The sequence below is a fragment of the Ceratotherium simum genome, chromosome 29 (assembly GCF_057802395.1).
Source record: "Ceratotherium simum simum isolate JZ-2026a chromosome 29, ASM5780239v1, whole genome shotgun sequence".
NCBI lineage: Eukaryota > Metazoa > Chordata > Mammalia > Perissodactyla > Rhinocerotidae > Ceratotherium > Ceratotherium simum.
The window spans coordinates 14,067,794-14,139,882 of NC_141928.1; the positions used below are offsets into that span (position 1 = coordinate 14,067,794).

The window sequence follows — 72,089 nt, forward strand, 5'->3', positions numbered from 1 at the left end:
CATCCTTAGGAAACATTAGGCCCCCATACACCTTTCTCCCTCCAGCCCAATAGTCATTGTGTGGACTTCCACATTCTCACCAGACCCAATGCAACACTTTCCCATCAGAATAAAATATAGCAGGAATCCTGCTGCCGCAGAGAGCAGAGGCGAGCAGGGAAAACTCTCTCCCACAAGGAGCAAGGGATACCCCGGGCTGCCTGTGACTACCTTGGCTGCTCTGGGCCTCTGGTGTGGTCAAGGGGTCTCAGAGGTAAAGAGAGGATTCCCTGTCAAAATCTGAGTGAGATGGGCCCTCACTGCAACATGGACCTCTTCTGGGTGATTGTCCTTGCTCTCTTGGCCAAGAAAGCCCAAGGATGCAACAATGTATCTTTTCATCTGCCATATTGGTGTGCCGTCCTTGACTGTCATTCAGGAAATCATGTCCCCAGGCAGCTGTGCCAAATCAGCAAGGGCCAGGGCTATTGGGATCCAGGTGTTTTCTCAGCCCTTGGGCTGCCCTGAAAACGACTTCTGGAAGAGGTGAGCCCTGCTGTGTGTCTGAGTAACACCTGCAGCCATCTGGGAAGGGTGGAGAATAACTCAATGTCATCAACAATTTATCTGGGTCTTGCCTTTATGGGTTGTATCCAGGGGATGATGTTGAAATAACAAGGAGCAGGCTAGAAGCCATATGGGGTTCTAGAGGCTCACTCCTGGGCTAGGTGTTAACTCTTTAGCTCTCGATCATGGGGAAGCCCAGGGAGGGCACTTAGGTGAATTCAATGCCTATTTACCACCTGGATTGGATGTGCTTCAGTATGTAATTGATAAGGTTGTGTTTCTGTGTGTTCATGGATTATCAGTCTTGGTGGAATCCTTCCTCCCCAACATCTTTCAAACTTTAACACTCCCCATGGGAAAGGCTCACACAGTAATGATAAAATAAATGTGCAGACTTGGACAAAGAAAATAATCCCAGGTGGCTGTAAGCTCTAAGGGCTCTGCCCCAGCTACCTCTTTGGGACAGGTCATTACCAACACGCCTGAGTCTCTGAACTGGTGATTTCCCAAGATGGTGGACTTCAGAACCTCATGGCCATGGACTTCACCTTGATCAGCAAAGGAGAGTGTGAGGGGTCTTTCACTGGCATGTTATAAGTACCCTTTTCCTGGCAAATCAGAGCTCACCTTGGATTCAGGATGCCAAACCCAGGGAGGAGAGGCTATGGTGTGCCTAGAAGAGGAGCTGTGGCCTTCTAGGGTGATTCTGGGCTAAATCAATTACACAAGGAGTTCCAGAGATGCTGGAAATCCTAGTTCATAGGCAGCAGGAATGCTTATGGAAGGAGGCCCACCTGTAGCCTTAAACACTTCATAGAAATCTTTCCCCTGGTTATGAAACCAGGAGGAAAAGGAATCCAAAGACCAAAGGCAAGGATCCCAGGAGGATTCAAATCTTCAAATCTAAGGTAAAGGGTCAACCAGTGGCTAATAATCTTCCCCTGGCCTTTACATTTTCATATTGTACATTTCCATGTTTTTATGATTTTTTTCCCCACTTAGTGCTGATGGAATTCCAGGGTTTGACATTGAAATCCATAGGTTCCTAGTTGTTGGTGTGGGAGATCAAGATTTGGCCACCCTGAAATCTATCTCTTTACCTTGCTTGTTTTCTCTAGGGACATTTGACCTCCCCCACTAACTGCCTAAAGAATTTGACATGGTAGCTCCTCCCTGGAACAGATCTATCATGATGGTTGTAAAGATAACGTAGGGTAAATGTTACAATAGGAAAGGCACCAACAAACCCCTCTTATCAGAAGTTCTGTCTCTCTGGCCACATTCTCTGGAGGACCCTGCGAGGAGTTGCCAGACAATCATTTACATTTATAAGGGAAATCTCCATTTGTAAAGGTATCTCCCTCTCTGTTTTGAGAAGAGAGGGGGATGGCCTCATTTCTAGAGGCTTATCAATGTGGAAGGTGAGGCCTTGGGGCTGCATAATAAACCTTACTCTTGTTTACTGTGCTTTAGTGGTAATCTCCTGTAACTGACTCCCCCCACCCCCAAAATCCTCCTTTGTCATTGGCTGAACATGGTATTTAAGACGAGAATTTCTGCTATTGTGTTGAGAAACGCAGTGTCCCTGCTTTCTCCCATGTATATGTCGGGGGAAGAGGGAGAATCTTCCTCTGCTCTTTCCCTTAAGGTTCTTATGGCTGGCCAAATAATTAACAAGACAGGTTAGCAAGAGAAAATAATACCAAGTTTAATAACATGTATACATGGGAGAAAGCAGGGACACTGCATTTCTCAACACAATAGCAGAGATTCTCGTCTTAAATACCATGTTCAGCCAATGACAAAGGAGGATATTGGGGGGGGGAGTCAGTTACAGGAGATTACCACTAAAGCACAGTAAACAAGAATAAGGTTTATTATGCAGCCCCAAGGCCTCACCTTCCACATTGATAAGCCTCTAGAAATGAGGCCATCCCCCTCTCTTCTCAAAACAGAGAGGGGGATACCTTTACAAATGGAGATTTCCCTTATAAATGTAAATGATTGTCTGGCAACTCCTCGCAGGGTCCTCCAGAGAATGTGGCCAGAGAGACAGAACTTCTGATAAGAGGGGCTTGTTGGTGCCTTTTCTATTGTAACATTTACCCTACGTTATCTTTACAGCCATCATGATAGATCTGTTCCAAGAAGGAGCTACCATGTCAAATTCTTTAGGCAGTTAGTGGGGGAGGTCAAATGTCCCTAGAGAAAACAACCAAGGTAAAGAGATAGATTTCAGGGTGGCCAAATCTTGATCTCCCACATATACATGTTATTAAACTTGGTATTATTTTCTCCTGCTAACCTGTCTTGTTAATTATTTGGCCAGCCATAAGAACCTTAAGGAAAAGGGCAGAGGGAGATTCTCCCTCTTCCCCCGACATTGGTCAAAAGAAATCTCAGCAAGACTAGTAGAAAATGTTCCTCTTACTCCAAAACTGTAGAAATATAGCCACCATCCTGGGTCAGGAAGCGGTCTTTCCCAATGTAATATTTAAAGACATCCAAATTTCAGAGGTTGTTGCTATGCCCTGTGAAGATACCTTCCCCACCAACCCCCGTCAGTCCCAGGAGTTATGAAGGATAGTCTCAGTTCCTTGCCCTGGTTAATGGTTCTGAAACACTTCTACCCATTAAATCACCCAATGACTCTGCAAGATTCCTTATTTGAATGAGGAATGAGAGCATCTGCACCTCATTTAAATTAACATAGGAAACGAAAGAACACAATTGCAATTCCCAGGCTTTTGAGAAACAGGATTTTAATATAATATTTAAGTGTAAGATTTGCTATTTACAGAAAATACATATTAGCCCTCCCCAAATAGTAAACATTTTTTTGCCTTTTATACAAATATTAAATGACCTCCCTTAAATCTTTCCTCTTCCTAACTAACCTTCGTTTCACGTGGTCTCATAAAGCTCAGGATGCATTGGCAAGTGGCCCTTGCAGCTGAATGAGATTTGACATTAATGGTTCTCAACTGGGTCCCTCCTCCACATTGGAGCTGGAAGACCAACCAAGTGCACACTGGGTGTGTTGGCAAAGTCCCCGCTGCTGAGGAGGGGCCTCATGTGAGCTGGTCACAGGACTTGGAGTGGGAGCTGCTGCTGGTACTGGGCTCCATGTTGGGGCCTGGCTGCTGGATGAAAGGGCTGGCTTAACTTGGGGGTTCTCTTCCATGAACACAGCCTATCCCTGGTCCTGCCCTTTACTGCACTATGCTCCAGCACTGTGCTAAGTGGTTTTCTTTTCTTGTATTATATTTTTATGGTTTTGGTATTAGGGTAATGCTGGTCTCAGAATGGGTTGGGAAATTCCTTTCTCTTCAATATTCTAGAAGAGCTTGTGGACAACTGGTATTATTTCTTAAATTCTTGGTACAATTCATGCATGAGGCCATCTGTGGTTGTAGTTTTCTTTATGGGATGATTTTAAACTATAAATTCACTTTTTTAAATACATAATTTATTATGTATTTCTTCCTGCATGAGCTTTGGGATGTTTTGTTATTTAAAGAATTTCTTTCATCAAAGTTGTCAAATTTGTTGATAAAATTGTTCATAACATTCTCTTATTTTCCTTTTAATATCTGTAGAATATGTAGTGATGTCATCTCTCATCTTAATATCAGTAATTTATATCTTCTCTCTTATCATTCCCAACCAGTCTGGCTAAAGGTTAATTGATTTTGTTTTTCTTCTAAAAGAACCAATTTTTTTATTTATTTAACTCTTTCTATTGTTTTTCTGTTTTCTATTTTATTAGTTTTGTCATTATCTTTGTCGTTTCTTCTGCTTACTTTGTGTTTCACTTGATCCTCTTTTTTTAAGATGGATACTGTGGTCATTCTTTTTCTCTAATGTAAGTGTTTATTGCTATAAATTTCCCCTTTTCCACTATTTTAGCTGCATCTCACATGTTTAATATGTTTTGTTTTTAATTCCATTCTAAAATCTTTACAGTTTCACTTTTTATTTCTTCTTCAATCCGTGGGTTATTTTGAAATGTATTACTGATTTTGAAAATATTTGGAGAATTTTCATATATCTTTTTGCTATTGTTTTCTAATTGAATTAAGTTGTGATCAGAGGACACTCTTTGTATGATTTAAATCCTTTTGAATTCATTGAGACTTGTTAGGTTCCTCAGAATTCTGCTCATGCCTCTAATTCTACCAGGCTGACATGAGATCCCTAAATCTCTTGTCTATATTATTCCAATAGCCTCATAATTGGTCTCCCTACGTTCACACTTGCCTTCTGTCAAGTCTCTTCTCAACAAAGGAGCCAGGAGGATACTTTGAAAACTTAAGATAAATCATGTCACTCCTCTGCTGATGACTTTCTGTTGGTTTCCCAAATCACTCATAGTTAAACCAAAGCCCTTATAATTGCCTATAAAGCCTTACAAAAACAGATCTCTTGTTACCTCTGACCTTTATCTCCTACCAATCGCACAATACACTGCTCACTCTCTGATAGTCAATTTAGCCTCCTTTCTGTTTCTTTAACATACAAAGTACTCTCTCATCTCAGACCCTTTGCAGATTCTATTCCCCCTGTTTGGAGTGTTCTCCCCCTCAGATGAAAACAATAACTTATTTCCATGTTCTCTGTTAAAACTCTTAAAACTTAAACTCTTAAAACTGCTTAAAACTCTCCTTCTTATGCAGGCCTACCCTGACCAATAGACTACTTAAAATTGCAGTACCACCCACTCCTTTTCCCCTTTCACCCTACTTGTGTTATTGTCACTAATATAACACTCATTATCTTATAACATGCCATATGATTTACATATTTATTTTTTTAATGACAATATCTCCCCTCTATAATGTAAAGTCCTCAAAGGGAGAAATTTTGACTCATTTGTATAGAAGAGTTTATGCACATAGTAGTTAGAAAATACAAATTTATTTAATGAGTGATGTCCCATGTATACGTTTATCTTTGCTTCAACTAGAAGTGGGTTGTCTTAGTTTGGGTGGAAAGAAAAAATCTTCATTTTTCCAAACTAGGAAGAAGAATATAGACCAGTCCACCAAGGAAAATCCTATAGAAGGAAAAGGACTTAGAATCAGGAAATTTGTTAATAACAGTGATTGCCCTCTGCATCCCTGTTAGATTCTTTCCACCATGCACACAATAAAATTAACTAGCAAGGTCAGAAGCATTGAATTTTTTTTTAGATTTTAGGAAGCTGTGAGAAAACACTTTATTAATAATCCACCTTGTTAGGAAGACAAGCATTTGAACTTCCTCATATTGAAAACGAGGAACTACACTATATTTTTACAGCTCTGGAAAAAATAGAGAAACTAAACTATATATTGTCATGCACCTATTTTATAATACCTTAATTTCTAAAGCAACTCAATTTTATAAACATTAAAACTAATTCAAATAAGGGGTCACATATACCATTCACTCTGTACTTGAAAAGTACCATCTCAAACACATTTGACAGTTCCAATCCTCTTCAACTTGGGAGTCAAGAATTTAAAGAGTGAGAAGGTACTTTCTACAATTATATTTTACACTTCAATTCCCAGGAACTATAGAGGACCAAAAATAGGAGAGATGATTAAAGGGAGAGTGTATAGGGAGCAAGGAACAAGATTGGTCATTTAACTACACATTTTTCAAGGATATCTCTCTGACAGGGTCAATGAATAAGATAAGAGGAAGAATAGGGTGCTGTCACTTGGAGAAAAAGATCTCCCTTCTGAGAATTTTCCCCAGGGCCCCTGTTATGTCTCTGTTTCTCAGACTGTAGATGAAGGGGTTCAGGATGGGAATGACCACTGTGTACATCACTGAAGCAATTATGTCTTTGTCATTGGAGTTTCTTGGTGATAGTAAAAAGTAAAATACCACAATTTTCCCATAGAATAGAAAAAACACAGAGAGGTGAGAGCCACAGGTGAATAAGGCTTTGCAGATCCCCTTGATTGAGGGAAACCTCAGGATGGTGGCCCCAATGTGGGCATAAAAGAGAGCAGGACACCAATAAATGACAGGATAATGACCAATTCCCCAACAGTGAAGATAAAAATCTCATTGAGGGAAGTGTCTGAGTAGGAGAGCTTAAGCAGGACAGCGAGGTCATAGAAGAAGTTCAGGATGGTGTTGTCAGCACAGAAGGACAGTTGAGCCAGGAGGAGAGTGTGGTACAGGGCTCTGGCACAAGAGAGGAGCCAAGATCCAGCTAACAGAAATATACACAGCTCCTCCCTCATGATGGTGGTGTAGTGTAGTGGGTGACAAATGGCCATATACCTGTCATATGCCATCACTGCAATAAGAAGGTTATCAATAGAGACAAAAAATAAGAAAAAATACATTTGTGTTACACACTCTGCATAGAGGATTGATTGATCCCAAATATGCACGTTTATCAACATCTTAGGGACTGTGACAGATGAAAAAGAGACATCAGTGAGTGCCAAGTGGCTGAGGAAGATGTACATGAGGGTGTGGAGGTGAAAGTCCAGACTGATGAGCAGGATGATGAGCAAGTTCCCCAGCACTGTGCTCAGGTACATGCCCAGGAACAGGGCAAAGAACATGCCCTGCTGCTCTGGCTGTATGGGGAGCCCCAGGAGGAGGAACTCAGACATGCTGCTCTGTTCGCCCTCCTCATGCTACTTTTTGCCCTTCTGGGAATGGAGAGAAATGAGAAATATCAAGAACTTATAAACACTGAGCATAGCAATTACTGGAGGGTCACATACTTTCTCCACCTGACTGTGTCAGTATATGAACAAATGTCTGCATTGCTTTCACCTTCAACAGAAATCAGGAATGAGTCATTCTTTTTTTTTTTTTTTTTTTTTTACATGTGGATACACTATGATTGACACTAGTGAGAGAGAGTAGTAAATAATATACAGTTTCTTCCTTTGGGGAGCCCACACCCTAGTGAACAACCTCATAGAGTACTGATTAAGAGCATGGCTCTGTGTCCAGACAAGACATATTGTCCAATAAGCACACATCAAGCTTATGTGCTTGAGTCTGATTCTTGCTTATCCCAATTATTGTTCTCTCTCCTTCCCTCTGTCTCTTCTCTATTATACACACACACACACACACACACACACACACACACACACACACACACACAAGTCACTTATAGCCTTATTGGGAGTATTGAAGAAATATACTATGTGCTCAACACATGAACTCACTTCGCACCATTAGAATGACTATTATCAAAAAGAAAGGAAGAAACTAACAAGTGTTTGTAAGGATGTGGTAAAGTGGGAATGCTTGTGCATTGCTGGTAGAAATGTAAAATGGTGCAACCAATGTGGAAAACTTTATGGCAGTTCCTCAAAAAATTAAACACAGAATTACACATGTTCCAGCAATTCCACTTCTGGGTATATGTCCAGAAGAATTAATTGAAGCATCTCAGATATCTGTACAGCCAGGTTGAAAGCATAGTTATTCACAATAGCCAAAAGGTGGAAGCAACCCATGTCTGTTGAGAAATGAATGGATACACAAAATGTTGTATATACATACAAAGGAATATTATCAGCCTTAAAAAGGAGGAAAATCCTGACACATGCTACAACATAGGTGAACCTTGAGGACATTAGGATAGGTAAAATAAGCCAATCACAAAAGTATAAACACTGCATGATTTCACTTACATGAGATTCCTAGAGTAGTCAAATTCATAGAGACAAAATGCAGAATGGTTGTTTCCAGGGGTTGGGAGGAAGGAAAATGAGGAGTTATTGTTCAATGGGTACAGTTTCAGTATGGAAACATAAAAAAGTTCCAGAGGTGGATGGTGGTGATGGTTGTACAACAATGTGAAGGTACTTAATGCCACGGAACTATACGCTTAAAAATTGTTGAAAAGGTAAATTTTATATTACGTATATTTTGCCACAAGAAAAATGTTTTAATTTAGAAAATACATCAGCAAGTGTTAATAAATCATTGACTAGAAACAGCAATCAAAAGGAGAGTGACCAAAAAATTTAAAAAAAAACATAAACTCATTATTTTGGCAGGATGAATGACCGAGATCACACATCAGGACTTAAAGATAACAAAGATATGAGGAGGCCATCAAGCATGATCAAGTAACTTCCTGAAAATGTGTATTTACATCTGTTGTCTCTCTCCCATATCCAGGGAAAGAGGAAGGGCCCAGGCCATAGTCCCTGAAGATTAGTACATCCACAGCAATTGACTCATAGAATTTTTAATAAATTTGCCAACAAATAACTTACTTCACATCTGTCATTGTCTCTCTCTCTCCATTTCCATCTTCAATGCTTCAAAATGCTGATGCTGTAGAACTGAGAAGTTATATCAGAATTCACAGGCATCTGATTAACTAGACAAGATTCCAAAATGGACCACACCATGTTTCCAAAAGTGGAAATGTAGAAATCATTGAAAATTAATGAAGAAAATTTGGGGCCCCAGGGAAATTCAGTAGCCTTCAAACCACAGGAATAAATTGCCACCAATTTAGAGATGACTTCACTTAGAGCTGCCTGTTTATGTCTAGAGCCGAGACAAGAGAAAAGTCAGGCTGTGAGCCTCTTTCACCAGGTCAAATTCATACACATATTGCTGTGTCAATCCCCTAGCCCTCTGCTCTACACCCATCCAAGGTGAGGAGAATTAAAATGTGAGTGTGCTGTACACAAAAACAGACACACAAAGTGACACACTGTCACATAGAAAGGAACAAACTCGAGATGCTACTTTTTGGCCCTCTTTGACCTATATTCATCCTGGTTGAAAGTGTAGAGGTTTGCATGGATTCTTATCAACTTACATACAACTTTGAAATGAATCACTATGTTACACACAACTTAAAAGACACATAAACAGGAATCTTTCTATACTGTTGGTGAGGATGTAAAATGATGCAGCTGCTATGGAAAATAGTATGGAGTTTCTCCCAAACATTAAAAATAGAACCACTACAGGATCCAGCAATCCCACTTCTATGTATATATCAGAAAGAATTGAAATCATGATCTCAAAGAGACATCTGTGCTCCCCTGTTTATTGTAGTACTATGCACAACAGTTAATTCAGGGAAACTTCTCAAATGTCCATTGACAGATGAATGGATAAATAGCACGTGGTATACACATACAATGGGATATTATTCTACCTTAAAAATGGAGGAGATCCCACCATTTGTGAAAAGATGGATGAACTTGGAGGACATTATGCTAAGAAAATTAAGCCAGTCACAAAGGACAAATATTGCATGATTTCACCTGTATGAGGTATCTGAAAGAGTCAAGCTCACAGAAGCAGAGAATAATTGGCGATTACCAAGGGCTAAGGGGAGGATAAACTGTAGAGTTGTTATTCAATTGATCTGAGGTTTCAGTTACGCAAGATGAGATAGTTCTAGAGACCTGCTATACAGCACAGTGCCTATAGTCAAGAATACTACATTGTGAACTTAAGTATTCATGAAAAGTGTAAATATAACATTAAGTTTTCTTACCACACACACACACAAAAGAGACACAAGGAAAATTTTGGAGATGATGGATAAGTCTATTCCTTTGATTGTGGTGATGATTTCATGGAAGTATGCACATGTCCAAACTCATCAAATTGTATACATTAAATATGTACATTTTTATATCAATTACACCTCAATAAAATTATTTTAAAAAGCCAGGCAAACACCACATTCAGTCACCCAGACAATTCACGAACCACACACAAAAACTCCACTACACACATTAAGAATCACATGTAGTCAAACACAACACACAAACATAGAAAGAAGCAACATAAACACACCAACACAAGGTCAAACACATGCATTGGCAAGATATTTCCAGCCACCCATAGTCTACTATCAACACTAAGTCTTATACAATAAGAATTTCTGCAATGATGGAATTGTTCTATATCTGCATTGTCCAACACAGCAGCACTAGCCTCATGTGACTACTGAGGACTGGAAATATACATAGTGCAACCGAGGAACCAAATTAATTTTAGTTAATCTTAATTTCATGGCCACACGGGGCTGGTAGCATCATATAGGTCAATGTGTGTGTCAGTTACCCACCCACTAAAAACAGATGGTTATGCAAGCAACGTAAACACACATTTTATCTCTCTCTCCTAGTACTGACGAAAACACACATATGTAGGCCAAGTGATTGTTCTCCACATTGTTCTGATCAATGCCAATTCTTGCTGGTCCAGGCTGCTACCTGAATACTTATCTCTTATGCATCCATGGCCTTAACGATTTTTAGCACCTTCCATGCCAATTTATAAGTACTAAAACAATGAGCAGGAAGATCCACATTTACAAACAGGACTAAGACCCATGGGAACACAACCCCAAGCTTCTGGTTAGAGGAGAAGCCAACAGAATTAATTGCCCAATTTCTTGCCTTCCTCTTGAGATGGATCATGTGCAGGAGCAAAAGGGGCTGAACAACAGGAGACCCAGGAGAAGTGACATGTTGGCCTCTCCTCTGTCAGGTCATGAGGAGGAGAGGCCATGAATACCTTTGATCTCTAGCCAAAGAGGCAGCAATGGAATCTGCTTATTCATACAACACAGAAGAGCCCAGAGTGTAGTACCAGCCCTTTAGATTCCCACACCACTCACCTTGAACTGTATTAGAGCACATATTCCACTGCCACCATTAGTTCCATTCATATAGAACCTCAAAAGACCCAGAGAAACCATAGTAATCTTGAGAAAAATGAACAAAACTGGAGGCGTGAAATGAACAGAGCTGGAGGTATAATTAATGCAGTATGTTACTGGTAGGAAAACAGACATGTAGACAATAAAACAGAATACAGAGGCCAGAAATAAACCCATGCTCATACCATCGACTAATCCTTGACAAAGACGCCAAGAATACACATGGGGAAAGGATAGTCTCTTCAATAAATGATGGTATACACATCTAATAGGATATTGGAAACTGGATATCCACATGCGAAACAATGCAAGTTGACCCCCAACAATATGAAAACAGCTATTTGTGACATCCCACGCCAGAGGCTAAAAATGTCTGCCAGCTTCATCAGCAACAGCATGGCCATCCAGGCATTGTTCAAGTGCATCTCAGAGCATGTCATGCCGTGTTTCTGTGTAAGGCTTTCCTATGCTGGTATACGAGTGACATGGATGAGATGGAATTCGCCGAGGCCAAGAGCAACATAAATGACCTAGTGTCTGAGTACCCGCAGTACCAGGATGCCACTGCCAAGAATGAGGGCAAATTTGAGGAGGAGGTAGAAGAGGAGGTGGCCTAAAATGTCTGGTATGCTGCAGAGTGTAGAAGCCATGTGAACTCCATTCATGCACAACCTGTTCTCTGACAGCCATGTCTCACTGTGTGTACACTTGCTCTTCTTTCTGTCGTGACATCACATGCTACACAGATTATGACTTTTGTGTATGGTGTTCTCTATCTATTCTGGATACTAGACACCTGTCATATATAAATAACTTACAAATATTTTCCCTTAATCTGTGGTTTTCATTTCATTTTCTTAATCCCAGAGGAAAAGCTTTAAACTTTTATGCAGTCTAATTTATCATTTTTTTCTTTTATGGATCACATAACCGATCTTTAAGTAACCTAAGTAAACAAAGATTTTCTTCAATTTTTTTTCCTAGAGCTTTATAGTTTTAGCTCTTATGTCTAGGTCTATGATCCATTTTGAGTTAACTTTTGTGTATGGTTTGAAATAAGTGTCTAAGTTTAAGGTTTTGCATGAGGATATTCAATTTCCTAGCTCCATTTGTTGAAAAGATTATCCCTTCCCCATTAAATTGCCTTCACACCTGGGTCAAAAACCTGTTGACCACAAATATAAGATTTATTTCTTATGAGGTTTATTTCTAGACCCTAGATTTTGTTGCATTGGTTTATATGTCTTATCATTACGCCAGTGCTACAGTTTTTGGATTATTGTAGCTTTACAGTATATATATATTTTTAATTTTATTTATTTATTTTTCCCCCAAAGCCCCAGTAGATAGTTGTATGTCATAGTTGCACCTCCTTCTAGTTGCTGTATGTGGGATGCGGCCTCAGCATGGCTGGAGAAGCCGTTCCTCGGTGAGTACCCGGGATCCGAACCCGGGCCGCCAGCAGTGGAGCGCTCACACTTAACCGCTAAGCCACGGGGCCGGCCCTACAGTATATTTTTAAATCAAGAAGTGAAATTTCTCCCACTTTGCTCTTTAAGTTAATTAACACATCCATTACCTCCATAGTTATCCTTTTGTGTGTGTGGCAAGAACACTTCAGATCCACTGTATTAGAAAATTTCAAGTATATAATACCATATCTTTAACTATAGTCAATATGCTGTATTTTAGATCCCCAGAACAAATTTATGTCACTGAACGTTTGCACTCTTTGACCAACATCTCCATAATTCCTTCACTCCGAGCCCCTAACAACTACCATTATACTCTATTTCTATGAATTTAACCTTTTTTTTTTTTTTTTATGATTCCAGTTATAAGTGATACCATATAGTATTTGTTTTTCTCGTTTGGTTTATTTCACTTAGCATAATGTCATCCAGGTTCATCTATGCAAATGACAGGATTTCCTTCTTTTTATGGCTGAATAACGTTCCATTGTATATAGATACGACACCATCTTTATCCATTCATCCACTGATAGACACTTAGGTTGTTTCCATGTCTTGTCTATTGTAAGATTTTGCATGTGAATAGCCAGTTTTCCCATTTGTTGAAGAGACTATCCTTTCCTCACTGTCTATTCTTGGCACCCTTGTCAAATATCAGCTCACTATATATGTGTGGGTTTAATTCTGGGCTCTCTATTCTGTTCCATTGGTTTATGTGTCTGTCTTTATGACAGTACCACATTGTTTTGATTAGAGGAGGTTTGTAATACATTTTGAAATCAGGAAGTGTGATGCTCCAACTTTGTTCTTTTTACTTAAGATTGCTTTGGTTATTCCAGAGGTTTGTGTTTCCATATGAATTTTAGGATTTTTTTCTATTTTTGTGAACAATGCCATTGAGATTTTGATGGAGGTTGCATTGAATCTGTAGATCACTTTGGATAATATGGACATTTTGACAATATTAAATCTTCCGACTCCTGATCACGTGTTCTTTCATTTATTTGTATCTTCTTTAATTTCTTTCATCAATGTTTTGTATTTTTCAGTATATAAGTCCTTCACCTCCTTAGATAAGTTTATTCCTAAGTATTTTATTGTTGTTAATGCTATTGCAAATAATATTGTTTTCTTAATATCTTTTTCAGATAGCTTGTTGTTCATGTACAGAAATGCGACTAATTTTTCTACATTGATTTTGTATCCTGCAACTTTACTGAAGTTGTTTATAAGTCCAACAGTTCTTTGATGGAGTCTTTGGAGTTTTCTGTAAAGAAGACCCTGTCATATGAACATAGACACAATTTTACATCTTCCTTTCCAATTTGGGTGCCTTTTATTTCTTTCTCTTGCCTAATTGTTGTGACTGGGACTTCCAGTCCTATGTTGAATAGACGTGGTGCAAGTGGGCATACTTGTCTTGTTACTGAACTTAGAGGAAAACCTGTCAGATTTTCCCTGTTAATTATGACCTTAGTTCCAAGCTTTTCATAAGTAACTTCAATTATGTTGAAGTAAGTTCCTTCTATACCTAGTTTTTGAGATTTTGTCATGAAAGGATGTTGAATTTTGTCAAATGCTTTTTCTACAACTAGGGAGATGGTAACGTGTTTTTTATTCTTCATTTTTGTTAATGTGGTGTGTCACATTAATTTATTTGTATATAGTAAACTATCTTTGCATCTCAGGAATAAATCTCACCTGGTCACAGTATATGATCCTTTTAACGTGCTGTTGAATTTGGTTTGCTAGTATTTTGTTGAGGATTTTTGCATCCATGTTCATCAGAGTATTGGCCTTTAGTTTTCTTTTCATGTAGTCTTTGACTGGCTTTTGTCAGGGTAATGCTGATCTCATAAAATTAGTTTGCAAGTATTCTCTGTTATTCAATTTTTTGGAAGAATTTAAGAAGGATTGCTGTTATTTGTTCCTTAAATATTTGATAATTTCAACAGTGAAGCCACCTGGTCCTGGGATTTTCTTTTTTGGGAGGTTTTTGGTCACTGAGTCAGTTTCCTTATTTGTTATTGGTCTCTTAAAGGTTTCAATTTCTTCATGATACAATCTTGGTAAGTTGTATGTTTCTAGGAATTTATCAATTTCTTCTGGGTTATAACCCAGCAAATTTACTAAAAATCATTGAGGTGAATTTTGTTATATAAAGTTGCAAAAAAAAAGATTGAATCAGAAATATTAACCAGTATATTAAATGAATAAAAACAAATGAAGAGTCCAAATATTGAAAGGTAGAATTCAATTTTTATTGTTCACTGATATTATTATGATGTACCTAAAATACCCAAATAATATACAGACAAATGATAAGAATAAACAAGAGAATTTAGCAAAGTCATATATTGACTTTGACATTGAAATTCAACTATATTTCTATATGGTAGAAAAAAGTGAATATGAAATTTAAATGATTACAAATTTTTTTAATTTCACACAAATATGAAATACCTAGGGAAAAGTTGAAAAAAGATGTGTAAGACCTTCTAAAATGACATATATATTGAAATAAAATAAGAAGATATAGATAACTGAAGGTATATAGCTTGTTCCCAGATTGGAGATTAAATATTTTTAAAATGGTAGTTCTCTCTAAGCTGTTGTATGTTTTGAATACCATCCCAAATAAAATATCAGTAGTTTCGTTTGTTTTTAATTGTTAAGCAGAATCTAAAATTCAAATGGAAATGCAAGACAAAGAAAGGAATCAAAATAACTTATATTCAGTCTTTGGCTTATGACAAAGAAAATATTGTAGTGGAATGGAGAAAAGATGGATTTTTTAATGAATTGTTGTATATCTATTGCATATTGATGTGGAAGAAAATTAATTTGTGTCCATATCTTAGAACGTACACCCAAAGGGAACCCAGATGTATTTATATTCACATACTAAAGGCAAATTAAGAATTTTTAAAAGTAAAAACCTAGAGGAATATCTTCAAGATCTTTTGGTAGAAACATACTTCTTAAATAAGACACAGAGTTAGCCACATACAAAAAAAATGGTTGCATATGCCTACGTTAAGCTCTGTAAACACTGTTCATCAAAAGACTGATTAAGATGATGAAAATGAAATCACATAATGAAAGAATAATTTCTCAATACATATGTCCAGCAAAAGGCTATATCCAGGATACATACAGAACTACAGGAAACCAATGAGAAAAAGAAAAAAACCACCCAATAAAACTGCAGCAATTGACTAGAAAGAGATCATTTACAAGAGAAAATACCCAAATGATCAATAAGCATAGGCGATGGAGATAAACTACATGAGTTATCAGACAAATGCAAATTAAAACATCAACATGGTACTTCTACAAGCTAATAAGAAGGTGTATAGTGGAAAAGATGGACAGTATAAATGTTGATGAGTAAGTGGACCACACCTTTTTATACATTACAGAGAGGAGTGTAAACTCATACATGCACTTTGTCTAACTTTTAAAAAATTATATATATTAATTAATTGAAATATACATAAATTTTCATCCAAAAATTCCATCACTAGGTATATGTACAAACCCCAAACAGGGAAAGCCCAAATGTCAATCAAAACTAGAACTTATGAATAGGTTAAATAATATAGATACAATCAAAAGCTATAAAGCCATGAGAAAAGTTAACTATAACTATGTAGAGCAAAACAAAAGTAGAAACAATAAAGAGGACATACTCTATGCTTTTATATAAAACAGCCAAACTGGTCAATTGTATTTGAAATCAGGATAATGGCAATCAAGTAATATGGTTAAACACATGGTTTTTTGAAGTCATGCATTTCTGAGCTTAGGTCTTGAGGGAGCTACCTAATAGAACTCCCTGGGCTTTAGTTTGATTCTCTGTAAATATGAAAAATATTAACACCCTTATAACAAGATTGTGCAGAGGAGTAATAAATATACATTTAAATGCTTAATGAATGCCAGCTGTGATAGTTACTCAATTCTTTCACAGATTTTACAGTTTGGTAATGTCTGAATTTCTCGCACATGAAAATAAACGAATTTGAGTGGTACTATGAAAATTCATTTTAGTATGTGTTGGTATGAGTAGCAGATAGAGAGGGTTATAAAGAAAAAATGGAGATCCAATACTTCTTTTTTTTTTTTTTTTTTTTTTTTTTTAATTTTTTGTTTATTGCAGTAACATTGGTTTATAACATTGTAAAAATTTCAGGTGTACTTAGAGCCCAGGGAAGTGGCTCCAAAGTCTTGCAAGCTTGCAGTGAACATCATCAGGCTATAGGAGGGCTTGTAGTTTCACTGCAGAGCATTAATACACAGAGTTCAGAGAGCAGGTATCGAAAAAAGAACAACCTGATGAGCATAAAGATGAGAGGAAACATAAAATGAGGGCAAGAGAGGAGTGGCTAATAGTTAAAGGGTTGTTAGTAAGAGCTGGCCAAGTTACAACTGCTGAAGGAGACACAGTCTGCATATATGCCCATGACAGTGAGATTGAATTAATGATACCAAGGAGTGTCCTTGGTCCCGAACATGTTCTGTAGAATACGTTTCACATTCTTATTCCTCAGGTTCTGGATGAAAGCCTGGGGGTGACAACAGTGCACATCACAGAAGCATTTATGTCCTTGTCTTTGGAGTTGCATGAAGATGAGAAAAAGAAAACATCTGCAATAGTTCTACAGTTTAAAAGCACTACAAAGAGGTGGGAGCCACATGTAGACAAGGGTTTGCAGATTCCTTCGTGTTTTTACTGTAGTAACATTGGTTTATAATGTTATATAAATTTTGGGTGTACATCATATATTTCAATTTCTGTATAGGTTACATCATGTTCAGTACCCACAAACTAATTACAATCCATCACCATGCACTTGTACCTAATCACCTCTTTCACTCTCCTCCCTCCCCCTTCCCCTGTGGTAACCACTAATCTAATCTCTGTCTCTATGTGTTTGCTTGTTGTTGTTTTTATCTTCTATTTATAAGTGAGATCATACAGTATTTGACTTTCTCTCTCTTACTTATTTCACTAAGCATAATACCCTCAAGTCCACCCATGTTGTCACAGATGGCCAGATTTCATCCTTTTTTATGGCTGAGTAGTATTCCTATGTGTTTATACACCACATCTTCTTTATACATTCATCCCTTGATGGTCACCTACATTGCTTCAACATTGGTAGCAGCATATTTTCAAGTACCATCTCTGACCGGGCAAGGGAAACAATAGAAAAAACAAACAAATGGGACTACATCAAACTAAAAAGATTATGCACAGTAAAGGAAACCATCAACAAAACAATAAGACAACCTAACAATATGAAGAAGATATTTGCAAAACATATGTCTGCTAAAGGGCTTAATCTCCAAAATATATAAAGAACTCATACATCTCAAGAACAAAAAAAAACTACCCAATTAAAAAATGGGCAAACTATGTGAATAGATATTTCTCCAAAGAAGATATACAGATGGCCAATAGGCACGTGAAAAGATGTTCAACATCACTAATTATTAGGGAAACGCAAATCAAAACTACAATGAGATATCATCTCAGGCCCATCAGAACGACTATAATTAATAAGAAAGGAAATAACAAGTGTTGGAGAGGATGTGGAGAGAAGGGAACTCTCATACAGTGCTGGTGGGAGTGCAAACTGGTGCAGCCAGTGCAGAAAACAGTATGGAGATTCCTGAAAAATTAAGACAGAACTACCATACGATCCAGCTATTCCACTGCTGGGTATTTATCCAGAGAATGTTACTGGGTAGGTCAACTGAAATAAAGCCCAGTTCGAGGGACCCGATGGACCCAGGACAAGAAGTAACCAATTTGGCATTGAGGGACAATATTTGATCATCAATGCTTTCTATCAAAAGATTAAAAATCAAAAGAGGAAAATGATAATAAAATATTTATAAATTAAAGTATATGGGGAAGCCATTCTTGTTTGAACTTGTTTTGGCCTGAATTTTATTTGAAATGAAGAAGCCTGACTTGCAGCCTGTCAAATATACACTGTTATCTGCTTTAATCATTACTCTAAATTTAAAAATGTACTGTTTGAAGGTAAGAATCACTACATCCCTTCTTATGATGCCAGTACTCTTTAAAAAATAGGAATTAATGTCTCCCTTCCTGTGACACAAGGGCCATCTTGACCTGCTGTGTACACAATAATCTGTAAGGATATTCTTCTTGAACACTTGAAGGAATGTACCCCTGTCATGCTTGATGTACATGTCTTTGTTTTAAAATGGTATATAACTGACCTGAAAATCACTCTTATCCAGAGAGCTTTCTGCCCTTGAAGGATGCGACTTTCTGGCTATATTCCTCAGTTTGGCTCTGATAAAACTCTCTTCTTTTCTTTACAATAGAATGATTATTGATTATTTGCATCAATACCTTGATAGTGAGCCATCATTTCCTTTCCACAACATGTTTACTTACTTGCTGAATCTTTGAATATATGTTAACTAATTTCAGAATCTTGAATTCATACCACTCTTAAGAAAAAACTAACTTCAGTTCAAAAACTTTGTTTACAATTTTTCTTTATTATTAGAGAATATATTCAAAATTCTGCATTCAACAATTACTTAGGTTACTTATGTTATGCTCCCCTTTACTCTAATTATGGTAGTAATTTGAAACATAGTTAGGTTCATTTGTTTTCTTTTATTCTATTTTGCTTTATTCCTCACCCTCTTCTATTTACTTTTTTGTAGGTAAAACATAACATGGTCAAAACTGTATGAATAAATATATTCATCTCTTCACCATTTCTACCCCATTCCCACCCACTCCGCCTTTTCTACCCCATTCCCACCCACCTACTGTAGGTAAGCAATCTCATTAGTTTCTGACTTATTCTTTTTGTGTTGCTTTTTGCTCAAATGGGCAGATAAATGTATATTTTATTTCCCCTTCACTTTCCCACAAAAAGTAGCATGGTATAGGTGCTTTTTTTACACATTTTTTTTTCCATTTAACCATATATGCTGGAAATTTCTCTGTATTGATTAATAGATATCTTTGTCATTATTTTTTCACAGCTGAAAAGTACTCAATTGCATTGTTGTTCCATAGAATTTCCTTTTGGAGTCCTAGAATGAGATAGTGGTGATGAATGTATATGCCACTGAATTGTATGCCTCAAATGGTCAAAATGGTAAACTTCATGTTATGTATATTATACTAAAAGGAAAATATTTTAAAGAGAAAGTAAGAAGTAATATCAACATAAAGCATAGAAGATAATTATAAAATAATAATGTATGATTAATAAGTTAATAGATGGAGAATGGAATAACAAAATAAACACTTAATAAAATGGGAAACAGAGAAAAGCATTATGAAACAGAGGTCTCAAACAGAAAAGATATGGTAATGTGGAAATATTAATTAAAATATATCATGATGACATTAGGTGTTAACAGATCAAATTCTCCAGAAATATAATGATTGCCAATTTGCATAAAAAGAGCAAAATCCAACTTTACACTGTTAACAATGGACATATCACAGACATAAGGATATAGAAAAGTTTAAAATAAAGTGATGGAAAAGAAATACTATGAAAACACTAACCAAAAGCAAGGTGGTATACCCATATAATATCAGAAGAAGTATAGGAGATGTTAAAGTAGGAGTCACTGTAGAGATAAAGAGGAATATCTCCTAATTATAAACGCAATGGTGTGCTGTTAAATGCACAAAAAATGACTTTCTTTCTCTCTCTTTTTTAGAAAGCCTTGATCTGTGTGTTTTCTAATTTCCATAGTGTCATTATTCGCATTATGGCTGATTTCAGTCTCCCAACATAATGTCACTGAATTTGGAGTTGGAGAGAAATATGCACAATCAGCTTGAAGCCAATGAAGGTCAAATTCAGCACACCACTATATAAAGAATCAGTCCGTCAGGAGCAGATCATGATGTTAAAACTGTGTGTCCTCAATGATCTAGCATAAAAAATGTAAAGCAAAAACTGTTATATCTAAAAGGAGAAAAAGGCAGCTCCACAATTATAATTGTGTGTCATGTTTTGCACAATAATTTGTACATATCTTATAAGAGATGATGAGAGTAAGCAGAAAAAAATAATTAGGAATAAAGAACATTTAGCAATCCAAGTAGCAAACTGGACCTAGGTAACATGGTAGCAACACTATATGTTACAGACGAGTGCATATTCTTCTAAAGTTATAGGGAGTTGTCAAACACACAATAATTTTAGGAGGTATATCTCACTGTGCTCATGACTGCACTAAGAGGATTTAGTGATTGTCACTTAAAGAACTTAGCCCTATTGACAAATATTAATAGGGCCTGTTTTATGTCTCTGTTCCTCAGGCTATATATGAAGGGGTTCAACATGGGAGTAACTACTGCATACATGACTGAAGCAATTATGTCTTTGTCATTGGAGCTCCGTGATGATGAGAAAAAGTAAACACCTGCAAGTGTCCCGTAGTATAAGGACACCACAAAGAGATGGGAGCCACAGGTTGAAAAGACTTTAAAGAGTCTCTTGGTGGAGGGGACTCTCAGGACAGTGGACCCTATCCGGATATATGACCCCAAGATGCTACTCAAAGGCAAAAAGAAAAGCATTCCTCCCTCAGTGAAAATGACCATCTCATTAACGGAGATGTCTGAGCAGCTCATCTTTAGGAGGGCAGTGAGGTCACAGTAGAAGTGGGGGATGGTATTGTCAACACAGAAGGACAGTTGGACCAAGAGGATGGTGTGCAAAAGAGCATGTGCACAACAGAATAACCAAGACCCAGCTACTAAGGAGACACACAACTCCTGCCTCATAACAGTTGTGTAGTGGAGTGGGTGACAGATGGCCACATACCTGTCATATGCCATCGCTGCGAGAAGGAAATTATCAAGACAAGCAAAAACTAAGAAAAAACACATCTGAGAAATGCACCCCACATAGGGGATGGATTGTTGCTGAGTCTGCATGTTCATGAGCATCTTTGGAATTGTGACAGATGAAAGGGAAATGTCAGAGAAGGCCAAGTGGCTAAGGAAGAAGTACATGGGGGTGTGGAGGCGAGAGTCCAGCCTGATGAGAAGGATGATGAGCAGGTTCCCCAGCACTGTGGTCAGGTACATCCCTAGGAACAAGGTGAAGAATAAGACCTCCCGCTCCAGCGAGAAGGAGAGCCCAAGGAGGAGGAACTCCGACATGCTGCTCTGGTTCTCAGTCTTCATAGTGCTCTTCTATATGCTGGGGATGAAGAAGGTTTGGGAATCTCAGGAACTTAGAAAAGATTATCAGGACCATCACATCTCATCTTGTAATTCTCTGGGAAATCAATGAATTTTTAATTACACTCATTAATTTCTCATATATGTGGATGTGTGTATCTTCACTCTATCCCAGTCTGGCTCCTGTAAACCATCACATCCAAAAGAAGGCAACAAGACCTTATTGCACAGAAGCAAGAAAGTGTTCATCGTTTTATTCAACCATTATTTATTGAACACTGAGTCTGAACATGAACTTCTACTAAGGACTGCAATTGCAGCAGTGAAAAAGAAAGGCAAGGTTCCTGCCCTTTGTGAGTGTAGATCTTGATAAGAATAGAGAGATAATTCACTACACCAAGACAGAGCCAAATCATAATAATTCACTGTGACAAAATTAGAAGATGAGCCTCAGCAAACTGGTATCACTTGTTTTTGCCTTAAAGTAACGTGAGACCCCAATATTGAGGAGGTCTTGTTGGAGTATTGTCACATTCCTCCTGTGAACCTCGCTGGGTTCCATTGACCTAAGGCAATAAACTAGTGGTCACTTGAGAAGTGGATGGTCATTTAAAACCAGAATAGTCCACAAACTCTCTTTTTTAAGAAGGGTGAACATTTTGATGAACATTTGGGTACTAGGCTACAAACTTTACCTACATTTCCTAATTAAATCCACACATCAGACTTACATTCCCAGATTAAAAAAATACTTTCAGAAGCACTAAAAATGTATGTGCTTTTACCATTTCAGCTCTTAGAAGATATAGAAACAGAAATGATATAAATTTTATATATATATATATATAAACTATAATATTTCCATTTTTTAGGTTAAAAATTATAATATATTGACTACTTCATGAAGTTCTATCTAATATGTTTGTGTGATCAGATCCATCTCTTAACCACTACACGTAGAAACTTCCTACATCTTTGGTCAGGAGCACCAGACACCCTGTGTTGATTTAGGGCTACAAAGAAGCCAAAGTAGATCAAAATCTTCTCAGTTTCCTGCCCAGGTAGTTCCCTTCATTTATACTGATCTATTTTCCAATTGACAAAGGACTCTCACATTCATTATCATTTATTCAAACAGTAAATATTTAATGAGGTCCTGTAAGTTTCATGAAGCAAGTATAATGACTTCCATTTTATAGATTGAAAACTGAGGCCAAAGATTTAAGTAAGTTTCCCAAATTCTTGCCACCATTTGATAGGGGTTCTGCACTCTAACTTCACACAGCAGGATGCTAATGTGTCTTTTCCTGGGATATTAAGTGAAGGGTTAAAACACTCTGAGTGACACAGTCACACTCAGATATATGATAATCACTATTTCCCTTTCAGAAACAGGGATTTGCTTGCCACTTTGGTTATTTCAGTCAACGGTGCTCCAGAGGAAGGTACTAAAGGAAATATTTGAGTAGTGGGGGAAAATCAAAAGTCCCCAAAACACATACAAATCACACACACATCGCTGATTGTGGATCCAAGCCGCCTGTGACCAGTTCCCATCCTAAGGGTTGGACAGTCAATATGTGGTTCAGTTCATAAACACTCATGTACACACAATTCATAAATAAAACCAAAGTGAGACATACACAACACACAATGATGTACCATTCACCCACAAACAAACTCACAATGCACATCAAAACACCTGGTCACCTGACGCACACACTCAACTCACCATATATACATAACTCATCACTATCACACACATCACCCAAAACACACAAGGCCACACAGAGTGCAAAAATCGCAGAGGAAATGCATGTCAAGAATACACATGCATACACAGCCACACAGTCACCACAACAAGGAGCACACACACTTCCGTTACTGAGAATGGTGCTTCAGCCCCTTCTGACCACACATCCTTCCCAAGGAAGGGATCAGCATGGGACAGCGAAGCCTATTCACACAGGCACAGTCATTAAACCACCACCAACCCATGACCGTGGTAACACGTACATGGTAACATAAACACAGACAAAAGGAACAATATACCTTCCTTCTCTCACACATGGGTGTATCACCCACAAACAGAGATCAAAGCTACACTAACCTACACTGCTGAGTAGAGGTTTAAACCCTCTGACCTGGTTTCTTTGGTGAGGTTGGACATCTTCTTCTCCAGCAGTAGAGAAAACAATCTCACTCCTGATGCTGAGCTCTCATCTGCTCAGCTGTGGCACCCACCCAGTGGGGGAAATGTCCCATCATAATAACAGAAGGCAAATATTTAAGATCACAGGCATGAACCAGGAGGCCCTAAATCGTATGTTAAGAGGCTGATAACTGGATCTATATGCACTAAAACAGAGCCCAGATTGAGTCTAACTCAGGAAAAAAATCAGACTGTGAGTCAGATACATAGCACACACCCATGCATGCAATACTCAAACAACGTGAACACAAGCATACACACACACGAACACCCATGAACACAGAGATACTCATACACAAACCCACCAGCACCAAGGCATGCCCATCACCAAGTTCAGATTTCCAGCTCCCTCAGATCTGTGCTCATTGTTGCTGACCTCAGAAACCTGCTCCAGACTGTTGCCCAGATCCTCAGCTGATCTTCAGGAGAGTCAGAATCCAGACAAATAGAAGATATATCTGTGGCCTCAGCACTTCTACAGATTTTCATGTTCCTTCACCAACTGTGGAGCAATGAGCAAACAGATAATGTTTTAACAACCATCAAGAGGAGAGAAACAGTGTTTCCAGGCTTTTGGGTCAGGGAGGAGTCACTGCAGGCTAATTGGCCAAGTTATTGCTGCCCTTTGGGGAGCTGTGTGTCCAGAAGCTGGAGGGGAATGGACTCCCAAGCGATGGAGTCTCTGAGGCCAGGTATACTTTTCTTCTTGGTCATGATTCCAGCTTGGACAAAGTTCTTTTTCTTTTTAAAAAAGATGTAATAATGGCTTGTTTACAAAGGTCTTGGCCAGTTTAAGGGAAACTATTAAGGGATGGTGAGGCATCCAGGGCTAGCAGCAGTGGGAAACAGGTGCAAAGAGAGGGAGTGGTGATGAGAACCTAGTGGGACACATAGGGGTAGGAGAGGACCGCTGGACAGGAACTGTGAACAGCCATGTCAACCTATGATCAAGTAGGGAGGAAAACAGGAGAATAAATGCAGTTCATATTCTGTTTCTGACAGAGGCTGCAATGAGAATATTTTGGAAGATCATAGTTGTCTGCCTAGATGCTAACTTTAAATTTAGAGCTAGACCTGTAGGATATTCTATTCTGTCTCATTGAGTAATGATGGACAAAGGATTCTTTTTTTGTGTGTGCGAGGAAGCTCAGCCCTGAGCTAACATCTGCCAATCCTCCTCTTTTTGCTGAGGAAGACCAGCCCAGGGCTAACATCCATGCCCATCTTCCTCCACTCTATATGGGACGCCACCACAGCATGGCCTGACAAGTGGTGCGTTGGTCCGCGCCCAGGATCTGAACCCCAGGCCGCTGCAGCGGAGCGCACCCACTTAAACTCTACATCATTGGGCAGGCACCGACAAAGGCTTCTTTTAACTTTTTATTTTGAAATAATTTCAGACTTACAGAAAAGTAAAAGTAATACAAAAAATTCTCATATACATTTGACCCAGATTCCCCAAAAGTTAATATTTAACCATTTTTGCTTTATTAGTATGTAGGTATACACGTATCTCACATTCCGCCTATAGATCTTTGGCAGGTACAACACAGTGCACATTATCAGAAGGCAGCTTATATCAATCTTTCCAATTACTGGGGGTTTTGAATATTGGTCTATTAATTAAGGTGGTGTCTATAAGGTTTCTCTACTGTAAAGTTACTATTTTTATTTTCGAAATTAATAAATATAACCTGTAGATATTTTGCAGTTATATAAACATGCTATTTCTTTTTAAAATTTCAATCACTTTATATAACATCATACTTAATAAGAATGAAGTAATTCTTGCCTGAAACAATTATTGTAATTGTGGTGGCCAAATGGTGATTTTTCTCATCCCATCAGTCGTTGTACACATAATAGTTCTCTGTAAGAGAGAAGTTTCCCTTCTCTACCATTTGTTTTTTTACATTAATTTATTTACATCATTATGGATTCATATAGTCTCATTTAATCTCTGAATCATAATCCATTAGAGTTATCATTCTTTTTTTAAATTATTTTATTGAGGTCAAATTGGTTTATAACATTGTATAAATTTCAGCTGCACATTATTATATTTCAGCTTCTGTATAGACTGCGGCATGTTCACCACCAATGTTCTAGTTTCCATCCATCATCATACATATATGACCCTTTACCACTTTTGCCCTCCTCCCACCCCCTTCCTCTCTGGTAACTTCCAATCTGTTCTCTTTATCTATGTGTGTGCGTGTGTTTATTGTTATACTTTTTGAAACTCAAGTTATTCGAGATTAAGTATTCGGGACCCCCTTTGAGCTGGCTCCTGTGTCCCCACTATTTGCAGAACACTTCCTTCCTTTAGGGTCAGCAAAATTTTCCCAGATCATCTTTGTATTTCCTGGCCCCAGCCCTGGAATCACCCATTGCTCTAAGGCATTTGGGCTCCTTTTAGAGAAGAATGGTGTTTAGAGAGAAAATTTGTTAGATATGTTCATCGCTTACAAGGCATATACATACATATATACATATATGTATGTATGTATATGTGTGTGTATATGTATCATAGAAGGAAGTATAAACAAGAAACTAGTTGAAATGGTTACTCATAGAAGGTGGGTTTGGAATAGGGTGAAAAGAATGGGGGATGAGAATAGAATAAATATTGATATATAATACATAAACTTTAACTTATTCATTTATGTATTAAAAACCATGAGTTCAAACTGACGTCTCCAATTCCAGTGCCACCAGAGTTCTTCCCAGCCTCTCCTTTTCCCTGTATGTGGTACCTTTCTCTGATCATGAGGGGTCATTCCCTTCTTCAACAACATATTTACTTATTCACTGAATCCTAGAATAGGTGCTAAGTAACTTCAGAATCTTGAACCCATATCACCATGAATGACAAAATTGCTTAAAACAGCTCAATATTTTTACAGTTTTTTTCTTTACTGTAACGGTTTGTAGACAAAATACTGCAGTCAAGAATTACGTGGGTTAGTTATTTTAATTTCTACTTCTCTCTAATCATATTATTTATTTGAAATATAGTTAACTTGATTTGCTTTGCATTTTTTTTTCCTGAGCAAGATTTACCCTGAGCTAAGATCCACTGCCAATCTTCCTCTTTTTGTATGTGAGCCACCACCACAGCATGGCCACTGACAGTCAAGTGGTGTAGGTCTGCACCTGGGAACCGAACCCAGGTCATCAAAGCGAAGTGTGCCTAACTTAACCACTAGGCCACCAGGGCTGGCTCAACTTGTTGTGCTTTTATTAGATTTCTTTGTTGTTTACCATTCTTTTTTATTTGCCCACTTTTGAACAAGCAAAAGATAACCTGGTCAAAACACACAAATAGGTACACCCATCTCCCCATCCTTCCCACACATTCCCACACAGCCCTTTTAGAAAAACAAACTCATTAGTTTCTGACTTCTTCCTGTGATACTTTGCTCAAATGAGCAGATACAAGTATACTCTCTTATTTCTCCTTCATTTTTACACAAAAGGTAGCATGTTACAGGTACACTTGGACTCACTGCTTTCTTCTATTAACAATACATCCTGGAGATCATTCCAAAAAAAATAACAGATATTGTCACCTTGAGAATAATAAGAGCTATAATTATAAATTATAAAAGTAGAATCTACTAATTGCTTTAGATCATGGACCTGTATGAAATAATTGACTTTAGTTCCTAACATCTTAAGGAGGAATATTGTTTAAAAGTTTAGATCCCTTGTCTGGAGATTTGAAGGAATTTTACACAAATAAGACAAGAATGGAGAGACAGGAAGGGCCCGAGGCCTAGGAATAGTTATTGACAGGTTGGAGAGGCAGCCTCATTGCAGCAGAGAACCCTCCGCAACAGGAATGGCCTACAAAGATGATTTAAATCTCTCATGTGACTTCAGAAAAATAGTTGGCATCCTGTTACAAATACCGTGCCCAGTGTGGCATAACAACTAGGGTTATAGAGTTGAAAAAAAAAAAAAAAAAGACTCTCTCCAACACTTTGTACCTGGAGACTTATCCCAATGGATCAGGGCATGAGCTTGCACTCAAGACAAAATGCTAATATTTTTGCAGGGAAAACTGAATAATAATGTAGGACTGAGTCTAGGTAAGAAATATACTCAGTAAGGTACTCCAAATAGAAACTTAGAATGAGGGCCTAAACATGGAAATAAAGTGAAACTTCATTTTAAAACAGTAACTGTCCTGTGGGAACATGGTGGATAACAAGAGAGAGGCTGCAAATTGGATTTCATCAGAGGAACAGGAAACCAGGGTATTGAATTAAAATCAATTTCATTGTGAAGATGACACACAACTGTCCATTTTTGGAAGGAGATTAGAAATGGCTGGGTCTGTTTAAGTATGACCCATTTTATGTTCAGGTTGAATTCTAAAAATGGAGGAACTGGTGAACAGGCAGTTTTGTCTGTCAAGATGTGAGTTTACTGGTGAAGAAAGATCCAGGGGAAATGAGGCGGGATTGACAAATGTCTAACTCCTGATGACTACATGCAATTTCTTGAACTGACTATGCAGTTGCAGTACCTCCATACAATTTCTGCTTTCAAAATATCTTTTTTTTTCCTGTATTAAAATTAGGTAGGAAGTCCTCAGGAGTTTTTACTTCTTTTTTTCCAACTATTATGACTTTAATTGATGTCATTAATCTAGTTGATTGGTGAATATATTCACCAAAATGTTGATTAGTGAGGATTCTGGTTTTGATCCTTATCTTAATAGAAATGCCTCTACTGGTTTATTATTAAGTACATATTGGCTTTATAACTAAAGAATATTATTTTATTATGTATAATAATATAAATAATATAATATACAATTTATTTTACATAAAATATGTACAACATATAAATATATATTCATTATATATAATATACATAATATAACATTGTACATAATAAAATATATTTATATATATAATGTATATTTCATTTAATATATATTATATTAAGAGAGGATCCACCAATTCTTTTTTTTTCTTGATTGTTATCAAATTCTGTTGAGGCCTTTTCAGCATCTATGGAGAGAGTTATATGATTTTTAACCTAAGATTTATTAATTTGTTGTATTATATTAAGGATTTTCTAATAATGAACTAACTTCAAATTCTTGTGAAAATCCCACTTGGTTGTATGTATTATTTTACTAATGTGGTGTTGGGTTCTATTGGCTGATATTTTACTGACTATGTTTGCATGAATAGTCATATGTACTGTCAACTTGAAATTTTATTTTTGTACTTCTTTATCATGCTTACACATCGATGTCATATTTGTTTCATCCATAAAACAAATTAAGATGTTTTCTTTTATTTTCAATGCTGTGGAACAATTCATGTAGCATTCAGACTATGAGGTCTTTAACCATATGTAGAATTCCCCATGAAATCGTATGGGCCTGCTTCCATTTTATGCAGTAGTTGCTTAATACCTTTCTCCATTTATTCTACAGAAATTGAAGTGTTTAGACTTTTTATATCATACAGAGTCAGCTTTGCTAATATGTATTTCCCTGGAAAATTATCTAATTCAACTGAGTTTCCAAATTTATTTTCACAGAAGTGTCACATTAGGATTATTCAGATAATCCCCATAGGATATTGTTTTCTTTGGTGTTTTCTAGTTAAGTCAATATCCAATTTTATATTTACGAATCTTATGAATACCTCTGAATTTTCTAGTTTTTCCTATAGTCACTTTCCTTCTGCCTAAAGAATACTCCTTGTTGTTTCTATTAGTAAAGTTCAGCTGGCAATTTTTTCTTTTCAGTTTTTGTTTTTCTGAAAATAATTTTATTTCACCTTCAGTTTTGAAGGACATATTTGCTAATGTAGTATTCTAGGTTTGGCAGACTTTTTTTTCCACTTTACTAAAGATGTCACTCCTTTGTCCCTTTGATTTCCTTCAATCTTTTACTGCTGCTCTTGTTAAAAAGTGAGCTCCCAGTATTATTAGTGTTTTTTGAGTGTGATATTTGTATAGATATAGTTATTTCTCAATCTGGATCCTCAGGTCTCCCCCAAAAACTTGGTTGCATTTACTCTTCCCACTCCTACATATTCTGAGCATCTTACGTAGGCCTCAGTAACTAAGAACCACATTCTACTCATCACCCACAATTGTGCCCAAGATAGAGAACATTTATAGCACCCCAGAAGGTTTCTTCACATTCCTTTCTTAGAAGTAATTAAAATATGGAATAAAACAGCACATTTTCAAAATCATATCATTTCTTCATATTTATTAAAGGTAGACAAACTCATATGAGCCCATAATTTAAAGTAAATTAAGTTAAAAGTCATTGAAAGTTTATTGTATGTTAGCTTTTTAAAAATTGAAAATTCGATTTATGTAAGCAAAATTTTCTGTGATACTCCTTTTGACTGCCTCCTTACCTTGACCCTGGGAAGCCAAGAGAAGAAAGGCAGGATTTTCTTGGAGATGGTGGGACTGGAGGAGCTTCCTTCATCACTCTTGTCAATTGACATCCTCACTGCCCCCACCCTCAATGAGCATGTTGTAATAAAGCATCATATATTCTAATCATTGTTAATAAAATGTGGAATCATTGAATTCCATCTGGGTAATAAAAGCTTGCACATGAGGGATACATAGATGGATGTGGGAAAGGTCAACCTCCCTGGGTTGTATGTGCAGCCAGATTAAACTGGACATTCAGAATGTCTGTCCAGGTTTAATAGTTTCCTCATTCATTTGAATGTGTAATTGCTATAGATTTAGTGATTGTGACTTAAAGAAATCAACCCTATCAAAAAATATTTCTAGAGCATGTTTCATATCTCTGTTCCTCAAGCTGTAAATGAAAGGGTTCAGCATGGGGGCTGAACCATATACATTATACCATATGGTATAATGTACCATATACATTACAGAAGTAATTATGTCTTTATCATTGGAGATAGATGATGAGGAGAAAAAGTAAACACCTGCAATAGTCCCATAGTAGAAGGACACCACAAAGAGATGGGAGCCACAGGGAGAAAAGGCTTTGAAGAACCTCTTGGTAGAGGGAACCCTCAGGACAGTCATCTCTATCTGGATATAACAGACCAAGACTCTAGTTAAAGGCAGAATGAAAAGCATTCTTCCCTCGGTAAAGATGATCAGCTCATTGAGGGAGGTGTCTGAGCAGCTACTCTTCAGGAGAGCAGTGAGGTCACAGAAGAAGTAGGGGATGTTATTGGCAGCAAAGAAGGGCAATTGGACGAAGAGAAGAGAATGCAACAGGGCATGTGCACAGCAGAAGAACCAGGACCCAACTAGCAATGAGACACAAGCTCCTTCCTCATGATGGTGGTCTAGGGGAGTAGGTGACAGATAGCCACATACCTGTCATATGCCAACACTGAAAAAAGGAAATCGTCAAGACAACCAAACAATATGAAAAAATACACTTGTGAAATGCACCCTGTGAAGAGGATGGACTTTTGATTAGTATGCCTGTCCATCAAAAATTTTGGGACAGCAGGGCCAGCCCCGTGGCTGAGCAGTTAGATGCGCACGCTCTGCTGCTGGCGGTCCGGGGTCGGATCCCGGGCGTGCACCCATGCGCCGCTTCTCCCGCCATGCTGGGGCCATGTCTCGCGTGGAGCAACTAGAAGGATTTGCAGCTGTGACATGCAACTATCTACTGGGGCTTTGGGGGAAAAAATAAATAAATAAAATGATAAAAAACAAAGCAAAACAATATTTGGGACAGCAATAGATGAGAAAAGGATATCCGTGAAAGCCAAGAGGCTAAGGAAGAAATCATGGGGGTGTGGAGGCAACAGTCCAAGCCTGATGAGCAGGATAATGAGGAGGTTCCCCAGCACTGTGGTCAGGTGCATGCCCAGGAACAGGGCAAAGAGTATACCCTGCTGCTCTGGTGGGATGGGGAGCCCCAGGAGGAGGAACTCAGACACACTGTCTTGGTTCTCCCTCCTCATGCTGTTCATGTCTCTACTGGGGATAAAGGAAAGTGGGAAAAGTCAAGAACCTAGAATTAACCAAAACATTATAGCAATGTCCTTTTAAGTGAAAATTATTATTTTTAACTATACTTCTGTTTATTTCTCACACCTGTTGATACATAAATCACAAGTCTGTCTCATTTGGAGTCCAATGATACGTCATACCCCACAATACCTAAAAGATTTCCTTCCATGGGATCCAGAAGGCATTTTTTTTCTTTTATTACACAAAATGTATTGAACAGCAGCCTTGTCCCAGGTACTGTGCATGCACAGAGTACATAAGAGCAAATGAGAAATGCAAAGTCTCTACATTCAAGGAGTTTATATCTTCATATCAAGCCAGGTCAAACCTCGGTAACTGACTGTGGTAAAACATGAGATGGGCACTAGAAGACAAGTATCAATCAGTTCTTTTTAAGGAGATGTGAAACTCTGCAAATTGGAATAAAATCACTAAAGCTTTGTTTACAGGAATCAGTCTCACTTGGTCATGGTGTATGATCCTTTTAACGTGCTATTGAATTTGGAGTAATCTCAGGAACATGGAAAGGGTGATCAGGACCGTCACATCTTATACTGTAATTCTCTGAGAAAACAGAAATTTCAAATACAGTCCTCTTAATTTCTTACATCTGTGGATACATGCATCTTCACTCTTTCCCTGTATGGCTCTAGGAAAACATCACACCCAGATACAGATGACAAGACTTCATTGCACAAGGGCAAGAAGGCATTCATTGTTTCGTTCAGCTATTATTTATTGAACATTGAGTCTGTATCAGGACCTCTACTAAGGAGTAAGAATGCAGCAGTCAACAGAAAAGCAAGGTTCCTGCCCTCTGTGAGTGTAGACCTAGAATGAGCATAGAGGTATAATTCACTATATCAAGACAGAGCCAAATCATAATAAATCACTGTGGCAGAAATAGTAGATGAGCTTCAGCAAACTGGTATTAGTTGTTTATGCCTTAAAGTAACGTGAGACTCCAGTACTGAGGCAGTGTTGTTGGAGCATTGTCAACTCCTCCTGTGAACTTGGCCAGGTCCCATTGACCTACAGTTGTAAACTGTGAGTGGTCATTTAAAACCACTCGATGCCAGAGTAGCTCTGAAACCAGAATAGTCCACAAACTACCTTTCATAAGAATGGTGAGCATGTTGGTGAACATTTGGTTATGAGGCTAAGGACTTTACCTACATTTCCTAATTAAATCCACACATTAGCCTTAACATTATCAGATTTAAAAATATCTTCCCCACCACACTAAGATTAAATGTTCTTTCACTTATTTTAGCTCTTAGAATTTAGAAAGAATATATGGAATCCTATATATGTATCTATGAACTATATGTATTGCCATTTTCTGTAGGTTAAAAACTATAACATATTGACTACTTCATGCAGTTCTGCCTAATATGACAGTCTGATGAGAGCCTGCGCTCTTACTTACTGCACAAGGAAACTTCCCACATCATTGGTTAGGAGCGCCAGAAACCCTGTGTTGCTTTAGGACTGCAAATAAGCCAAAGTAGTTAAAATTTTCCTTAGTTACCTGCCTAGATAGTTCCCTTCATTTGTATTGATCTATTTTTCAACTGATAAAAGACTCTCACATTTATTATCATTTATGCAAACAATAAATATTTATTGAGGGCCTGTTAGTTTCATGAGGCAAGTGTAATTCCTTCCATTTTACAGATTGAAAACTGAGGCCAAGGAGTTTAGTGATTTTCCCAAGGTTTCACTGCCGTTGGTGGAGGTCCTGCACCCTAAATTTACATAGCATGCCACCTAATGTTTCTTTGCCTGGGGCATTAAGTGAAGGGTTAAAAACTCTGAGTGACTCAGTCACTCTCAGGTATATGAAAATCATGGCAGATCAATTTCAGAAACAGTGAGTTGCTTGGAGCTTTGTTTATCTTAGTAAATGGTGCTCCTGAGGAAGGCACTGAAGGAAATATTTGAGTCATGGGGTAACATCCAAAGCCCCAAGCACACATACAAATCACTCACACACTCACACACACACAAACCCACTGTTGATTTGAGGATTCCAGTTACCGGTGACCAGTTCCCATTCTAAGGGAAGGAAGGCCATTTTGTGGTTCTGTTCATAAACACTCATACATATATACAAATCATAAATAAGCAAAGTGAGACATACACAACACAATGATGTACCATTCGCCGACAAGCATACTTACAACTCACATTAACACACTCATCACGTGACACATCTGATAAACACTCAACTCACCACATATACATAACTCATCACTATACACTCACATCACCAAAAACACATAAGGCCACACACGATTCAAATTCTCACAAGAGGCACACCCAAAAAACACACATCCACACCAAGACACGGTCTCAGCACAAGAAGCAGCACACACATTTCCATTACTGAGAGGCATGCTTTGGTCCCTTCTAACCCACATTCTACCCGAGGAAGGCAGTCAGCCTGGGTTTGTTAAGCCTATTCAGTCATAGACACAGTCATTAAACCACCATGAACAACTCATGCAGGTATTAACATACACATAGCAACATACACACAGAAAATATTAAACAATACACTTTCCTGCTCTCACTCACAAGTGTGTCATCCACAAACACAAGCTGCACATACGCTTGCACCCTGCTGAGCAGAGGTTTGAGCCCTCTCTGACCTTGGTTCCTTGGTGAGGTTTGGCATCTTCTTCTCCAGCAGCAGAGACGACAATCTCACTCCTGATGCTGAGTTTTCATCCACTCAGCTGTGACGCCCACCCAGTGGGGAAAATGTGCCATCATAACAATAGGAGGCAAATATTTTAAATCACGGGCATAATTAGGGGCCACTAATCATACGGTAGGATGCTGATAACATAGTTTACATGCACTAAAACAGAGCCCAGATTGGGTCTAACTCAGGAAAAGAATCAGGCTGTGAGTCAGATACAGAGTACACACACAGGCATGCAACTATCAAATGACATGAACAAAAGCACACATAATACATGCAGACACACACTCGTGAACACAAAGGCACACAAACCCACAAGCACACAGGCAGATCCATCGCCAGGTATAGATTTCCTGCTCCCGCTGACCTGTGCTCATTGTTGGTGACCTCAGACACCTTCTTTTCCAGGCTGTTGCCCAAATCTTCAGCTTCTCTTCAGGTGACTCAGTCTCCAGACAAAAAGAAGAAATATCTGCGGCCTCAGCACTTTCATATTCCTTAACCAGCTCCAGAGAAATGAGGAAAAAGATAATGTTTTAATTACCAGAGAGACAACTGAAACCAAGTCCCTAAACTTCCGGCTAATTTCTAATAGTCCTTTGGGGAGCTGCGTGTCCGGGAGTCAGATAGACTGAAGTCCCAGGAGATGGTGTCCCAATGCCAGCAATGCCCTGAACTCCTTCCTTTTGGGGCCTGGTTCCAGCTGAGACAAAGGATTTTTTACCTTTTTATTTTGAAATTATTTCAGACTTATAGAAAGGTTGTAAAAATGAGGCAAAGTATTCCTACACACACTTCAGCCGTATTTGCACAATGGTTAACGTTTCACACTGTTTAGTTAAGTATTTATGTATATTTCAGGCTTAGGTTTTCAGCATGTCTACCACAGTGCGTATTATCAGAAGGCACATGATATCAATTTTTCCAATTACTAGTGATTTTGTCCTTGATCAGTTGGTTAAGGTGGTGTGTGCCATGTTCTCTACTGTAAAGTTATCTTGCTAAACCTTATAATAAGTGTCATTTTGGTAGAGATTTTCAGACTATATTACCATAACTTTATTCATATTAAAATTTCACTCATTGTATTTAACATCTATTGGGATTCTTATAGGAAAAATTATTGCAAATGTCATGGCCAAATGGATATTTTCTAATTCTATCATTTCTTCTATGTTTACCAGTTGTACTCTCCTATAAGAAGGAACTGTCCATCAGCCCTAAAGCGTTTGTTTTTTCATCAATTTATTTATATTATTATAGACTCATGGATTCTTATTTACTTGAGACATAATCTATTCCTAGTTTTATTCATTTTAAAGATCAAATTATTCCAGATTTGGCCAGTGGGAGCCCCTTGAGCTGGCTTGATGTCCCCATGATTTGTTGAGCACTTTTTACTCTCAGGCTCACAAAAATTTTCTTGGATAATCTTGTCATGCCTTGGCCCCAGCTGGGAATCATCTTTTTTATAAGTAATGTTTTTCCCTTTTAGGGGAGAATGGTAGAGAATAATTTGACATTAAGTGTGTTAATTTCTTTCAAGGCTGCTAAATGATCTCAGAGGATGCAGGTAGGAAATCTATGTAAAAGAAACACAGGTAGTAGAAACTAGAAACTGATAAACTAAGAAAATGACTAGCCATAGGAGAGAGGCCAAGAGGGGGACAGAAAGAATGGGGGATGGGAACAGTATAAATGTTGATATATAATATATAAATTTCAATTTATACATTTAAATACATGAGCTCAAGTTGATATCTCCAATTCTAGTTTGATACTATACCGTATTTTTCAAGCACTCCTTTTACATGTATATGGCACCTCTCCCCTGAAAAGAAAATATTTTTATGTTAAAGTACATGGGGAAGCCCTTCTGGTTTGAACTTGACTTGGCCTGATTTTTATTTGAACCAAAGTAGCCTGACTTACAGCCTATCAAACATACGTTGTACATCTGCTTTAATCATTACCCTAAAATAAAGAATGTACTCATTGAAGATAAGAATTAATGCCTCCCTTCTTATGATGTCAGCACATTTGAAAGATAAGAATGAATGTGTCCCTTCCTACGATGCCAGGGTCATGTTGTCCAACTGTGTACGTGCTCATTGTAATGAACATCTCCTTGAAGACTTGAAAGGATGTACCCCCCTCATGCTTGATGTATGTATCTTTGTTTTGAAATGGTAATAACTTTGCTGAAAGTTGCTCCTCTCCAGAGTGCTTTCCTCCCTTGCAAAGGCTACGACTACAGGGCTCATCTCCTCAGTTTGGCTCAAAGAAATCTCTCTTCTTTTCTTTACTATAGAATGATTATTGATTATTGCATTGACATTTCTTGTGAGCCAGGCAGGAGTTCAGAGAAAGCCACCTGAGACCACCTGGAGCCTACTTTGAACAGCACCTGGTACTAGCACAGACCGTTTGTACCCCTCCAGCTTCACTGCACCCTTCAGATGTTTTGGTTAGTTCTCCTGAAATCCAGACTTCTTCATTAAGTTGATGGTCCTGGCTTTTGTTCAAGCTGTTTTCTGTATTAGGATTTTAACATCTTAAGGGAGTACCGGTACCTTTCCAAGGTAAGGGGAACATAGGGAGAAATTTGGATTGAACTGGCATAGCTGACCTTTTAATTTGGCTTTAAAAATTAGAAAAGACTTATGCTTATAAAGTTGGAACAAATTGCTTGATGGCAAAATGAGAGGCTGAACTCATCCAGCTCCAAAGATAAAGGACACTTGCTCCTTCCAGCTGCAAGACCTTCTCAGGTGACTCAGAATCTAGTGGAAGTGTCTGAGGTTAATCCTCTCAATGTGCAGTGGCCCCATAGGGGACTCCATTGTGATTGTTCACATAAAATATTTGATGATTCCTCTGGAGGTGCACACATAAGGATTTGTCATCCAGTGCTCTGAGCCTTCATGGTAATTTTAGACTGCTGGCAGGAGAAACAGAAACATAAGAGTGTTCATAGGCCAGCCTGGTGGTGCAAGCGGTTACGTGCGTGCACTCGGTTGCGGTGGCCTGGAGTTCGCCGGTTTGGATCCCTGGCGCGCACCAACGCACTGCTTGTCAAGTCGTGCTGTGGCGGCATCCCATATAAAGTGGAGGAAGATGGGCACTGATGTTAGCCAAGGGCCAGTCTTCCTCAGCAAAAAAAGAGGAGGAATGGCAGTTGTTAGCACAGGGCTGATCTTCCTCACAAAAAAAAAAAAAAAGCGTGTTCACAGCCTTTCGGGAAGTGACACTCACAGGCAGCACACTTTGGACCCACTGCACTGCCCTTAGGAGTTGTTCAGAGTTTACATTAAAATGAAGCTAAAAGAGGGGCTGGGCCTGTGGAGTAGCAGTTAAGTGCATGCGCTCCGCTGCTGGCTGCTGGGGTTCGGATCCTGGGTTCGGATCCCGGACGTGCACCGACACACTGCTTGTCAGGCCATGCTGTGGCAGCGTCCCACATAAAGTGGAGGAAGATGGGCATGGATGCTAGCTCAGGACCAGCCTTCCTTAGCAACAAGAGGAGGATTGGCATGGATGTTAGCTGAGGGCTGATCTTCCTCACACACACACACACACAAAAACTAAAAGAATATGGGAAACCATGCTCCTGAAGCTGACAATCTCACAGATAGGCAGCCACCCACTGGAACTCTGGCATCTTTATGAACAATAGGTATGGAGCCTTTACTTGTAAGTACTTAATAAAATGGGAAAATTTGAGAAAAGATAATTTAAGTCTTAGGTGACCCGTGTGGGGAACCACTATTCTAAATCCTCTTCAGATGAAATGCTTCCTTCAGATATTTCACTTGGATACATGTATAAGAATTATGGAGAGGATAGCTGTAAATGTCTGGATCTTTGGATCCAGATAACCTGGAATAATTTAAAATTAAAGTGGCCTCTTTGGGGCTCTTTTGAGCTTCCAAAACTTGTCTTTTTGTGCACTAGATTTGGGGACCATGGAATAGACAGGTTAAAAGCAATCTTGAATCTCTAGAGAGTCAAGTGTACCACTTTCTTGCACACCCATTCAAAACTTAGTGCGTCCATAAGCTACAAATATTTACAAAGAACAGCAAAATCTTACTAAGCTTCTTTCACATCCTGAGAGCCTGGCTTGGTAACTGTCAGGTTGCGAGCCCCAAAATATGGTTGGACAGAAATGTGTGTTGCACCCCAATAGCAGTCAGATGTGGTAAGACAGAAATGTAGGTTGATCTACGCTTGTGTCTATGGTCTTACCAAGCAGCTACCAGCCTCAAGGGAATTGCATTGGTCATTGGTAGGAAGATTCCAATTACATAAGATCATTTAAGAAGTGCACTTAAAAGCAAAATATTCAAAATCCCAAAATAGCCTTATTGAAAGTTTTGTAGCAAACAGTAATAAAAAATTAAGACATAAGACGCACCTAAAAGAAAAGACTATATAAAAGTCTGTTATGTTAATGGCTTTACAGACACCTGCATATCAACCTGTGAATGAGGGCCCTATATGAACCCCTCCCAGAGTTAATGAGACTCTGAGAAATTTTCTGGGAAATTGCTACATTAGTCCCTTAAAGATTCAAGGGGAAACTAAAATTAAAAGTTAATGTGAATAATGCTGCATTGAACACAGGGGTGCATGTCTTTTTATGCATTGGTGTTTTCAAGTTCTTCCAAGTGCCCATCAAGGGGTGAATGGATAAAGAAGATGTGGTATGTATACACAATGGAATACTACTCAGCCATAAGAAATGATGAAATCCAGCCATTTGTGACAACATGGATGGACATTGAGGGTATTATGCAAAGTGAAATAAGTCAGAGGGAGAAGGTCAAATACCTTATGATCTCCCTCATTAAGTAGTAGATAATAATAACAGCAAACAAACACATAGATACAGAGATTGAATTGCTGGTTACCTGAGGGGAAGGAGGGAGGGAGGAGGGTGAAAGGGATAATTCGGCACGTGTGTGGTGATGGGTTGTAATTAGTATTTGGGTGGTGAACATGATGTAATCTATGCAGAAATAGAAGTATAATGATGTACACCTGAAATTTATACAATGTTATAAACCAATGTTACTGAATAAACAAAAAATAAAATAAAATAAAATAAAAATTAATGGATTGGGACAGAAAATTTAAAAATTAAAAATTAATATTTACTGTTTGTCCAGCTGAAATCTGAAAAGATATTTCAAAAGACTATCAACTTGTCATCAGAAATTTGGCCAAATTGGAAGCTGATATTAGGAGCCTGATAGGATGTTTTTTATTGGACTTCTTGTCTCAGTTAAAATAAAACTGTGTACCCAGAGAGAAAGAAGCAAATTAGGTATGACATGTTTGAACAGATAGATCAAACTATGATGTCATTTAAGTTACAACCCCATTTCTGAAGAATTGAGAGCAACTGTCCTTATCATACAAATCTTTGCAAAACTGGAAATTCAGATCTAGAGGTGGTTCAGATTCCATTCATTCCCTTTTCCCAATCCCCAAAAGTTCCCTTATTTATTCTCAAAATGCTTGCAACCTCTCTAGGAACTGTTATCTAGACCATAATCAATTCCTAAGCAGATAACCTTAATTTATTCTATTGGCAATAAATACAGTTTGTATCCAACTGTTCTTTTATAAATTAGTGAGTTTTGAATTTACCTGATTCATAGGAAAAATTTACCAAAAACTATTTAACATCTCTGCTTGCTTCTGTCTATGTATCTGTGTATGTCTACATACCTGTTGTATATATACGTGATGTTTTTCTACCTCCAGACGGTACAATATCTAAAAGATTTCTATTTATTAGGCTTAGACTAAGCACTTACATAATTTATTTCTAAATGTAATAGAAATTAAGCCAAATGTTTTTCAAGTTAACTTAATATAAAATAACCTTGCGTAAATGAAGCTTATTTAGGTTTGTTTGTTTGATTGAAATGAACATGTCTTCAGAGTTATCAGCTTGGATATGATTCAGTCATGCAACTTTCGTTCTACCTGTGTTTATTAGTCAAATAAGCTCATGTTATCTCTGTTACAATGTTTGTCAGCAAATATTATGATACCTGATTTTGTCTAATATATCATGAAATTTTTGTAGGCAATCTAAACTTAATTATTGGGAACAAGTAAACTAAGTAAGTAAGATAAAAGTTTTTGGGTGAACCTTTTAACAATAATTATATGTTATGATATATGTACTAAAATGATTTCAAAAACTTTTGATAACTTGAAACCTTAGAGTTTTGCTAAATTAAGTTAAATGATAGAAATTTATTAAGTATCTATGTCATTTCCACATAATATAAAATATTAGACACTAATTACTAAACATAGATTTATCTACTTTTGGATTATTATTACAGAGAAACTAGGAATATACTTGGGTTTATTAATAAACATGTTTTGTGTAATGCTGAAAAATTTTCTATGAGTAAGCACATGTTTCTAGATAGTATGTATAAGTCTGTCAATCCTCAGAATGTTAATGTAAAGAAAAAAGTAAACATTACTGTATACAAGGAAAGTAATATGTATGTTTTCAGCAAAGAATGTATAAGGAGTGGGGATATTTTTGCTTTTACTTTTGTTAAGAAAGGTAAATTTGTACCTAAAGTACTAGGAAGGAGGGAGGGCATGGGACAAATTCTGAATGTAAAAACAGAAAGTTATAGAAGGTTTGTAGAAGAGAAACCCTGAGGAAAGAGTTTTGTGCATGGTCAAATTGGCTAAGATTGAAATGAGGTTAAGTAAGTAAATGAGTTTCAATATCAACAGTAAGCTGGTGCAAAAATTAGAATATGATTTTCTTACTCTGAAATGGATAATTTTCTTGGACATTTAGTCTGCTCTTGATAAAGAGATTATGAAGAGTTTTCTTCTTTACCTTTGAGCAGTCTACCAAAAAGGCAGGGATTTTTATCTTTTATCAAAATTTATTTGTATTGTTGTTATCAGCAGTTTAATCACAAGAGCTAAGGTTTTTCTTACAACTATTTGCATTTCTGTATTTGCCTGAAAATCTTTGATTGTCAACATGGTTAAATGGATAACTAAACACTGTTTCACAGTGACCTATGATCCTATTTGACCAAGTGTTCTAAAACGGTTGTATATTTTTGACAAACTTCTCAAAATTCAAATCCAAAATGGTCTTTCTTTTGACATAAAAGTAACTTTGAGAATTTCCAGTGGCCCCCTGGGACTTAAAGAATTTGCTCTCTCTTCCTATAAAGAGGGAGATATTAAACTAATTAGCCTTATTTACCATGTTAAATTGCACTGAAAGCATTGTCAAATAATGATGACAAACCTTCCGAGGTTATATTCCGTGGGTAAATGTTATCAATATAAGTGTTTAAAAATTTTATAACATCCCTAAAATTTTTATCTATCCTGGTTAACAGCCATAATTCTAGTTATTATCTGAAAATTTTATGTCATAGAATTGACCAAATATCCTCTTCCATTCCACTATAATGTTAAGTCTTTTGTCATCTATAAATATTAATTGTTTTACTATGATGCTTTTGCAAATATGTTTCATCTTCAGAGAGATTCATGGCAAGGCCTCTGACACTTATTCTAGAAATCAGGTTTCCGATAAACATTCAGATCATAAAACTGAACTAGGTAAGAAATTCCAGATCTCTAATGGAGAAACTGATGGCTTCATAAAACCGCTAACAAAATATGAAGATCTAATATTAATTACATATCACTACATAAACCAAGGAGGGTGCTGCAATATTTTGTTTTTCCAGATTTAAAGAAATATTTTCTCTTAAGCTGTCAACAATTTGGTAAGATGTACCTTTCTGAACAAAGATGAAACATTTACTTTTTCTTTCAATCTGATTTCTCCAGAATTCAGAAATTCTCAGTGAGTATTCTTATTTTCACATATAAATAATCAATTTTTAATATAAACAAATTAATTTTACTGTGATTATCTTTGATAAAATTGAGGGTAGTTGTAGAGAGGAAATTATGTTTCACCTTTGTGGATATTGGATTCTAGTCCTGTTAATTGTCTTCGATGTTTTGATATATACTTTTATACTGGAGCCCCCTTGACTAAGATATTGCCTTTGTTCTTGCTGACTGCTCACGTACCCATCTTGGAAAACATGAACTGACCCCACGTGGAATCATCACCAGAGATCAGTGTCTGTTGGTACACAACCTTCTGCTGATCCCGTGTTGTCTTATTCTAGTATGACCAGCTACTGTAAGTCTCTTATGTCGTATACTCAAGCCTATCATCAACAGGATAAAGAAGCTTTCCTGGATTCTGATTTAGAGGATCTTGTAATTCACATAAGTGTTCAATCACAGCTTTAGTACCTAAACTTACAACAAGCCACACCTATGATTTTGCCCAAGTAGTAGGAATAGGGACCAATTTAAATTCTATGAGAATTCTCCCTGTTGGGGGAAGATGGGTCTTATTATCAAATAACTCTTACTGGAACTCTACATCCGCTCAAATCTGTGAATTTTGATTTGATTGTGGCTATGCCTCAAACAGCAGTGCAACCCCAAATTTCCCTCTAATTGGCCCATAACAACCACACCCATGCAAACAATATATGGTATATGGGTAAAGAGAAATTTTGTTGGGAAGGTTTAGGTTTAGAAAATACTTCTGATATACATTCTGACCTGTATTATAATCAAAGTACTTTTTATCATAACTTTACTGCTATATGGTGTAATACCAGCTTGACTAGTCAAATAGAACTGTTTAAAGATAGTAAGATTTATACTAATATTGATATTGATGATCAAATGTTTTGGGAATTAGAACTACATCCACCACAAGAAGTAATTTTAATGGAATCTAACTGGCCAGAAAAATCATTACAAGTGACAACCGAAGATCCTCTTACTATAATAAACCAGTCTGCCCAAACTTATAAAGTACACATAACAGTAGATAAAGGAGGCAAATAAATAGTTAAATTAGTACAAAATTACCAAAATTCATGTTATGGATGTTTTGGCTTCTTTTGTCTCTTTAAATCCATCACTAAATCACATTGGCTCTTCAAATATTATTGATTGGTTTCTTGTTATTTTACTATATCTGTTCAATAAATGTTATGAACAATGCAATCACAAAAGGTCACAAAAGCATACATAAAATGTTTGCATGACATTTTGAACTAATTAAAATATATATAATCTATAAAGTTACTTCTCATGTTAGTGTATACCTTTATGATTGTCAGTCATATTTAGCTATTACCCCCCAGCATGGATTACAGGGTAGGTCAATTGAAGTAAAGCCTAGCTCCAAGAGACATGAGGGGCCTCAGGCAGGAAGCAACCGCCAAGGCATCGAGGGGTAGTATTTTGATCATACATGCTTTCTATGGAAAGACTAATAATCAAAAGTGGGAAATGATATGAAATTTTTTACGTATTAAAGTATATGGGGAAGCCGTTCTTGTTTGAACTTGATTTTGCCTGAATTTTATTTGAACCTAAGAAGCCTGACTTACAGCCTATCAAACGTACATTGTACATCTGCTTTAATCATTGCGCTAAAGTAAAGAATGTGCCCTTTGAAGATAAGAATTAATGCCTACCTTCTAAGAGGTCTCAGTACTTTTTAAAGATAAGAATTCAAGTCTCCCTTTTTATGATGCCAGGGTTATGTTGACCCACTGTGTACACGCTAATCCAAAACAAACGTCTCCTTGAACCCTTGAAGGAATGTACCCCTGTTATGCTTGGGGTATGTATCTTTGTTTTGAAATGGTATATAACAGGGCTGAAAACTGCTCTTCTCCATGGCACTTTTTTCCTTTGTGAAGGCTGTGACTCTCAGGCTATAATCCTCAGTTTGACTCAAATAAAACTCTCCTTTCCTTTACTATAGATTGATTATTGATTATTTGCATTGACTGCCTGATAGTGAGCAGTCATTATTTTCCACGTTTACTTATTGCAAAATCTTTGAATATACGTTAAGTAATTTCAGAATCTTGAACTCTTATCACTGTTAATGACAAACTGCAGCTCAAAATTTTTGTTTACAGTTTTTTTCTTTATTCCGAGTATATAGAGACAAAATTCTGTGTTCGAGAACTGCTTGGCTTAGTTATTTTATTTTCCCCTTTAGTCTAATTGTGGGATTAATTTGAAATATATTTACATTTATTTGTTTTCTTTTATTCTATTTTGCTTTATTTCTCGCCCTCTTCTATTTATTTTTTAGTAGGTAAAAGATAACATAGTCAAAACTGTATGAATAAATATATTCATCTCCCCAAATTTTTACCCCATTCCCACCCACCTCTTGTAGAATAGCAATCTCATTAGTGTCTGATTTATTCTGTTTGTGTTTCTTTTTGCTCAAATGGGCAGATACATGTATATTTTACTTCCCATTCAGTTTTGCACAAAAAGTAGCATGCTATAGATGCTTTCTTACATTTAGTTTTTTTCCATTTGACAATATACCTTGAAAATCCCTCCATATTGATTCATAGATGACTTTGTCATTATTTTTTTCACAGCTGCAAAGTACTCAGTTGCATTGGTGTTCCATAGAGTTTCCTTTTAGAATCCTTGAATGGGATAGTGGTGATGAATGTAGTAAATGCCACTGAACTGATACCACAAATGGATAAAATGGTAAATTTCATGTTATGTATATTACTACAATAAAAACATTTCAAAGAGAATGTAAGAAGTAATCTCAACATAAAACACAGAAAAGAATTATAAAATAAAAGTAATGTACAAGTAATAAGTTAATAGAGTGGGAACGGAATAATAAAATATATATTTAATTAACCAAAAGGGAGAGAGAGAAGACAGAATAAATATGAAACAGACACCTCAAATAGAAAACATATAGTAATATGTAATATATAAATTCAAATATATCATGATTACATTAGCTGTTAATTGATCAAATTCTCCAGAAATATAATGATTGTCAATCTGCATAAAAGAGCAAAACCCAACTTTACACTGTTAACAACATATACTTCACAGATATAAGGACATAGAAAAATTTAAAGTACAGTGATGGAAAAGAAATACCATGCAACACTAATCAAAAGAAATCTGGTATATCTATACTAATATCAGAAGAAGTAGATGAGATGTTAGGGTAGGAACCTTTGTAGATTAAGAGGAGTATCTCGTAATTGTAAATGAAGTGGGGTGTTGTAAATGCATAAAAACCGACTCTCTCTCTCTCTTTTTTTTCACAAAGACTTGCTTTGAAGAATTTGCCGATTTCCATAGTGTCATTATTCCCATTATGGCTGATTTCAATCGTGATCATCAAACATGATGGCACAAATATGAAGTCATTGAATGTGGACTTGGGAATAAATGTGCACAACCATCTTGAAGTCACTGCAGCCAGCTTCAGCATACCTCTACACTAAAGAATCAGTCCATCCGGAGCAGATTGTGATACTAAATCTGTGTGTCTTCAATAACATAGTATAAAAATTACATAAGAAAAAACTGACATATCTAAAAGGAGAAAAAGACAAATCCACAAGTTAATTAGGAATGAAGAATATTTAACAATTCAAATAGTAAACTTGACCTAGTGGACATATTAACAATACTGTATATGACAGCAGAATGTATATTGCTTTAACCTTATATGAAGTACCAACCATACAATAATTTTAGCAGATACATCTTACTGGGCTCATGGCTGCAATAATAAGAATTAGCAATTGTCGCTTAAAGAAGTTAGCCCTATTGACTAATATTTCTAGGGCCTGTTTTATATCTCTGTTCCTCAAGCTATAGATGAAGGGGTTCAGCATAGGGGTAACTACTGTATACATGACTGAAGCAATAATGTTTTTGCCATTGGAGCCCCATGATGAGGAGAAAAAGTAAACACCTACAAGTGTCCCATAGTATAAAGATACCACAAAGAGATGGCAGCCACAGGTAGAAAAGGCTTTAAATAGTCTCTTCATGGAGGGGACCCTTAAGATGGTGGTCCCTATATGGATATATGAGCCCAAGATACTAATCAAAGGCAAGACGACAACCATTGCTCCCTCAGTAAAGATGAGCAGCTCATTGAGGGATATATCTGAGCAGCTCATCTTCAAGAGCACAGTTAGTTCACAGAAGAAGTGGGGGATAGTATTGTCAGCACAGAAAGATGCTGGGACCAAGAGGAGGGTGTGCAAAAGTGCATGTGCACAGCTGAAGAACCAGGACCCAGCTACTAATGAGACACACAGATCCTGCCTCATAACAGTTGTGTAGTGGAGTGGCTGACAGATGGCCACATACCTGTCATATGCCATCACTGCAAGAAGGAAATTGTCAAGACAACCAAAAACTATGAAAAAATACAACTGACAAATGCATCCCACATAGGGGATGGATTGTTGCTGAGTCTGCATGTTCATGAGCATCTTTGGAACCATGACAGATGAAAGAGAAATGTCAGAGAAGGCCAAGTGGCTGAGGAAGAAGTACATGGGAGTGTGGAGGCGATAGTCCAGCCTGATGAGCAGGATAATGAGCAGGTTCCCCAGCATTGTGGTCAGGTACATCCCTAGGAATAAGTTGAAGAACAAGCCCTGCTGCTCTGGTGGGATGGGGATCCCCAGGAGGAGGAACTCAGGCATGTTGCTCTGGTTCTCGGGCCTCATAGTGCTCTTCTATATGCTGGATATGAAGGAGGTTTGGCAATCTCAGGAACCTACAAAGGATGATTGAGACCATTACATTTCATACTGGAATTCTCCAGGAAAAAAGGAATTTTTAAATGGACTCCTATTAATTTCTTACACTTGTGCATGCATGCATCTTCACTCTATCTGAGTCTGGCTCCAGGAAAACATCACCTCCAAAAGCAGTCAACGAGACCTCGTTGCACAGAAGTGAGAAAGTTTTCACTGCTTCATTGAACCATTATTCATTGAACATTGAGTCTGAACAGGGACTTCTACTAAGGACTGAGAATGCAGCAGTGAACTGATAAGCAAGGACCTTGCCCTCTATGAGTGTAGATCTTGGTGAGCATAGAGGGATGATTCACTAGACCAAGACAGAGCCAAATTGTAATAATTCCCTGTGGCAGAAATAGTAGATGAGCCTCAGCAAACTAGTATCAATTGTTTCTGCCTTAAAGTATCATGAGATTCCAGCACCAAAGTGGTATTGTTGGAGCATTGACACACTCCTCCTGTGAACCTGACCAGGTCCCATTGACCTACAGCTGTAAACTCATGGTCACTCTAGAAGTGGGTGGTCATTTAAAGCTGCTTGATACCAGAATAGCTCCCAAACAAGAATAATCTACAAATTATCTTTCATAAAATTGGTGAACATTTTGGTGAACATTTGGATACAAGGCTAAGGATTTACCTACGTGTCCTAATTAAATCCACATATCAGCCTTTCATTCCCATATTTTATAAAATCTTTCCAGCTGTACCAAAAATGAATGTTTTTTCACCTAATTTAGCTCTCGGAAAAGAGAAACATAAATTATATAAATTCCATATAAATGTATATATATATACACTACAATATTGCCATTTTATGTAGGTTGAAACATAAAATATTGACTACTTTATGTGGTTCTATATAACGTCTGTGTGATCAGAGCCCGTGCTCTCAGTTACTACACATGGAAAATTCCCCCATCATTCGTTAGGGGCGCCAGACACCTTGCATTCATTTAGGGCTGCAAAGAAGCCAAAGTAGTTCAAAATTTTCTTAGTTCCCTCCTTACATAGTTCTCTTCGTTTATACTGATCTATTTTCCAATTGACAAAAGACTCTCACATTCGTTATCATTTACTCAAACAATAAACATTTATTGACAGCCTGTAAGTTTCATCAGGCAAGTGTAATTCCTTCCACTTTATAGACTGCAAACTGAGGCCGAGGAGTTAAGTGATTTTCCCAGGCCTCATCACCATTTGGTGGGGGTTCTGCTCTCTAACTTCACACAGCATGACGCTAATTTGTCTTTGCTTGGGACATTAAGTGAAGGGTTAAAACACTCTGAGCGACTCAGTCACATTCAAGTATATAAAAATCATAGCAGATCCATTTCAGAAACAGGGAGTTTGGAGATTTGGTTATCTCAGTCAATGGTGTTCCAGAGGAAAGGCACTGAAAGAAATATTTGAGTCATGGGGGAAAATCAGAAGCCCCCAAAACACATACAAATCACACACACACACATACACACCATGCTGATTTGAGGATTCCAGTCACCTGTGACCAGATCCTAAAGGAAGGAGAGCCAGTATGGGGTTCAGTTCATAAGCACTCATATACATACATACAAGTCAAAAATAAGACACAAAAAGAGACATACAGAATAACCGGTGATGTACCATTCACCACAAATACACTCTCAACGCACATCAAGACACCTGACACATGGCACACCTGGTAAACACTCAACTATCACAAATACATAACTTATCACTATACACACACATCTAAAACACACAAGGCCACACACAATGCAAAAATATCAAAGAAACACACACCAACACATATGCACACTTAGCCACACACTCACTACAACAAGCAGCACACACTCTGCCACTACTGAGAGGCATGCTTCAGCCCCTTCTGTCCCACACCCTTCCCCAGAGAAGGCAGTCAGTGTGGGGCAGTTAAATCTATTCACACAGGCACAGTCCTTAAAACACCAACAACCCATGCATGTGGCAACATGCACGCAGACAAAAGCAAACAATATGCTTTCCTGCTCTCACATAGGAGTGAAAGCACCCACAAACACAGCTCCCACATACACTAGCTCATGCTGCTGAGAAGAGGTTTGAGCCCTCTTGGACTTCAGTTTCTTCGTGAGGTCGGGCGTTCTCTCCAGCAAGGGAGACAACAGTCTCACTCCCAACGCTGAACTCTCATCTGCTCAGCTGTGATGCAAGTATTTAAGACCGTAGACATGAATCAGGGGTCCCTAATCACACATCAGGAGGCTGATAACTTGGTCCACATGTGCTAAAACAGAGGCCAGATTAAGTACAACTTAGGAAATGAATCAGGCTGTGAGTCAGGTACATAGTACTCACACACACACAGGAATGCAACTATCAAACAACACTAACACAAGCATACACACACACACTCACACAGTTGAACACAAAGGCACACAAACCCACAAGCACACAGGCAGATCCATCACCAAGTACAGATTTCCAGTTCTCTCTGACCTGTGCTCACCCTTGGTGAGTTCAGACACCTGCTTCAGACTGTTCCACAAATGCTCAGCTTCTCTTCAGGAGACTTAATATCCTGAAAAGAAGAAATATCTGTGGCCTCAGTGCTTCTACAACCATTCATGTTCTGTAACCAACTCTGGAGCAATGAGCAAAAGAGAACGTTTTAAGTACCAGCACGAGGACAGAAACAAAGTCCCCAGGCTTCTGGGTCAGGGAGGAGCTGCCAGATGCTAATAGGCCAATTTCTTACTGCCCTTTGGGGGGCTGCATGTCCGGGAGTAAGAGGAGACTGGAGTCCCAGGGGATGGAGTCTCTGATCCCAGCAATGCCTTTCTTTTTGGGCATGGTTTGAGCTGGATCAAAGGATTTTTTAAAAAGGTTGTAATAATGGCTTGTTTACAAAGATGTTGGCAAGTTTAAGGGAAACTCCTAAGGGATGGTGAGGCACCCAGGGCTAGCAGCAGTGGGAAACAGGAGCAAAGGGAGAGAGTGGTTATGAGAACCTGGTGGGACTTGTAGGGGTAAGAAAGTGCCCCTGGCCAGGACTGTGGACAGCCACTGCCATCCCACAATCCAGCAGGAAGGAAAACAGAATAAATGCCCCAACCTCTCTCTCCTTCTGCATTTGATCCCTTGCTTGTGTTTCTATTGGCAAAATCCAAAGGACCAGGGAGCCCAGTTGATGCAGTCCATGAAGGTCAGAATCCTGAGAGAAAACAAGCTGGAGAAGGCTGGAGAATGGACCTGGGGGAGCAAATGGAAACTATCTAGGAAACATGGGTGTAGAGAACATTTTCTAGTTGCACATTTGTGTGTCAATTTGTGGGTGGCAATTATGCTAATACGTTTTGTTGTACACAGTGCTTCTTCTCTCCGTGTAAAATTGCTTCTACAGTTTCATTATAGAGACTGTAAACACTTAAAGAGCAGGGATGACATTTTATAGAATTACTTTCCTGTGTCCTGCCCGTGATTCAGCAGTCCATATTCTGTCTCTGACAGGGGCTACAAGGAGAATATTTTGGAAGACATAATTGTCTGCCTGGATGCCAACTTTAAACTTTAAATTGAGAAATATACCCATACGATATTCTTTTTTCTCTTATTGAGTAATTATGGACAAAGGATTTTTTTAACTTTTTATTTTGAAACCACTTGAGACTTGTAGAAAAGTAAGAACTATACAAACAATTCCCATATACCTTTCACTCAGATTCCCCAAAAGTTAATATTAACCATGTTTGTTTTATTATTATATAGGTATGCGTATATCTCAGAATCAGGCTACAGATCTTTGGCAGATACACCACAGTGCATGTTATCACAAAGCAGCTGACATCAATTTTTCCAATTACTGGTGATGTTAACCTTGGTCAATTAATTTAGGTGATCTGCCAGGTTTCTCCACTATAAAGTTACTATTTTTATCTTTGAAATTAATAAATATAACTTGGGTAGGTATTTTAAGGTTATATAAACATGTTATTTCTCATTAAAATTTCAACCACTATATATAACATCATACTTCAAAATAATCAGATGATTCTTTCAGGAAACAATTATCGTAATTGTAGTGGCCAAATGGTGATTTTTCTCATTCCATCAATCATTCTACATGTATTAGGTCTCTGTAAGATGGAGGTTTCCCTTCTCTACTATTTATTTTTATCAATTTATTTATATCATTATGGATTCATAGATTTTCTTTTAATCTCTGAGTCATAATCCATTATGGTTGTTATTCTTTTTGAAGTTCAAATTATTTCAGATTTGACCACGGGGAGCCACTTAAGCTGGCTCCTTTGTCTCCATGATTTGTTGATCACTTCCTTACTTTCAGGTGTAGCAAAATTTTCCCAGGTCACTTTTGTATTTCCTGGTCCCAGCACTGAAATCAGTCATCTTTCTAAGTAACGGTTTCCTTTTAGAGAATGATGGTATTTAGAGGGAAAATTTGTTAGTAAATTCATTGCTTACAAGACTTCTTATATGTATATATAACAAATAAGTATATATAAAAGAAACACAGAAAGTATGAACAAGAAACTAATAAACTAATAGAAATGATTACTCATAGGAGGTGGGTTGGGAATAGGATGAAAAGAATAGAGGATGAGAATAGTATAAATATTCATAACTAATACATATATTTCAACCTATTTATATGCGTAATAAAAACCTGAGTTCAGACTGACACCTCCAGTTCCAGCTGACACCACGGAGTTCTTTTGAGCATCTCTGTTTCCACATGTGTGTCACCTTCCCTGATAGTGAGGAGTCATTCCCTTTTTCAACAATATGTATTTTTTTTGCTGGGGAAGATTCACCCTGAGCTAACATCTATGCCAATCTTCCTCTATTTTGTATGTGGGTGGCCATCACATCATGGCATCAGACCAGTGGTGTAGGTCCATGCTCAGGAACCGAACCCGGGCCGCCAAAAAGGTGCATGCCAAACCTAACCACTAGACCACAGGGCCGGCCCCAACAATATTTTTATTTATTCACTGAATCCTGGAATATATGTTCAGTAATTTCAGAATCCTGAACTCATATCATTGTGGATGACAAAACTACTAACTGCAGCTCGATATATTTTTGCAGGCCATTTTTTCTTTATTGTGATGGTATACAGACAAAATATTGTGTTCAAGAATGACTCAGTGTAGTTATTTTAATTTCTCCTTCAGTCTCATCATGTTATTCACTTGAAATATAGTTAACTTATTTTGTTTTTATTCTACTTTCCTTGTTTCCCAGCCTTTATTTTTTCACTAATTTTTGAGCAAGTAAAAGATAACATGGTCAAAACATGCAAATAGTTATACCTGTCTCCCAGTCCTTCCCACACTTTCCCACCCAGGTTTGTAGGCCACCAAACTCACTGGTTTCTGACTTCCTCCTGTGTTCCTTTTTGCTGAAATGAGCAGCTACTCATGTATTTTCTTATTTCTTTTTCATTTTTACACAAAGGAAAGCATGCTACAGATACTCTTAGACACGTTACTTCCTTTCATTAACAATATATCCTGAAAATCATTCCATATCAGTTCACAGATATCCTTGTCACCTGGAGAATAATAATAGAAGAGCTAAAATTATGAATTATTAAAGTGGAATCTATTAGTTGCTTTAGATTGTGGCCTGTGGGAAATAATAGACTTTAGTTAACACCTTAAGGAAGAATGTCCTTTAAAAGTTGAGATGACTTACCTGGAGATTCGAAGAAAATTTACTCAAATAAGACAAGAAGGGAGAGAAAGGAAAGGCCAGTGTCCTGGGAATAGTTATCCACGGGTTGGAGAGGCAGCCTCATTGTAACAGAAACTCCTCTGCAACAGGAATGGCCTACAAAGATGATTGCAATCTCTCATGTGAATTCAGAAAAACAGTTGGCACCCTGGTCCAAATGCCATGCCCAGTGTGGCATAATAACCAAGTTGTAGAAATTTTTTTTAAAATGACTCTCTCAACCATTATACACCTGGAGACATATCCCAATGGAGCATTGCATAAGCTTGAACTCAAAGGCAGTACGCCAATCTTTTTGCAGGGAAAATGAATAATAATGTTGGGCTGAGTCTAGGTAAGAAGTTTACCCAATAAGGTACAACAAATAGAAACTTAGAATGAGGGCCTAAACAAAGAAATAAAGTAAAACCTCGTTTTAAAGCAGTAATTGCACTGTGGAAATGTGACAAGTTACAGGAGAGATGCTGCAAATTGGATTACAACACAGAAAACAACACCAGAGTATTGAACCCAAATCAGTTTCACTGTGAAGATGACACGGAACTGTCCACTTTTGGAAGGGGATTGGAGATGGCTGGGTCTGTTTAGATATGACCCACTTCATATTCAGATTGAATTCTAAAATTGGAATAATTGGTGAACGGGGAGTCCAGTCTGCCAAAGTGTGAGTTTGCTGGTGAAGAAAGATCAAGGGGGAATGAGGCAGGGTTGACAAATGTCTGACTCCTGCAGACTACTTGCATTCTCTTGAACTGACTATGCAGTTAAAGTAACTCCATACAAATTCTGCTTTCAGGATATCTTTTTTTTCTGTTTTTCAAATATGTAGATAGTCATCCAAAGATTTTACTTCTTTTCCAATTATTATGACTTTAATTGATGTCATTAATCTAGTTTCATTGGCTAATAGTTTCACCACAATGTTGATTAGTGAGCATTCTGAATCTAATCCTGATCTTAAAGGCAGTGTCTTTAGTGGTTCTCTATTAAGTAAGATGTTGGCTGTATAACTATAAATTTTATAATGTATAGTAATATTCATAGTATAATATATAGTGTATTTTACTTGAAATACATGTAAACTTCATGTAAAACATATATTTTATTAAGAAATGACCCACCAATTATTTTTTTCTTGAGTATTGTCAAATTCTGTTGAGGTCTTTTTCATCCTCTATGGAGAGGGTTATATGATTTTTAACCCAAGATTTATTAATGTGTTGTGTTATATTAAGGATTTCCTAATAGTGAACCAACTTCAAATTCCTGAAAAAAATCCCTCTTAGTTATATGTATTATTTTATTAATGTGGTTTTGGATTCTATTTGCTGATATTTTATTGAGTATATTTGCATGAATAGTCATAATTACTGTCAACCCGACATTTTATTTTTGTACTTCTTTATCATACTTACACATCAGTGTTGTATTTGTTTCACCTATAAGACAAATTAAGATGTTTTCCTTTATTTTCAATGCTGTGAAACAATCAGCAAGCATTCAGACTATCAAGTCTTGGACCATTGTTAGATATCCCATGAAACCATATGGGCCTAACTTTGTTTTCTACAGAAATTGATATGTTTGGACTTTATCTTATGGAGTCTATTTTGGTAATATGTATTTCCCTGGGAAGTTATTGACTTCAACTGAGTTTCCAAATACATTTTCACACAGTGTGACCTTAAGATTATTCAGAAAATACCAGTAGGATATCGTTATTTTTGGTGTTTTTTAGTTCAGTCAACATTCATTTTTATGTTTACCAATCATACGAATATTTCTGAATTTTCAAGTTTGTCCTATAATCACCTTCCTTCTGCCTAAAGAATTTCCCTTGGTGTTTCTGTAGGTAAAGATCTGCTGGCAAATGTTTTGTTGTTTTTCTTTTTCTGTTAATATCTTTATTTCACCTTCAGTTTGAAGGATATATTTGCTGATGTAATATTCTAGGTTGACAGAATTTCTTTTTCACTCTACTAAGGTTGTCACTCCTTTGTCTTCTGACTTCCTTCAATCTTTTGTTGCTGCTGTTGTTAAAAAGTCAGCTTTCATTCTTATTAAGGCTTATTTGAGTGTGTTGCTTGTGTCTATACAGTCACTTCTCATGCTGGATCCTCAGCTCTCCCTCAAAAACTTGGTTGCACTCACTCTTCCAGCTTCTCCAGCTTCTGAGCATCCTAAATAGGCCTTGATAACTCAGCAGCATGTTCTGCTCATCACCCACACCTGTTCCCACCTGAGATTCCCCCCCCCAAGATGATGGATTTGGAGAGGACATAGTGGTAAATGTTTGATGATAATGCAAAAAGAAAGAAGACTTTTGTTTCAGTGAGTTATGATGTAAGCAAAGAAAGAAAACATTAGAGAGGAATGAAAAAATCAATAGGAGAAACGGGAGCATTTCCTCACGTGGACAATGACGATTAATGACATTAATCATCTATAGATATCTCAACATTTATTATATATATTTTTTCGCAACATATATTGATTTTCACTCAGAAAATCATGGTCACGGTTTGTGGTATTTTCTCCCAACTCCCTTTTTTGTATTAATGTCTAACAGGAATACATTAAATGTATAAATCTGAAATATTTGACCTGATGAATTTTTACATATTTATACAACCATCGTAACTACCACCTGGATCAAAATATAGAACATTTCTAGCACCCCAGAAGGTTTCTTCACATTCCTTTCTTAGAAGTAAGTAAAATATTGAATAAAACAGCACATTTTCAAAATCACATCATTTCTACATATTTATTAAAGGTAGACAAACCCATGTGAACCCATATTTTGTTTGTACATTTTTGTTCTTTCACTGTGCGCATACTTTTTTTATTGATGACATAATAGTTTATAACATTGTGAGATTCCAGTTGTACATTATTATTTGTCAGTCACCATATAAATGCGCCCCTTCACGCCTTGTGCCCACCCCCCAACTCCTTCCCCACTGGCAACAACCAAACTGTTCTCTCTGCCCCTATGTTAGTTTATATTCCATATATGATAGACATCATACAGTATGTGTCTTTCTGTCTGGCTTATTTCGCTTAACATAATACTCTCCAGGTCCATCCATGTTGTTGCAAATGGGACGATTTTGTCTTTTTTATGGCTGAGTAGTATTCTATTGTATATACATACCACATCTTCTTTATCCAATTATCTGTTGATGGACACTTGGGTTGCTTCCACATCTTGGCTATAGTGAATAATGCTGCAATGAACATAGGGGTGCATAAGCCTCTTCGGATTGTTGATTTCAAGTTCTTTGGATAAATATCCAGAAGTGGGATAGCTGGATCATAAGGTATTTCTATTTTTAATTTTTTGAGGTATCTCCATACTGTTTTCCATAGAGGATGCAGCAGTTTGCATTCTCACCAGCAGTGAATAAGTGTTCCCTTTTCTCCACATCCTCTCCAACATTTGTTGTTTTTTGTCTTGGTGATTATAGCCATTCTCACGGGTATAAGGGGATATCTTAATATAGTTTTGATTTGCATTTCCGTGATGATTAGTGATGTTGAACATCTTTTCATATGCCTATTGGCCATATGTATCTCTTCCTTGGAAAATTGTCTGTTCATATCCTCTGCCCATTTTTTGATCGAGTTATTTGCTTTTTTGTTGTTCAGATGTGTGAGCTCTTTATATATTGTGGAGATTAACCCCTTGTCAGATGTATGGTCTGCAAATATTTTCTCCCTGCTGGTGGGTTGTCTTTTCATTCTGATCCTGGTTTTGTTTGCCTTGCAGAAGCTCTGTAGTCTAATGAAGTCCCACTTGTTTATTTTTTCTTTCTTTCCCTTGTCCGAGTAGACATGGAATTCGAGAAGATCCATTTATGACCAATGATGAATAGTGGACTGCATACACATTCTTCCAGGAGTTTTATAGTTTTAGGTCTCACCTTCAGGTCTTTGATCCATTTTGAGTTAATTTTTGTGTATGGCGAAAATAAGATTGTCTACTTTCATTCTTTTGCAAGTGGCTGTCCAGTTTTCCCAGCACCATTTATTGAAGAGACTTTCCTTTCTCCATTGTATGTTCTTTGCTCTTTTGTTGAAGATTAGCTGACCATAGATGTGAGGTTTTATTTCTGGAGTTTCAATTCTGTTCCATTGATCTGTGTGTCTGTTTTTGTACCAGTACCATGCTGTTTTGATTACTATTGCTTTGTAGTATGTTTTGAAGTCAGAGATTGTGATGCCTCCAGCTTTGTTCTTTATTCTCAGGATTGCTTTAGCTATTCGGGGTCTTTTCTTGCCCCATATGAATTTTAGGATTCTTTGTTCTATTTCTGTGAAGAATGTTATTGGGATTCTTATTGAGATTGCATTGAATCTGTAGATTGCTTTAGGTAGTATGGACATTTTAACTATGTTTATCCTTCCAATCCATGTGCATGGCATATCTTTCCATTTTTATGTCATCATTGATTTTTTTCAATAATGTCTTATAGGTTTCATTGTATAGATCTTTCACCTCCTTGGTTAAATTTATTCCTAGCTATTTTATTCTTTTTGTTGTGATTGTAAATTGGATTGTATTCATGAGTTCTCTTCCTGTTAGTTCGTCGTTAGAGTATAGAAATGCAACTGATTTTTGTAAGTTGATTTTGTATCCTGCAACTTAGCAGTTGTTGTTGAGTATTTCTAATAGTTTTCTGTTGGATTCTTTAGGGTTTTCTATATATAAAATCATGTGGTCTGCAAACAGCGAGAGTTTTACTTCTTCATTGCCTATTTGGATTCCTTTTATTCTTTTTTCTTACCAAATTGCTCTGGCCAGAACTTCCAACACTATGTTGAATAACAGTGGGGAGACTGGGCACCCTTGTCTTGTTCCTGTTCTCAGAGGAATGGCTTTCAGTTTTTCCCTGTTCAGTATGATGTTGGCTGTGGGTTTGTCATATATGGCCTTTATCATTTTGAGGTACTTTCATTCTATACCCATTTTGTTGAGAGTTTTTGTTATCATAAATGGATATTAGATCTTGTCAAATGCTTTCTCTGCATCTATTGCTATGATCACATGGGTTTTATTCCTCATTTTGTTAATATGGTATATCAAATTGATTGATTTGCTGATGTTGAACCATCCCTGTGTCCCTGGTATAAATCCCACTTGATCGTTTTGTATGATGTTTCTAATGAATTGCTGTAGTCGGTTTGCCAATATTATGTTGAGGATTTTTGCATCTATGTTCATCATCGATATCGGCCTGTAATTTTCCTTCTTTGCATTGTCCTTGTCTGGCTTTGGTATCAGGGTGATGTTGGTCTCATAGAATGTGTTAGGAAGTGTTCCATCTTCCTATGTTTTTTGGAATAGTTTGAGAAGGATAGGTATTAAATCTTCTTTGAATCATTGGTAAAATTATCCAGAGAAGCCATCTGGTCCTGGACTTTTATTTTTTGGGAGGTTTTTGATTACTGTTTCAATCTCTTTACTTGTGATTGGTCTATTCGGGTTCTCTATTTCTTCTTGATTCAGTTTTGGGAGGTTGTATGAGTCTAAGAATTTATCCATTTCTTCTAGATTGTCCAACTTGTTGGAATATAGTTTTTCGTAGTATTCTCTTATAATCTTTTGTATTTCTGTGGCATCTTTTGTGATTTCTCCTCTTTCACTTCTAATTTTATTTACTTGAGCTTTCTCTCTTTTTTCTTGGTGAGTCTGGCTAAGGGTATGTCAATTTTGTTTATCATCTCAAAGAACCAGCTTTTTGTTTCGTTGATCCTTTCTACTGCTTTTTTTGGTTTCAATTTCGTTTATTTCTGCTCTAAATTTTATTATTACCTCCTTCTGCTGACTTTGGACTTTGTTTGTTCTTCATTTTCTAATTCTGTTAGGTGTAGTTTAAGACTGCTTATTTGGCATTTTTCTTGTTTGTTATTGTGGGCCTATATTCATATGAATTTCCCTCTCAGGGCTGCTTTTGCTGCATCCCATATGCGTTGGTACGGTGTATTTTCATTTTCACTTGTCCCCAGATATTCTTTGATTTCTCCTTTAATTTCTTTAATGATCCATTTGTTGTTCAGTAGCATGTTGTTTAGTCTCCACATCTTTGTCACTTTCCCAGTTTTTGCTTGTAATTGATTTCTAGTTTCATAGCATTATGGTCAGAAAAGATGCTTGCTGTGATTTCAATCTTCTTAAATTTTTAGAGGCTTTCCTTGTCTCCCAACATATGGTCTATCCTTGAGAATGTTCTGTGTGAGCTTGAGAAGAATGTGTAATCTATTCTTTTTTCATGGAGTGCTCTATATATATCTATTAAGGCCATCTGGTCTAGTTTTTCATTTAAGTCCACTATTTCCTTATTGACTTTCTGTCTGGATGATCTATCTATTGATGTAAGTGGGGTGTTAAGGTCCCTTACTATTATAGTGTTGTTGTTGATATCTCCTTTTAGGTTTGTTAATAGTTGCTGTATGTAGTTTGGTGCTCCTGTGTTGGGTGCATATATATTTATAAGTGTTACGTCTTCTTTGTGGAGTGTCCTCTTTATCATTATATATTGCCCCTCTTTGTTTCTCATTAACTTTTTTATCTTGAAGTCTACTTTGTCTTTATAAGTATAGCAACACCTGCTTTCTTTTGTTTACCACTAGCTTGGAGTATCATCTTCCTTCCCTTCACTCTGAGCCTCTGTTTGTCTTTAGAGCTGAAATGTCTTTCCTGGAGGCAGCATATTGTTAGGTCTTGTTTTTTAATCCATCCAGCCACTCTGTGTCTTTTGACTGGGGAATTCATTCCATTTACATTTACAGTGATTATTGATATATGAGGGCTTAATGCTGCCATTTTATCTCTTGTTTTTGAGTTGTTATGTATTTCCCTTGTTTCTCGTTCCACATATATTTGGACTGTTACTTCAGTTGGTGGCTCTCTATGATGGTTGCCTCAGTTTTCTCTTTATTTATCATTTGTGTCTTTGTCCTGATTTTTTGTTTAGTGGTTACCGTGCAGTTTGTATAAAAGATCTCGTAGATGAGATAGTCCATTCCCTGATAGCCTCTTGTTCCCTTAGTCTAAGTAGGTTTCATCCTCCTCCTCTTCCTCTACTAAGTTGCTGTTGTCACAACTTATTCCATTATGTGTTGTGAATTTGTGGTTAAAATGAAGTGATAATATTTATTTTTGATGTTTTATTTTCCTTTATCTTTAGAGTTATAATTAAGTGTTTGCTAATCTGTTCTGATAGAGAGTTGCAATTTCTGATTTTGTCTGTGTATTCATCTGCTTGTTCAAGGCTTTGTAAACCCTTTCTTTCTTTTTTTTCAGTAATGAGGGCTTTCTTGAGCAACTCTTATTGGGGGGGGGGTCTTGTGGCAATGAACTCCCTGAGCTATTGTTTATCTGGGAAAGTTTTTATTTCTGAATCATATCTGAAGGATATTTTCACTGGATATATTATTCTTGGCTGAAGGTTTTTGTCTTTCAAATTTTTGAATATATCATTCCACTTTCTCCTAGCCTGTAAGGTTTCTGCTGGAAAATCCACTGAAACCCTGATAGAGCTTCCTTATAGGTTATTCTCTTCTGCCTTGCTTCCCTTAATATTTTTTCTTTATGGTTGACTTTTGCCAGCTTTACTAATATATGCCTTGGAGATGGTCTTTTTACTTTAATGTAATTAGGAGTCCTGTTGGCTTCTTTTACGTGTAATTCCAGCTCCATCTCCAGGTTTAGGAAGTTCTCAGTTATTATCTCTTTGAACAAGCTCTCTGCTCCTTTTCCCCTCTCTTTTCTCTCTGGAATACCTACAATCCTTATGTTACATTGTCTAATTGAGTCATATATTTCTCAGAGAATTTCTTCATTTCTCTTTAGTCTAAGTTCTGTCTCCTCCATCTGAAACATTTCTGTCTTCCTATCCTCAAGATTGCTATTTCTATCCTCCATGTTATCAGCCCTGTTGTTTAAGGACTCCAGATTTTTCTTTATCACATCCATTGTGTTTTTCATCTCTAACAATTCTGTTTGCTTTTTCTTTATAGTTTCAATCTCTTTTGTGAAGAATTCCCTCTGTTCAGTAATTTGGTTCCTGATTTCATTGAACTGTCTTTCAGAATTCTCTTGTACCTCATTGAGTTTTCTTATGATGCCTGTCTTGATTTCTTTGTCATTTAGATTATAGATTTCCATGACTTCAGGATTGGTTTCTGGGTGTTTGTCTTCTTCCTCCTGGTCTGGGGTATTACTAAATTTCTTTATACCATTTGATGGAGTGAATTTGTGCCGGCACATAGTGATAGTTTCTGGATGCAGGTTCCACCTGCTGCCACTTGGGAGGGGAGGAGCTGTGTAATCTCAGGCCACTGTTGTGGCCCCTGACAGCTGTGCCTGTCTAAGCCCTGGTCACTACTTGGGATTGCAGTGGCCCTGTGCAGTCTCCCATCGAATGGGAAAGTAATCATGTGGGGGGGGGGCTCAGGAACACTGTTGACTACTCCCACAGACCCTGGGTGTTGTGCTCCCCAATTCTGGACCACAGTGGTACTATGGGTGTTCATGGCAGCTGAGAGCTTGTTTGCCCAAACTCAGGTCATGAACCCATATTTTTAAGGAAATGAAGTAAGGAGTCATTGACTGTTTACCGTGGGAGTGTTAGATTTTTAAAAATTGGAAAATTGATTTGTGTAAGTAAAATTTTCTGTGATACTCTTTTCATACTTGACCCTGGGGAGTCAAGGAAGAAAAGCAGGATTCTCTTGGAAATGGTGGGACTGGAGGAGATTCCTTCCTCACTCCTGCCAATTGCCATCCTCACTGGCCCCCTCACCACACCAAGCCTCATGCATATTGGAATAGAGCATCATATACACTAAAAATTTTTAAAGAAAGTGCCAGAATCATTGAAGTCAGTCTTTGTAATGAAAACTCGTATATGTCAGCAGAGAGAGACATGGGAAAGGCCAAACTCCTTAAATTGTACCATGCAGCACAGATTCAACTGGATACCTAGAATGTTTGCTCAGGTTTACTAGTTTCCTTGTTCATTTGAGTCTGTAATTGTTACAGATTGAGTGATTGTGACTTAAATAACTTAAATATATTAACTAATATTTTAAGGACATGTTTAACATCTCTGTTCCTCAAGCCATAGATGAAGGGGTTAGCATGGGAGTAACTGCCATATATATCACAGAAGTGACTATGTCTTTATCATTGGAGACTGAGAATGAGGAAAATAACAAAACAATAACAAGTGTCCCATAGTATAACGACACCACAAAGGTATGGGAATGACAGGTAGAAAATGCTTTGAAGAATCTCTTGGTAGAGAGGATCCTCAGGACTCTGGTCACTATACAGATATAAGAGCCCAGGAACACTACTCAAAGGGAGAATGAAAACCAATCCTCCCTTGGTGTAGATGACCAACTCATTGATGGAGATGTCTGAGAAGCTCATCTTTGAGTGAAGTGAGGTCACAGAAAAAGTGGGGGATGGTGTTTTCAGCAAAGAAGGACGGTTGGACCAAGAGGAGGCTGTGAAACAGGGCATGTGCACAGCTGAAAAACCAAGACCCATGTACTAATGAGAAACACAACTCCTGCCTCATGATAGTGGTGTAGTGGCGTGGCTGACAGATGGCTACATACCTGTCATATGCCATCACTGCAAGAAGGAAATTGTCAAGACAACCAAACAATATGAAAAAATAGATCTGGGAAATACACATTATGAAGGGGATGGACTTGTGATTAGAATGCATGTCCATCAACATTTTTGGGACAGTGACAGATGAGAAAGAGTCATCAGTGAAGGCCAGGTGGCTGAGGAAGAATAACATAGGGGTGTAGAGGCGAGAGTCCAGCCAGATGAGCAGAATGATGAGCAGGTTCTCCAGCACCATGGTCAAGTACATGCCCAGTAACAGGATGAAGAACAAGCCCTGTTACTCAGACTGTATGGGGACCAGTAGTAGGAGGAACACAGACATGCAGCTCTGGTTCTCAGGCATTGTACTTCTCTTCTATATGCTGGGGATGAAGAAGATTTGGGAATCTCAGGAATCTAGAAAGGATGATCAGGTTGAAAATGTAGAAGTTTGCGTGGATTCGTACCAACATACATACAACTTTAAAATGAAACACTTTGTCATACACAACTTAAAAATCACATAAACAGGAATCTTTCTACACTGCTATTGGGGATGTGAAATGGTGCAGCTGCTATGGAAATAGTATGGAGGTGCTCAAAAACATTAAAAATAGAACTACTACATGATCCAGCAATCCTACTTCTGGGTATATACCCGAAATAATTGAAATCAGGATCTCACAGAGGTATCTGCACTCCCATGTTCATTGCAGTACTATTCACAATAGTTAAGTTACAGAAACATCCCAAATGCCCAGCAACAGATGAATAGATAAAGAAAATGTGACATATACATACATTGGAATATTATTCTGCCTTAAAAAAGAAGGAGATCCTGCCATTTGTAACAAAATGGATGAACCTGGAGGACACTATGTTAAATGAAATAAGCCAGTCACAGAATGACAAATGGACAAATATTGCATGATTTCATTTTTATGACATGTCAAAAATAGTCAAACTCATACAAGCAGAGAATAAATGGTAGTTACCAAGGGCTGAGGGGAAGAGAAAATGTAGAGTTGTTATTCAATTGATATAAAGTTTCAGTTATGCAATATGAGTTACTTCTAGAGACCTGCTGTACAACACAGTGCCTATAGTCAACGATATTATATTGTGCACTTAAACATTCATTACAAGGGTAAATCTCATGTTAAGTTTTCTAATCACACATGCACAAAAGAGACACAAGGCAATTTTTGTACATAATGAATATGTCTATTCCTTGATTGTGGTGAATGACTCATATGTGTATAAACATGTGCAAACTCATCATTGTGTACATTAAATATGTACCGTGTCTAATATATATCAATTAATACATGTATAGTAATATATGTAATGCATATTGATTAATAATTAATTAATGTATATTAATTACATCAATAATTAATTAATGTACATTAATTACATCTCAATAAATGTATTTACAAAACATGGAAACATCACATGAAGTCACCTAGACAACTCACAGACCACACACACACACAAGAACTCCACTACACACACTAAGAATCACATGTAATCAAGCCCAACACACAAATAACATAAAAAGAAGCAACATAAACAAACAAACACAAGCACACACACAGGCAGTGGCAAAAGACCTCCAGCCCTCCATAGTCTATTATCAGCACTATACAATAAGACTTTCTGCAAAGATGGAAATTTTCTATATCCACATTGTCCAACACAGCAGCATTAGCCTCATGTGACTACTGAGGACTTGAAATATAGCTACTGCAACCAAGGAACCAAAATTTTCATTTTATTTAATTTTAATTTCATGGCCACATGTGGCTAATAGCATCATATAGGTCAGTGTTGAGTCAGTTACCCACTAAAAACTCATGGTTATACAAGCGATGTATACACATTTTCTCTCTCTCCTAGCCCTCACAAAAACTCACATGTAGGGCAAGTGATGTTCCCCCACCTTGCACTGATCAATTCCAATTCTTGCCAGTCCAGGCTGCTACCTGACTATTCCTCTCTTATGCTTCCATAGTCTAAGGATCTTTAGCAGCTTCCAGGCCAATTTACAAGCACTAGAACAAAGAGCAGGAAGATCCACATTTACAAACAGGGCTAAGATCTAAGGGAACACAATGCCAAGCTTCTGGTTAGACAGAAGGCAACAGAAGTAATTGCCCAACATCTTGCCTTTCTCTTAAGATGGATTCTGTGCAGAGGCCAAAGGGGCTGAACCACAAGAGTCCCAGGATAAAGTGTACCTAGTGTCAGTGTAATATTGGCCTCGCCCCTAGTTGGTCATGAGGAGGAGGAGAGGCCATGAACACCCTTGACCTATGAAGAACACAGCAAAGGTATCTGTCTCTCCATGCATCACAGGAAGGCCCACACAGAGTAGTACTAGCCCTTGATTCCCACACCACTGATCCTGAACTGCACTACAGCACACATTCCACTAGCACGATTGCTTCCATTCATATGGAACCACACAAGACCCCCCCAAAGTCAAAGTAATCTTAATAAAAATAAACAAAACTGGAGGCATCAAATGAGCAAAGCTGTAGGTGTGCTACAAACCTATAGTAATCAACACAGTATGTTACTAGCATGAAAACAAACATACAGACAATAGAACAGAATGCAGGGCCCAGAAATAAACCCATGCATGTAACATCAACTAATGTTTGACAAGGGAGCCAAGAATATACAATGGTGAAAGGATAGTCTCTTCAATAAATAGTGTTGAGAAACTGGATATCCACATGCAAAAGAATGAAAGTGGATCCCCAAAAATGTGAAAACAGCTGTCTATGACATCCCTCCCTGGGGGCTAAAAGTATCTGCCATCGTCATCAGCAACAGCATGGCCATCCAGGGTTTTTCAAGTGCATCACGGAGCAGTTCATGGCCATGATCTCCCACAAGACCTTCCTGCACTGGTACACGAGTGTGGGCATGGACAAGATAGAGTTCACCAAGGCAGAGAGCAACGTGAATGACCTGGTGTCTGAGTACCAGCAATAAGGATGAGGGTGAGTTTGAGGAGGAAGCAGAGGAAGAGGTGGCCTAAGATCTCTGTTACCCAGTAGAGCATGGAAGCTTGTGAACTCTACTCACTCACAGCCTGTTCTCTGACAGCATGTCTCACTGTGTGTGCACTTGTTCTTCCTGTCTTGATATCACATGTTGTACAGCAGGTGTTCTTTATCTATACTGGATACGAGACCCTTAACATATACATAATTTTTACATATTTTCTCTTAAACTGTGGCTTTCTTTTCATTTTCTTAATGGTGTCTTTCTCTGACAAAAATGTTGAACTTTGATGAATTCCAATTTACTGTTTTTTTTATGGATCATCTAAGCAATCTTTGCCTAACCCAAGGAAACAAAGATTTTCTATCTTTTTTTTTCTTTCATAAAGCTTATAGTTTTAGCTCTTGTATTTAGGTCTATGATCTATTTTGAGTTAACTTTTGTGCATGGTATGAAGTAAAGGTCTAAGTTTAACGTTTTGCATTAGGATATTCAATTTTCCAGCACCATTTGTTGAAAATATTATCTCTTCCTTGTTGAACCGCTTTCATTCCTGCGTCAAAAATCAGTTGACCACAAATATAAAGTTTATTCCTTGTAAAGTTTATTTCTGGAATCTCAATTCTGTTGCATTGTTCTGTAAGTCTATCATTATGACAGTGCTACCCTCTCTTGATTACTGTAGCTTTACAGAAAATTTTTAAATCAGGAAGTGAAATTTCTCCCACTTTGCTCTTTAAGTTAATTAACACATTCATCGCCTCCATAGTTATTATTTTTTGTGTGTGGCAATAACTCTTAAGATCCACTGTTTCAAGTATACAATACAGTATTATTAACTAGAGTCAACATTCTGTATATTAGATCCCCAGAACATATATGCATGTTATATGTGAAAGATTGTACTCTTCGACCAACATCTGCTAATTTGCTCCACCTCCAGTCCCTGACAAAGACCATTATACCCTATTTCTATGAATTTCACTTTTTTTCTTTTAGAATCCAGTTATAAGTGATAACATACAGTATTTGTCTTTTTCTGTTAGGCTTGTTTCAGTTAGCATAATGTCTTCCAGGTTCATCCATATTGTTGCAAATGACAGGATTTCCTTCTTTTCGTGGCTGAATAATATTCCCTTATATATCTATATCATATCTTCTTTATCCATTCATCCACTGATAGACACTTAAGACCTTTCTATGTCTTGGCTATTGTGCGATTTTGCATGTGGATATCTAGTTTTCCCAACACCATGTGTTGAAGAGACTATCCTTTTCCCATTGTCTATTTTTGGCACCCTTGTCAAATATCAGTTCACCATATATGTGTGGGTTTAATTCTGGGCTCTCTATTCTGTTCCATTTTTTTATATATCTGTCTTTATGCTTCTACCACACTGTTTTGATTAGAGTAGCTTTGTAATGTATTTTGAAAACAGAAATTGTGATGCCTCCAACTTTGTTCTTTTTCCTTAATATTGTTTTGGTTATTCTGCATCTCATGTGTTTCCATATGAATTGTAGGGTGTTTTTTCCTAAATTTGTAAACAATGCCATTGAGATTTTGATGGGGATTGCATTGAATCTGTAGATCACTTTGGATAGTATAGATATTTTAACAATATTATGTCTCCCACTCCTTGAGTATGGAATATTTTCCATTTATTTGTGTCTTCTTTAATTTCTTTAACAATGTTTTGTCGTTTTTCTGTATGTCATTCACTTCCTTGGTTAAGTTTATTACTCGCAATTTTATTGTTTTTAATGTTATTGTAAATTATATTGTTTTCCTAATTTCTCACTAAAAGCAAAGAGAATGATGAAGTCCAAGGGACAAACTTAAACCAAGAAGCCAAATGGATCCAATTTTTGTAATGAGTGGTGTATCAGTCAGAGCTTTCCAGAGAACAGAACCAGTACGAGGTACATAGATAAATAGACAGATACATAGATATCTCCTACTATACACATACATATAAGTATGAGATTTTAAGAATTACCTCATCCAGTTGTGGAAGCTGGCAAGTCCACAATCGACAGACGTACAGGTTGGAAACTCAGACAGGAGTTTATGTTGCAATCTGGGGTTCAAAATCCACAGGGCAGGCTAGCAGGCTGGAAACTGAGGCAATTTTGAGACTCTAGGAAACCTGAGTTTTTGACTCTGCTCTTTTATTTTTTGTTATCTTAGAATGTGAATATTAAATCTATATATTATTAGTTTTTATCGCGGTAACATTGGTTTATATCGTTGCATAAATTTCAGATTACGTCATTAAACTTCTACTTCTGCATAGATTACGTGTTCAATACCCAAATAATAGTTACAATCCATCACCTTACACATGTGCCTAATCATCCCTTTGACCCTACTCCCTCCTCCCTTCCCTCTGGTAACCACCAATCCAATCTCTGTCTCTGTGTGTTTGTTTGTTGTTGTTTTTATCTTCTACTTATGAGTGAGATCATACAGTATTGGACTTTCTCCCTCTGACCTATTTCGCTTAGCATAATACCCTCAATGTCTATCCATGTTGTCACAAATGGCTGGATTTCATCGTTTCTTACGGCTGAGTAGTATTACATTGAGTATATATACCACATCATCTTTATCCATTCGTCCCTTGATGGGAACTTAGGTTGCTTCCAATTCTTGGCTATTGTGAATAATGCTGCAATGAACATAGGGGTACATGTACCTTTACACATTGGTGCTTTCATGTTCTTTGTATAAATACCCAACAGTGGAATAGCTGGATCATATGGTAGTTCTATCTTTAATTTTTTGAGGAATCTGCATACTGTTTTCCATAGTGGCTGCACCAGTTTGCACTCCCGCCAGCAGTGTATGAGAGTTCCTTTCTCTCCACATCCTCTCCAACACATGTTGTTTCCTGTCTTGTTAATTATAGCCATTCTGATGGGCATGAGGTTATATCTCATTATAGTTTTGATTTGTATTTCCTTGATAGTTAATGATGTTGAACATCTTTTCAGGTGCCTGTTGGCCATCTGTATATCTTCTTTGGAGAAATGTCTGTTCAGGTCTTTTGCCCGTTATTTAATTGGGTTGTTAGTTCTTTTTTTCTTGTTGTTGAGATGTATGAGTCCTTTATAGGTTTTGAAGATTAACCCCTTATCAGATATATGGTTTGCAAATATCTTCTCCCAATTGTTAGGTTGTCTTTTCATTTTGTTGATGGTTTCCTTTGCTGTGCAGAAGCTTTTTAGTTTGATGTAGTCCCATTTGTTTATTTTTTCTATTGTTTCCCTTGCCCAATAAGATATGGTACTTGAAAATAAGTTGCTAAGACCGATGTTGAAGAGCGTACTTCCTATATTTTCTTCTAGAAGTTTCGTGGTTTAAGGTCTTACATTCAAGTCTTTAATCCATTTTGAGTTTTTGTACAGTGTAAGATAATGGTCTACTTTCATTTTTTTGGATGTGGCTGTCCAGTTTTCCCAACACCATTTGTTGAAGAGGCTTTCCTTTCTCCATTGTATGTTTTTGGCTCCTTTGTCCAAAATTAGCTGTCCATAGATGTGTTGGTTTATTTCTTGGTTCTTGATTCTATTCCATTGATCTCTGTGTCTGTTTTTGTGCCAGTACCATGCTGTTTTGTTTTCTATAGCTTTGTACTATATTTTGAAGTCAGGGAGTGTGATACTTCCAGCTTTGTTCTTTTTTTCTCAGGATTCCTTTGGCTATTTGGGGTCTTTTCTCGTTCCATATAAATTTTAGGATTCTTTGTTCTATTTCTGTGAAAAATGTTGTTGGAACTTTGGTAGGGATTGCATTGAATTTAATGATTCCTTTATGAAGTATGGACATCTTAACTATATTAATTCTTCCAATCAAAGAGCACAGAATATCTTTCCATTTCTTCGAGTCTTCTTCAATTTCTTTTAGCAATGTTTTATAGTTTTCCGTGTACAGTTCTTTCACCTCTTTGGTTAAGTTTATTCCTAGGTATTTTATTCTTTTTGTTGCAATTGTAAATGGGATTATATTCTTAATTGCTCTTTCTATTGATTCATTGTTAGTGTATTGAAACACAACTGATTATTTGTATGTTGATTTTGTATCCTGCAACTTTACCATATTCGTTTATTACTTCTAAAAGTTTTTTGGTGGATTCTGTAGGGTTTTCTATATATAAAGTCAAGTTATCTGCAAATTGTAATAGTTTCACTTCCTTTCCCATTTGGATCTCTTTTATTTCTTTTTCTTGACTGATTGCTCTGGCTAGGACTTCCAGTACTATGTTCAATAGGAGTGGTGAGAGTGGGCATCCTTGTCTGGTTCCTGTTCTTAGGGGGATAGCTTTCAGTTTTTCACCATTAATGATGATATTATCTGGGGGTTTGTTGCTCTTAAAGCCTTCAAATGATTAGATGAGGGTGAGCTCCTTTACTTAATATTATTTTACTTATATTATTTTACTTTATAAAATAATATATTTCACTTTATTTACTTACATTATTGAGGATAATCTCCTTTACTTAAAGTCAACTGATTGTAGATGTTAATCACATCTACACAATCCTCCACAGCAACACCTAAATTCACATTTGACTAAATAACTGGGTACTGTAGCCCAGCCAAGTTAACACATTAGACTAACCATCATGAGTGGTGAGGTCAGAATGGCACTAAAGAAATCCTCACCTGGTGCGAATTATGGAGATAGCATTCTTATAGCTCACCAACCAGTAATGAGTAGTGATCTATCTCTATGCACAAAGGAAATCAAAGATGAATGATGAAGAGACTGAGTGTAGTCACTGCAATAAACATTCTAATCACTTGCACAATTTTTAGACCTGGGCCAGTTTTCAGACCCAGAACCCACTGACTAATGGAGAGGCCAGGTCCCAAGGAAGAATGACCATGCAACACCACAGAAAGTATACCTATCATGAGTCTCTCTGTTCTTCCCCAGAGGTACCTATGGCCATTTACTTGGGAAACTGCACATGGAAAAATGTCACCATGGTCCTGTTGTTAGAGAGAACGCATATGGGGACAAGGTATTAAGTGAAGTACCAGCACAAATCTTTTACACGGTGGGTCCAGTCAATCTGCAAACCCACAGTGTGATCATTTCACTAGTCTCCAAAAATATCATTACAAAGATATACTTGGCAGTTGGCATAACTCCAACATTTGAAACCTGACCTGTGGGAAACCTCTGAAACTGCCCATACCCAGCCAAGATAATAAATCAAAAATAATGTCATATCCCAGAGGAATGGTAGAGAAAGTATGCCAGGGTGAATATCCCCATCATATCTCTCCTTAACTCACCAGTTGAGTCCCTACAAAAACCAGGCAAATCCTGGAAGATGACAGTAGACCACTGTGAACCCGCACAAGGAGCAGCGTCAATCTCAGCCATCCTGCCTGATGTGATATATTTGATGCAGAAGACTAGGTGTGGCTGCAGGTGCATGGTTTACAGCCATTGATCTGATGAATGCATTCTTCTCCACTCCTACCATATAAAAAGGTTAAAAACAGTTTGTATGAACTTTGAATGGAAAATATTACGTGTTTTTCCCCAGGGCTCTTTTAACTTTATTAAATTCTGTCATAATATAGTTTAAAGTACAGACAATCTGGATATCCACAGAACATCACACTGGTCCACTGTGTCAATGACATCACGGTAATTGCAGCAGGTAACCAAGAAGTTGCTAGCAAGTTTGAACCTTAGCCAGAAACAGACAATCTTAAGAGTGGAAGGTAAACACTAAAAGATGTAGGGGACCCTCCATATCAATATCATTTTTAGGAATCCAGTGATCTAGAAGAGAGATCATAAAGGTACAGCTGCATGGAATATTCCCCATAACCAGCTGAAAGAGGAGGGAAAATCTTAAGCCTAGTTTACAGACGGGTCGCTCGCTGTGTAAAGTGCAGGTCAAAAATGGATAATGACTACACCATAGTTCATCTAGGGATGACTTGTAAGGTATTCCTCAGCTTTAAGCTTTCTTTGGAGATGGCCTTGGTTGATGGCCTTTGGCCTTCTTGGAGATGGCCTTTGCTTCACCAGAGCATCCTTCCTTCCCTGGGCAGCCTACATCCAATAACCAACATCTAAGTATTAAGAACCATGCCCTTAGGCATCCTA

At 37.5% G+C, this 72,089-nt stretch overlaps 3 protein-coding genes across 3 annotated transcripts; all 3 read right to left on the reverse strand.

Annotated features, from left to right (window-relative positions):
* Positions 1 to 6,249: 6,249 nt before the first annotated feature.
* Positions 6,250 to 11,263, reverse strand: LOC106800017 (olfactory receptor 1J4-like). Its single transcript, XM_014781940.1, is given in 3 exon segments — positions 6,250 to 6,540; positions 6,543 to 7,193; positions 11,183 to 11,263. Coding segments are annotated over 3 exon segments (1,023 nt in total).
* Positions 11,264 to 20,974: 9,711 nt separating this feature from the next.
* Positions 20,975 to 32,077, reverse strand: LOC106800736 (olfactory receptor 1J4-like). The gene is made up of 3 exons (XM_014781937.2): positions 31,851 to 32,077; positions 31,356 to 31,616; positions 20,975 to 21,922 (listed from the first exon to the last, which is right to left on the reverse strand). The coding sequence occupies exon 3, from the start codon at positions 21,911 to 21,913 to the stop codon at positions 20,975 to 20,977; it is 939 nt and encodes a 312-aa protein (XP_014637423.2). The 5' UTR covers positions 21,914 to 21,922; positions 31,356 to 31,616; positions 31,851 to 32,077.
* A 10,922-nt stretch (positions 32,078 to 42,999) lies between these two features.
* On the reverse strand, positions 43,000 to 47,492 carry LOC101392602 (olfactory receptor 1J4-like). Its single transcript, XM_004423747.3, has 2 exons — positions 46,586 to 47,492; positions 43,000 to 43,037 (listed from the first exon to the last, which is right to left on the reverse strand). Exons 1-2 carry the CDS (start codon positions 47,490 to 47,492, stop codon positions 43,000 to 43,002), a joined length of 945 nt encoding a protein of 314 aa, XP_004423804.3.
* Between the last annotated feature and the right edge of the window lie 24,597 nt (positions 47,493 to 72,089).

Excerpts from the sequence above, each read along its gene's own strand:
- LOC106800736 (XM_014781937.2), bottom strand. The coding sequence starts at position 21,913 with ATGAAGACTGAGAACCAGAGCAGCATGTCGGAGTTCCTCCTCCTTGGG.
- LOC101392602 (XM_004423747.3), bottom strand. The coding sequence starts at position 47,492 with ATGAGGCCCGAGAACCAGAGCAACATGCCTGAGTTCCTCCTCCTGGGG. Across the intron at positions 43,038-46,585 it reads TATAAAACAGGCCCTAGAAA|ACGGGATCAGCAGAAGGTTG; the intron begins TATTAGTCAATA and ends GAATAAGACAAC.